The 54892-nt window shown below is 32.6% G+C and overlaps 2 protein-coding genes across 2 annotated transcripts; one reads left to right on the top strand and one right to left on the bottom strand.

Annotated features, from left to right (window-relative positions):
- Nucleotides 1-12557: 12557 nt before the first annotated feature.
- sotv (exostosin glycosyltransferase sotv) lies at nucleotides 12558-40353 on the bottom strand. The gene is made up of 12 exons (XM_076475112.1): nucleotides 40216-40353; nucleotides 37184-37610; nucleotides 36574-36771; nucleotides 35598-35798; nucleotides 34563-34761; nucleotides 33956-34095; nucleotides 26833-27058; nucleotides 22185-22368; nucleotides 20636-20705; nucleotides 19163-19259; nucleotides 18481-18624; nucleotides 12558-16690 (listed from the first exon to the last, which is right to left on the bottom strand). Exons 2-12 carry the CDS (start codon nucleotides 37489-37491, stop codon nucleotides 16340-16342), a joined length of 2118 nt encoding a protein of 705 aa, XP_076331227.1. The 5' UTR covers nucleotides 37492-37610; nucleotides 40216-40353; the 3' UTR covers nucleotides 12558-16339.
- A 10982-nt stretch (nucleotides 40354-51335) lies between these two features.
- On the top strand, nucleotides 51336-53357 carry LOC143236224 (SCAN domain-containing protein 3-like). The gene is made up of 2 exons (XM_076474502.1): nucleotides 51336-51782; nucleotides 53265-53357. Exons 1-2 carry the CDS (start codon nucleotides 51336-51338, stop codon nucleotides 53355-53357), a joined length of 540 nt encoding a protein of 179 aa, XP_076330617.1.
- Nucleotides 53358-54892: the final 1535 nt, after the last annotated feature.

Here is a 54892-nt window from a genome sequence, read left to right as displayed (position 1 = left end):
TAAGTTATAAGAAATCCAAGTAAGTAATATAACACCAGATCTTATAAGTCCAGTTAATCATCGTCTAGTCAATACAGAAATAATATGCAACAACATAGCTGAAACAACACTCATGCATAATAATGTGTTTAAAAATAACACTGAGATAATATATTCAGTAATGTTTATTAAGACTAGAAATATTTTGATCGTGCAAGTCAAATATATTTTTGAAACTACTTAAAAACAACAGATATACTATGCTTCCTTTCACTCTGAACAAACAAATTACTGTGATTTCAGTTCATAAAGATCAAGTCACTAAATCCATAAATAACTCACTTAACATTAACTGCAAAATACACCTTCATCATCACCAATTAAAACAATGGGCACCATTTTATTTCTCACTTAGCATGGTGTAGATTATTTGCGATTAGGTTTTTTTCATTGAAAAAAAAATGCTTTCAAATATTTAAGTGTTGGAGAAACTAAAATTATTCTTCCTCAGTATTAATAAAACACGTTTCTCTCTCAGTGTAGTCCAGGCTGATCGCTACATTCTTGTGATTGTTCCATGTCAAATTCCTTATTTGGCTGAAAAGTATGCTCTTTATGTGTTACATTCATATAAATAAACAATTCATAGATACAGTGAGACACATATGTACCAACACAGATGTATATCAGCCTTAATGTCACATATTAAGTAACACACATTTGTACCCTAGATCATATTTCATGTCACCAACTGCAATGCCAATGCACATGTATACAGTCTAATGCAGGGGTTCCCAACCAGTGGGTTACGACCCCCCAGGGGGTCGCAAAGCCTTGGCAGAAGTAGCTTGGGATAACATTAATTTTATTTCATCAATTACATTTTCAAGTAGCAAGTGCCAAAAGGTTGGGAACCCCTGGTCTAATGTAATATGTCAACGGGATCACAATAAAAAAATTTTTGGCATCAAACCACAGCAATTAGCTCATTTGCAACAGTGTCCTATTAGTATTGACATCTGCATACCATTAAAAACTCGCTATGTTTGATGAAAAAAAGAGAGAAATAACTTTCAAATGTTGATACAAAATATTTGCTCAGAAAATTCCTGTTAACAAATAAATATCCACCAACAATCATCATAAAATGTAGCCTCATTTACTTATATAGCATAATTGTAGTCCTTTTAACATACTGATATTTCAAATCTAATGTGTGTTGTGCAGAATTTTACACAGAAATGCCACTGTCATTCAGCTTGATATATCAAATAGTTATTGAAAGACATTACACAAGCATCTTGTTGCACACCATCATTTGACAGCAAATCATTTGTTGATTTTTTTCCACCAAAAAAACCTGTCCTAACTATACAATAATCAAATAATTTTCATTCAAAATCTTATCATGAATAATTGTTCAACAGGTCAGAAGTCAGGAAACACCATTTTTGTAATTAGTAAGTTTCCAATCAATTAACTGTCCTAATTACTACACAATTTGATAATCTCAGTTCAACTAATGACTGAGAAGTTGGCATTTAAGTCTCAGGTAATCATCAGAACAGACAGACTGCTCCTCTGCAGGTAGTTCCTCATCTAACTCTTCATGGGCTGCTAGATATGTAATGACAGTTTCTCTCTCTTTTATCAGTTTAGTCAAAGTTACTACAACCTATACTTTCATCGCTGATTTCTGGAATAACTAGCTCAAGCAGTTAGTGATGCATTTTAGGTTTTATTAGTATATTTATACACATTATGCAACCACTATAACTCATATAGCACCACACTGGTCTGTTGAAATAAAAGATAGAGAACAATCCAGCCTGAATTTATTTTCTTTCTGCACATACAAAGTGTACCACATGCAAACCAAGTCACCATACTCAAACTTTCTTTCCATTACTACTTTCTTCTATCATCTATTTTGATGCATAGCTACTATACCAGTTGCTGATGCAAAGATTCATGTCACTCAGTTAATACAGAATACAGCCATTCTACATATTCTTCTGGACACTGTGATACATATGCTCTGAGTAAAGAGCCATATATTAGAAATCCACTGGCAAATGCAGCTATTACCTGGACATCAGGAGATTCTGAAAACAACTGGTCAAATGTTATTAGTTGGTAGATATTCCATCACCTGGTAGGTGTTCATCCCAATCAGTATGGTCAAGGTTCACAACTTCACACACACACACACACACAAGCTTTACATTCTGCATAACACATTCAGCCAAACCACCAGAGTGATAGTGAAGAACACATTTGCACCTAGTAATATTTGGCATGATTTAGCAAATAGAACAGTAATGGAAATATGCCCTTTTATCCCTTGGATATTTACAGGTACTGTATACAGTGCTCCCATTGTTCAGACAATACCTCTGCAACAGACTGCACTAACTTGTTGGCCAATGTATAAGTTTTGGCCCACTTGGTAAAATGTTTAGTAATAATCAGCTCATACCACTTACTTTTCTCTGTCCTGAGATGCAGGCCAGAGGGTGGTTCTTCTGAAAGAACTTCAACTCTTTTGCCACAAATTTTCTGATGTGGCCAGGTTTTCCTTTGGCAATGCAACAGCAAAACATACACACCACTACTAAATGTCCCTACACAACTGCATTCACAATGCTGGCTTTGTACATTTACACAAGTGAGTACCATACCATGGCACTCTGCAGTCCTTATAAAGTTTGTGGTGCCTCCTGGATTACAGCTTTGTAAACCTTAAGCTCTGTCGTACTCTGTTTGATTCAGACATTTCTACAAAGTTATAAAAGAATTATCCATAATCACTATACCCATTTTTAACTGTCAGGCTAGAGAGAACATAGATAACAGAACACTGCCAACTCTGGAGCTACTCTAATCAAATACTGGAATTTAACTGGACTTTTATAATGCACCCATGATTCCACTGTGTACAAGAGTATACAAACTATGGGCTTTCAGATTCAGTTTGTCTTACTAATTGCTAAGCCAAGTCTGGTTCAAATGCATCACAAAATCATTACCATGGCAATCATCTTTAGCAGTGGTGCAACACTCCAGTATCTGACTATATAAAGGCAGATGTTACATACATTAATGTTATGTTTGCTGGTTTGTGACAGTTGTGCTCAACCTTGTTGCATGACAAGTGGCACTCAAGTCATCAGTCATTCTTCATAGAGTTTTAGACTGGTCATCATGATTGTATGGATTATCATTACTGCTCTTACAAATACTTTGACTAATACATGGTGCAAAAAAATGTTATATTCTGTAGAAAGAAGTTAAATAGCAGAAGTCATTTAGAGATAGCGAGAGCTTTCCTAGACACCCATCAATCTCTTAGTTTTGAGGGGGAGAGAATTTGGTTATAGCTCACACCCTGTTATTGTCAAAAGTTCTTGGTCAAGTAAACCTCTCCTATTTCTTGCTCCTACTAGTCAGGTCAAACTCCTATATCACCCACAACTTTGACCTTTCCAATGATAAGTTCAGGATAACTTTAAAAAAATGCCATTCTCTGATCAGGATTCAAAAATTTTATATCATCAAAGAACTGAATAAAAAATAAGTATGTTTAAAATAATATTTATCATAACAAATCCTTTGGCCACAATGCTGAAACAGACTTGATAACTTAGTCTGTAGAATTCAGGTACAAGATACAAGTCCAAAAGTTAACATACCTACAAAATACATCCTGAATTTTTGTGTGGATAATAATTCTAAACCTAGACAGAAAAAGAAACACATACAAATATAATTAATAAAATAGATTTTCACTCATATTATGAACAAGTTTTTATTTCCTAGAGGTTCTGTATTTGATATTGAAGACTTCTAATGGTTTCTAGGATACAATATAGGATATAAAAAATGTCTATATCACACAATGATGGAATCGAGAAGGAGAATATGTTAATAGTTAAAATCATGAAGATACCCCACTTTTAGGTTAGATTAAAATCCTAATGTAGCATCCCATAATTATTTGACAACTTATGTCAACAATTATACCCATTACAAATATTCAAAGGCAATAAATCATCAACTCATACTACATTGTACAACTTGTCCATGACAACAAGTTTACTCCATGAGGGCATTAAACGGAGCTTTGGAAGCATGAGCCTATCAAAAATTTGTTGTGAGAATTAACCTAAATTTGATGACAGTAGAAGTTTAACACTCTTCCACCTTGGACATGCATGCAAAAATTATAGATAAATTTACTCCTATATACCTACATACATTCTTTACTAACAATAAAAGAGTAATAACACACTATGATTTTTTCAATCATCACAACAATAGCAGCATAAACACACATTACAGTAAAATCATTACATATTTATATACTGTTCAAAAACATATTATAAATTACAATTAATCCTCAGACAATTTCCAGGCACAATTCAAATATTTTATTTAATCAAGCAGTGTAATAATCCACCAATATTAATAAAGATGTATCACATATGAAATAATAATTACATTTGTACAAAGTAATGGTATATAGAAACAAAAATGTGTGTGTCAAGCAATTTGATATACATACAGATGTAGTGGTGGCACTACAGGAGGGGGGCAACATTTTCACAACCAGATTTTTTGCCCCCCATAATTTATTCCTACATACATAGACAAAGTTTAATGTGTAAAACAAGAATATACATTCTCACATGCACTACCAAACCACAGGATTTGTCTTTTTGTATGCTAGAAGTAGACTAGATATATCCTACAATAATAGGTATTCATTCCCTTTAACCTTAGTTTTTTATACTAATAGTACTACTACACTAAATAATTATTTATAATAATCAAAAAATCCTCTGATCCTTTCCAAGGTCTGGGAGCACTTTGGGATTTCAAAACTCAATACAAACTACTTTTTGAAACCCGACAATGAACTTAGCATGCTAAAATTTGATGGGGAATAATGAGTCCTTTTAAAATTACAGGTGAGTACAGATGCCTTGTTTTGCTCTCCAAATTTCTGGTGCTGACACTGCCTCTGTACATGTGACAATACTTTGACACACAGTGAAAATGAATATTAGAATGGAAGTAAAACATTAAAAAGAAATGAAAAACAAATGGAATTGAAAATTGGTAATAGTAAAAATCATTAAATAGAATAGTATTATGGTAAAATGTGAATCAAACTTATGTTAGAATATTTAAATGCATGAAATATGATTAAAACCTATTTATTAGTAATCTAATTCAACTAAACCTAGGATTAACATATTACACAGAATAGAATTCAAATGTAAGCATTACATTAAAATGATACTTGAAATAATTTTGATGGTTATATGACAAATTTTCTTTTCACTTGTTAGCTGCTGCTGCAATGATCTGACTATTGGCTATTTTATGGCAAAAAATGAGGTTCTTAGAGGAATGAAGTAAAAAAGAGAATTCAGTAATCTCTGTGTATAGCTTCAGTGATTAATGTGTTCATCAGTGCCTATAAAGTGTTCGGCTTGAAGATTATCTTATTTTCTGAAGATTTGACAACCTAAACATAGAAGCAGCCAGTCTGTGTAATCAGGATTAGAGATGGAAGATCAGTTGTATCAATGAGTTTTGCCTTTAACAACACCTTCACAAATTCTTCCAGTCAGACAGCTAGATTTGAATACAACATGCATACACTCATGTTTACAAACAAAGATAGTGTTTTGTATAAGTAAAAGGCAAAAGAAGTTACTATGAACAAGAAAAGTGGTTAGCCAGAATAACAGTAAACCACACACAATGCAAAAAATGGAGAGGTAGCACTAATCTAATCAATCTTACAATTGGTCTTGAGTCCAGGTTTTAGCAATTTGATAAAGTAATCAAAACTAAATACAGCTGTTCCATAGCATTTTCTCAGAATTGCCAAAGTAACATTGACTGCAAACATCACATAAAATGTTAAAGGTAACAGAATCAGGAAACTTTTGACTCCCATCTACCTGTGTATAACTAAGAAGAACTCTCTCCTGTAGGCCAAATCATGCATTTCAGGCTTGATGAAAGTCAAAATTCCACATGGCTCCCTGCTACAGGGTAATGCCTTATGAATCAATCCTGCAGGTTGCTTTTTGTAGCAAAGTCAATCCTATTGGTAATGAAATAAAACAAAGAACTTAAACACTGCATACATCATCTCCTGTGTTGATTCTTGGTCAGGTTTGCAGCTTAACTAACGACTGACAGTCTCTAACAATAACTTTAGGCATACAAGTAGTGAGGGTTTACAGTGTTTGTGCATGGCAGGAACTATAATTTAAAACTTGGACAGTGTAGTTTTTCATCCAAACTGACAATTTTTTCTTAAATTTTGACAAAGTAGGAATAAATATAATACAATCACTAAATTTAGCTAATTAAGATCCAGGTGACTATCAATTGCATTTTGAGGAGTTACTTGAACCAAGTATGTTGTCACCTTTTGACACCCCAAAAATAAAATTTCAATGAACAAACGAAGTATAGATACACTTTTAATTATACTATGAAACAAAATGTTTACTTTTTCTTGTTCATGGACATAAAGTGTTATTTTCCAATTGCTCATGCCTAAAGTAAATGGAAAAGACTTATTTTTCTCTTCAAACTTTGCTTTTGTGACCTGGGTAACGACATTTTTAAACTTACCATTTTCCAGAACACTCCAGGTAGATTCAGTGCTGAGTAACCGAAAAAGAAGTTATTCGAATTTACAAGAAGTTTCAAGAACTTTCTAGAATGTTGTAAACTTACAAGAATTTTCAAGAACATTTTAGAATTTTCTAGAACTTTCCATAGTAATATATATATATATATAAAGGCTCACCACTCACCACTTCAGTTTAGTTCTAGCTGCCTAAGTGAACACATAGACCTATCTGATTTTATCAGGGATGGCATTAAGAAGCTGCAAGTGTTTTCCAGATGCATTCTGCTATGTATGTGGCCAACATATATAGACAAGAATGAAAAAGTACTCTGTGACAGCATCTACTAAAATGTATGAAGCCTACAAGGCATATTTCAGCATGCCTGTCAGAGATCAAGACAAACTCTAGGCACCTCATTTCACCTGCAAGCACTGCAAAAAAACTCTAGAAGGTAAGATGTACAATTTTTGCTAGCTTGAACAGTAAGATTTTTATATTATACAAATTTTAGACCTTTTAAAATTTATATATCTTTTAATTAATTTATTTTTTTAATTTCCAATAGTATAGAAAAAATATCACATATAAAATATTTTACAAGAAACTCTTACACAATAGTTGTGGATGGAATAAACTTATTCTTCAATTTTATTTTGCTCTTTTGCAGGATGGTGAAAGGGGAGAAGAGAGCCATCAAGTTCATTGTTCCAAGAATTTGGCACGAACCAACTAACCAGTCAAGCAATTGCTACTTCTGCATGTTGGACCCTTCCAAACATCAGGCTGGCAAGAATGCATCTGCTATCATGTATCTGGACCTTTCCTCATCCATCTCCCCAGTGCCACACTGCCCTGAGCTCCCTGTACTCACTCCACCAGAGAGAAGAAGGCAGCCATCCTCAGAAGAGAGCAGCATATCAGAAGAGAAGGTAGACTTTGAAGATCCAGATTACAATTTAAGAAATGCAGCTAGTGATAGAAACCAATACTAGCCCAACCAAAGAGACCTCAATGACTTATCAGAGATCTTGGTCTAACAAAGTCGAATGCAGAGCTTTTGATATCTAAGCTCAAAGAGTTGGATTTTTTAGATGCAAGTTGCAAGTCAGAGGAAGTGTCACCAACATTTTTCGAGCTTCTTCACTATTCAAGATGGGCTCGGCTTCTGCCACAATGTATCTGGTCTGTGCGAGGCAATTGGAATTGCCTGTAACCCAAATGAGTGCCACCTCTTCATTGGAAACTCATCCAGAAGCCTCAAAGCTGTGCTGCTCCATAATCGGAGTAAGTATCCGTCTCTTGCCCTGGTTCATTCAGTACACCTCAAAGAGCAAGGCAAGTGCTTCCACCAAAATATACTGGACTTTGAATGCTACTACCAAGGAGCATATAATGAAAACATGATGGGAGACTATATTTGGGGGCTGATAAATGAAAGTGATTTACATTACAGTTGCAAATCTCAAAAACTACTCACTTCTAAGCAATTTTGTATAACTTTAGTCTAATTACATGTAAATATTGATTCATATGTTGTTTTATTCAGACCTTATGTAAATAAAAATGTGCAAATTTGCCTGTTTTTACATAGAAAATTGATTAATTTCTAAATTTCATTATCCAAGTCACAAAAGCAAAGTTTGAAGGGAATAATGGCCATTTTCTGTACTTTTAAAACATAAGCAATCATGAAATAACATACTATCCAGGAACAAAATTTGTGTTACATAGTATTATCAAACTTTATTGTTTCTTTCTAATAAGCAGTGAATATTTGTTGAAGAAGCATTTGTGAAATTTCTGACAGAGAAATGTACAAAAATGTTAAGGGTTATTTTATGGAAAAGTAAAGGTATTTTCACGATTAAGCTTCCAAAGAGAAAATTAATAAAATTATAGTTGTTTATATGTTGATATCTGTGATCATCACTTTTAGTGATGACTGAATTAATAGTTTTTTGTTTTTTTTTGAGAATGTGTATGTTTTGCAGTAGATATTTTACTCTGAGAATCATGGCAGTTTTAGTGCCTCATATTTTTTGATATTGCCATATAGTTTGAAGTGTATAGTTTCAAATGCACTGGGCTTTTCATTAACATCATGTGAAATTGTAATTAATAATAATGCTAATAATACCTATGCTTTATTAACCATTTCTGTAGCTTTTTGCCTGTAGCCCAAACAATGTATTAATCCAATAACTATGGTCAACTAGATACACTCAAACAATACGTGGTTACTTACAATAATATGTGACAAATTCCATAAACATGTTTAAAATAACCAACATTTAATTATATTACTGGATTAACCTTTAAAAATGTTCCCCTCTAACCTAAGATATGAAGCAGCCTTGTGAAATATAATCATTGAGCACAATGACAAAATTATCAACTTCATATAATTACTCATGTAATATGTTTGATATACAAGTAAATATAATAAGAAACAAATTATACTAACATTTTCCCCACAGCTACAACATATAACTCCCAGTACACTGGGAAATATTCACTTCAGATACTTTAAATGGTTTCAAAACATTAATTAAATTGTGAAGAAATTGTAGAATCATGTAAACATTCAGACCACATGAAAAAAAACACAATTAAGCTTTTAATCTGTTCATTGAAATAGCAGAGAAAATACCAAGCTACTACAGCACAAAGGTTATAAACATATTGAGCTTTAACTTAAATAAAATGAAAGGCCAATAACACATACAAACTACTTTTTGTTTGTTTGTTTGTTTGTTTTGAATTTCGTGCAAAGCTACACAAGCACTATCTGCAATTGCTGTCCCTAATTTAGCAGTGCAAGACTAGAAGGAAGGCAGCTAGTCATCACCACTCACCGCCAACTGTTGGGCTACTCTTTTACAAATGAATAGTGGGATTGACTATCACATTTCAACTCTCCCATGGCTGAAAGGGTGAGCATGTTTGGTGTGACAAAGATTCAAACCCGCGACCTTCAGATTACGAGTGCCTTAACCACCTGTCCAATTTCAAGGAATGCTGCAGCTACTCAGACTTAATTAAGAAAAATTATCTTTTTCTGTCCTCACAAGTTGATCTCATAAATTACTGCTAATCATGTTAATGATTTCTACAAAATATTTAATTATCTTTGAACAGCTACAAATTTTTTGCATGAATAAATAACACCTATGTAATCTCCACAGTTCTTCCTTCTTCTGTTTTTGACAGAAGAATGAGAAATAAGTAGTTTTTGATTATAATTTTGACATATATTTTTATTTGTTCAACTCCTTTTGATAAAGCCTCACAGAATGAACCATATGAAAAAATTGGTTCTTGAAGAAATGTTTCTACGTGGTCAAATGTTTGACCCTCCTATTTATTAACTGTGATGATGAAGGCATTTAATTTTATGACTAAGGGCAGATTCATAAAGATATGTTTTTATAAAAAATGCTTATAAATGTTTTTACTAAGTTTTATTAAAATCCAACCACTTTTCACTGAGTTATAGAGCAAAAATAGTGTTAAAAAATCAGTTCACATATTAACAGATAACAATTTTTTGGAAGTTCATGACTTTGTGATCTGGACTTTCCAAAATCTAGTAACTACTAAGTTGAGTAACAGTCCAAATGTATACCAACTTTCATCCAAATTTAGTCAGTCATTTCCAAGAAATCCCACTGATAAACATACACACACAAGGTGTGAAAACATAACTTCCATCACTTTCAGTGGCAGAGGTAATATCATATTTTAATATTGTATTGGATTGGAAAGATATTTATTATCAACACATACAGTCATTGGTGTTTATTATGTAATACAACATTTTCCTAGATTTAATCTATAATGGTATTCATATTTTTCTAAATATTGAAAGAGCTTGCTGTAGGTATACTATACAAAAAATAATGAAAAAGATTTACATTCAAAAAATCCCTACTGGACTGAAATTTGAATATAAGATTTCCAGTTTATAGTCAAGTATATGACTACTATGATACCCACTCTTTACAATCAAATGTAAACAAATAATTCAAATTCTTAATTTAAACTGTCATGTCCCTCTGTTTTCCCTAAATATTCAAAGAGTTTGCTCTCAATATTATTAGCTATAAATAAAAAAATCCCAACTTGGCATGAATTTGAACTGTAAGTATACTTCATTACACCTGTAGTATTTAAAAATATATTAGGTCCAATATTAATGTTTCATGATGCATATCTTCATCAGCAAGAAAAAGTTGAGTACATCATTGCAAAGATCATGTGAATTTCTAGTTATCCAAAAATAAATTTTATTTTAAAACCTACTAACAGAAAATATATATATTTTGTTTTATTATTTTGACAATACTACAAACTTTTAAACCCAGGAAATGGTTGTACAAGTACAAACCGATGTAGACTCTCACACTAAATTCAAATTAACCACTCTTGGAAGATGAATATTCCCAACCAAATATTTATTTAGATGTAGCATAAATATGATTATTTAGGAGAAAATCCCAAATTAACTGGGATTTGAATGCAAAACCTAGCAACAAAAAATATGAGAAACTATTTTATTTCATAATAGGTTAAGTAAAATGTTGTAGATCATTCTACAGAAATCAATTATGATGCTAATAAATCATACCTCTTTGAAAACTGTTATTATAAGTCATACACACAAACAATGGTAAACATCTTTTTTTACTCCAATCATGTGTATCTCAGTATGTAAATGTTACATGCACTTCTTGGTTTTAATTCCCATACCCTACTGCTAAACTGCTAATGTATGGTATGTAATTTTGACAAATTAATTGTTTATCAAGAAATATTATATTTAAAAAAATGCTTTGAAATGCTGAAAAATTTTTAAAATGCTTTTTACTTTTTTTTTTCAAATGAAGAAAGTAAATTTATTTTCTGAAAATATTAATGTTATTGCATTTCAAAGTACATGACTTTTTCTAGTATATTGTTAAATTTATCAAAGTCAAAACTGAGATGAAAAGTGCATGTGAACATCAAGTTCAGCTGTAACAATTTTAAACAGCATTCTGAAAATAAACATAATGCAAGCACAATGCTTACTGTCACAGGTAATATGTCTAATAACTATGCAATAGCTTTTGGCTCGCACCATTTTGACAACACATAAAAATATTAAGTTTCTAGTATTTACACTTTAAAGTTATTTATATATAATAATTTGAAAACATCCATAGATATATTTTTGCCTTCTGTCTAATTGTTAATATTAAAAAGAAAATACTGCAAACTAACATTGAATAAGCTATTTTACAGATAAAAAGGCTTAGAGAATTCAAAGTTAAAACCAACATATATTTTTGATAACTGATCAATTTTTTCTAAACAAAAACACAGAAATTTTACTTATAATAATTACTATTCCATGTAAAATAAAACTATAAGCTTCTAAAATGAAGCAAATATATATTTAAAATTTCAATGACATGAATACTCCTTCAAAAATCCTAAAAACCAATTCCACTTTCTAAAAATATTAATACTTCAAAATTAAGATATAAAGAATGAAAACTTAATTAAATCAAAGCAATTAATTATTCTTAATAGATCCATATCAAAAATTTGTAAAAATTAAGTTATTTAGTGAACACTTATTGCTTGAGTTATTTTTTCAGTTACAGTATTTTAAAATCACTGGGTGTGTTTTTCTTATAGCAAAGTCACATAGGCTATTTGCTGTGTCCACTGAGGAGAATCAAACCCATGATTTTAGCTTTGTAAATCTGTAGACTTACCACTGTCCCAACAGGGCACTAAAATCACTGGAGTTGAGCTTGAAGTTGCAACAGAATACAAGTTATACAACAAAATATTTATTCTGTTTTACCTTTAGACAATCAACTAACTAGACAAAACACAAGAGGAAGGTGGTTAAAGAAATCCACAGTTGGAATGAAATATCTTTATTGAATTTTTTCCAGTATTAAGTGTGACAAAAAACTACCAACAATTCAACATCAAAAAACTATAATAAAACTTTTGTTCAGAACATAATTATTCTCAATAAATATTGAACACATGCACAGTATTCATTCTAGGTCACATACATGTATTTTAAGTAAGTCTAAATTTCAATGAATATACATCATGCAGGAATACATCCGAGGGTTATAATCTAGCTTGGTCTACAGCAACAAAACTTTGTATTTAGTTTTTTTTATCTGTGAAAGATTTTCCTTAAATTATGAATAATGAAATTAGCATAAAATTATGTTTTTTTTTTTAATAACAAAGCCACATCAGGGTATTTGCTGAGTACACCAAGAGGGATCAAAATATATATACCATTAATATATTTTTCAGAAAAAAATAGTATAAGCCACAGTTTAGAAATGAAGAAAAATTAAAATCATATTTTTGTATGAGCACAACACTACTACTAAATTTACAAAGGTGTCAAATACAAAATAATCTGATAACTTTTCTCAGTGAGCTATTTAAAATACCCATGAAAACCATTTATCTTTAATATATCAACTTTCTATTTGTTCCTAATTCACTACAAGGTGATGAAGGTCCATCTTTCAAAAACACTCCAAGCATAATGTTTCTTGTACTGTAGTTTGCCTGCACAGTGTATGACACAGCTGAGCATCAAGAAATAAGGATGGTGCAACCTTTGTTTCAACTTGTTTGATTGGTTATCAAATTAATTAACATGTAAACGAGCTATACAGATTCATGTCCCAAGTGGATGATTATTGAAAGTAATAATAAAACAGAAAACATGTGAACTGCAAATTATGTTTCCACTTTTGTCTTAATTTGTCTATGACTGGCACAAATTTTAGGCCTACTGACTTCTCATATTTTTAGTGTTTAAATCTGTAACCTGATAACAACAACCTTTTTAATATGGGCATCTTTCAGTAGTAGGTACTGTAGGCTACAAGTTTTAAGAGCACCTTGTGTAGAAGCACTTATTTCCAACCAGATCAAGTATTTCATAAATTTTTTCAACTGATAAAAATAAAAGCACTGTTATATATGCAATTAAAATTAGCTTTGATAACCACAAATATTTGAAAAGAAAATTTTATACAGAAGATTTATACATAAATATGCAATGTACAAATTTATTAACATTTAAATACATGATACAATTACTTATAACACAATTAAAATTAATTTTAGAAAAGAATAATGTTGTTACTATAGCAATCCTAGCGATGGAAAGATTAACTAGAAACCATTGGCTAGTGTCTATAAAAATTAAAACTGAGACCTGTATAAGTGTACACACACACACACACACACACACACACACACACACAGATATATATATACACATACACACAGATATATATATACATACACACAGATATATATATATATATATACACACACACATAGATATATATACACATACACACAGATATATATACACATACACACAGATATACATACACATACACACAGATATATATATACACACACACAGGCAAACATTGAGTGCAGTAATAGTACTACTGTTCTGAAATCCTCTGATTTTAAAAAGGAATAGCTCATGTATTATTACATGTTTTCCAAATTCTGTCATTTTAAAATCATGAGTACACAGTAGCTTGTTATGGAACTTTGAATTTTATCATTTTCTGATTGAAATTTAAACAAGAGTGCTTACTGCAAGAATATATAAACCAAAATGAGCAGCTTTATATGTGCATTGTCTTTACTTCACCCTCCAAGATCCTGTTTTTCAGCACACCACAATTACAAATGCACTGAATATTCACATGTATATCTCAAAATTTGTTCAGTATTTCAGCTGAGTAATTTTTTAGAAATCTCCAAAATAATTTTAGTCTTGGGAAATTTCCATCAGATCACTCTACTCCACCTGATGGATATTAGAAAAGGTACCATTTATACTTTTCTCACACATTACCAAACAGTTGCAGAATGTTGGCTTGAAATCCTTTTGTTTTGTGATGATGAGTGTAACAATATAGCTAAAGGTTTCTTACACACTTGTAACAGTTCAAGGTATGCTTCACGCTAACATTAGCTTATCTTATATCAAGTGTAACATAGTAAACTTTCTGAGTTTTACAAAGAAAATACTGCTCTTTGCAAGATCTGTAGTCAGTTGAAATCACTCTAGTAATCTTGGCATGAAAAAGAATTGATGAGGATCTTTTAAATATTCTACAATTTGGTCCTAACCAAAGAGCAAATTAAACTGAAAAACCAACACTACTCACAGCCAAGAAACTGATGAAGCATCAAACAGCAGAACTGATTCTCAGCAACTTGATAGATCAAAAACCTTCTCAGGCAGCAGTATTTTGAAGTTTTGAATATTACCATGGTTCAAAATGAAATGGCATTTTGACCAAAGCATTCTGGGTTTACAATGGGAAATTGTGAACCTACTGGATTCATATGCCAATAAAGAAGAAAATCAGCTGCAGAGAAGTGAAGAAAATTATATTCTACAAACAGTCATTTTTCAAAACACCAAGGTTTCAGTTTCAAGAACATCAGCTAGGAATCCTACCAGATTTGATTCATAAAGAGTCAATAGGAATGTTCCATCCTTGAATATCAATAAAGTTACAAGCACTACCACTCTAACTGATGTATTTAAGGCTGTATATTTCTCTAATATTTTGTTCACTAAAAATCAATACCTTTCTAGTATCAAATGGTACAGCTGATAGAAGCTTGCCAGCATTGTAAAGAACTTCTGGAGATCAATAGTGAAAGTAACTAAGAAAATGAGAACAAGATGCTGATGAACTGAACATAAATGAAACTGCTAAAAGAGTTCCATTTACATGTGAGAGACTCATTCATAATTTTGGAAAATTCTAAGTGAGTCATTCACTGATGTGTTATTATGTAAGTAGACAAGAAAAGCCACATAAAGCTTTAAGCAAGGCCGAAGATAATTTGCATAAAAGAAATGTAACAACTGATCAAAATATTTCTATAGAAACAAAAACAACTAATAAAAATTGATAGAATTACAATCAGCCTTCTTTTCCATGGATTGTTGTATAATATTGTAACACATACCTGTAAGCACTGAGCAGGAACAGTGCAGTATTGTAGAAGGTTATCTTGCTTCTTAACCACAATTACAAGTACAACAACCCTAGCTTGTTAGGAACATTAAAAAAACAAAAAACTTGCATAATACAATTCCCAAAAAACAATTAAAACCTATAAAAACAAATAATTAATTCAACAAAATATGTCACCATAATAAACAAGATCTTTTTAATAAACTAAACTTATGGAAGTTAAATTTCAACACCTTTTACAGAAGGAACAACATGATAAGTTTTGGCTTCTTCCTCACAGTTGGGAAAAGTTTCCACCACCTATGTAAACACTTTAACAAGTGTTGGTACTTTAAAGTTGAGACAAAACATGTTTACTATAAAGTAGATAGAACAGATATTTAACTTTTAAAGTTACTACTAAAACTCAATTTTGTAATTAATTCCATGTAGACTCAATCACATGCTTTCATTACAGCAAGTAAAACTCTGCGCTGCTGTTATTACCTTATTAACAAAAAAACAAACTTCTAAACTTAAAAATGGTAATTTCAAGTTTCAAAAAATGCATTTGCTTTCAGAATTATCCAGAAATATCTTTATGCAAAAATAAAGTGACAGTAAGCAAGAGATTTAAAAAAAAAAATATTTCTGATACTTAATTCACAAACTGCCTATGTTGTTAAATCGTTTTAATTTTTCGGGGAAGTTATCTTTATAAAGTACTGGGTCAGCACGAAACTCTACAGTCTTCAAAGGCATTTTTCCATACACTTGTGCAAACTTATTGATGCATTCTGATCTTTCAGCCATATGAAGAACATCAGCAGATAAAATTTCTACATTAGTGCATTCAGGACACTTAAATTTTTTTCGTGGAGTCACTTTGATTGGAGCCTTACCAGTGATATTAGCCACAAGAAAGTTCATAGCAATATCTTCACAATTCATTCGTGAATCCACCCATGTCTTAATGTCACCAGGTAGAGATGTGGTGTACAAGTAGCTATAGTACTAAAAATAAAAAATAAAATTAATGCATTAATGAAAGATTTTAAACTGACAACCTTCCCTGAAAGGGGACTACCCAAAAGACAGTCTATTGATTTTTAGCCATGTTTAATGCCTTGACCCAAACATACAGGCTATGAAAATTGATTTATTAAAAAATACTTAACTGGAATTAGTTTACAATTAAATTAATGTTACACCTCAAACTATTCAAGTATGAACAAAAAAAAAACTACAACAAAATGCTGTACAAAACAATTCAGACACTTTTGTATATAACAATGTCAAGTCTAAATGTTATAATAAATATAATAAATAAAGTATTCCAAAAATTCTAACACTGTCTTTGAAGTCTAAATATTTTAAAATTTTCCACAATGTTTGGAATACCATAAACTTTCCAAAGTTTCTGAAAATAAAATTTTATTTAAGAGTAACTAAATAATACTCACAGTTTGCAATTGTGCAAAACTGCAATATTTCTTAATGATGACAAGTCAAACCAAATTTGCACTAAGTTTGTGTTTCATATAGAATAACCCTACAACTTAACCATAAAACTAAAATATTTTATCACTTAACGTTTAGTTATTAAACATAATTATTTCATGGCACAGCTGCCTAGCTGAGCAATGATTTCTTCATCAGTTATCTTCATAATCTCTGTTTTTGTCTTTGAAATGTTAGTCACCTTATAATAATATACAGTAAGTTTAACATATTATCAAAACTGTGCTTGATCTTATTAATGAAAGTTTTTAGCTGATTTGTGACAGTTATAACCACATGAACATATAAGAAATGGCTTACACATATAGAACACAAATTGACTAAAGACGAGCTGATAGTGCTTGCTTGTAAGACAACAAAGTCATTAAAAATTTTGTTACGTATAAAACTAATGAACACTTTTTCATTAAATAAATTTCAGCTTTGAATGTGTAATTTACCATCTGTAGAAGGACAAGTATATCTTCCAGAACGTTTTAATTCAATGGTGCAAATTTTCCATCAAGGCCATAGAGTGAATGTCATAAATGAGAGATCACATGTAAGAAGCTTAGCAGTGAAGTACTTGATTTGTTTGTTTTGAATTTTGCACAAAGCTACTCGAGGGCTATCTGTGCTAGCCGTCCCTAATTTAGCAGTGTAAGACTAAAAGGAAGGCAGCTAATCATCATCACCCACCACCAACTCTTGGGCTAATCTTTTACCAAAGAATAGTGGGATTGACCGTCACATTATAATGCCCCCACGATTGAGAGGGTGAGCATGTTTGGTGGGGATGGGAACCCGTGACCCTCAAAATTACGAGTTGCACGCCTTAACACGCTTGGCCATTCCGGGCCGAAGTATTTGAAGTAACCAACAGCAAATGAAAGTGACAGTTAACGACATTCATAGCACACAAACCTTTGCAGAGAAATAACAGACTGTTATTGAAGCTAAAAACAGTGGAAGAAGCAGACTTATACTCCTGTTTCTATTATCACTTTTTAAGCCAGACATTGTCAAGTATTTGCAAGTTCATTTCAACTTGCAAATACGTCTAACGGTATGTAGTGAGAAGAGGTTCAACACACTACTTTGTGGTTCAGAAATTCCTTATGAGACACAGTAGTCGTATACATTCAACAATATTTCATAGAGGGCAACACAATTGTGTAAGAGATGTGGAAATTCAATTTATACATATTCTACAAAGTGACTCACTTAAACACAATGGCACAAATAATTTTTCTTATTGTTTAAAGTATACTTTGTGAGTCTCAAGACTAAGTTGACAATCTTACCTTGTGATAGAAGGCAGCCCCTGTAAGTACCATAGATATTTCATTGGTCCATTCAGATTCATATTTCCACTTGCCAGTACTATTATCCCACAAGTGAACTCGTGATGGAAACCCCACAATTCTATCTGGAAATTCCCGCCATACCTGCCATAAAAGCATAACATTAAAGCACCAAAGGATGTTCAAAAAGAAAGAATTATTTGGAAATGTTTGAATAACTGAACATAACAAGTAAAATAAAATTATTAAAAAAAAAGAAAGTTTATTAAGACATCTGAGTTAGAGCATCACAAATCTTAGTTGAAAATTTTTTTTTGTTTAAATATCAATGTAATATTGAGTTGTACCAAATGATCAATTTAGTGACAATGCTTCTTCTTGAAACTAAAGAAAACAATACATTAATGAAATAATATTATTAAAATCTTTGTTTGTTAATACAAACAAGTTTAATATGTCTCAAGAAAAAACACACCTTAGTTTTGTTATTTAAAAATCACAAAAGAACCAAAGAAAGGCCTTATTCCACAAGAACTATATAACACTAAAAATAAAAAAACAAAACAAAAAACAATACATAGTTATAGTGGGCTTATAAAATTATAGTTACTAAATTCACTTTGGCTTACATTCTACATTTGGCTTAATCATTCTGAGAAGTTTATAAATGTCCAACTTTTACCTCATATGCAAACTCCAGTTCATCTGCTGTGAGCATCACAATATCATCATCAATTGCCAAAACAGCTTCTGTTTCTATCTCGTCATATGGATAAAACCTGTAACATTACATTTCAGGTACATATTACAAGGTAGTTTGAATTATGTACTGCAAAAAGAAAATATTTAATATACCATAAATAAATGTAAAGCCCAATCAGTTACATGATTTACTACTTGTCACTGGATTATATCAGTGGCAAGTGGTAAATCACACAATATGCTCAGCTTCACATTTATGTTTTTGCATCTAAAACAACTTGCCAGCTGAAGAATTTACAAGAATTAATTCATAGTAAATATACTTGATATTCTTTGAACCCTGTATAAATGTAGGATCACAGCTTTAAGTAGAAGACATCTCAAAAGAACAACATATACATAAAATCTTTAATTGTCTATCAAAAAAATTTAAAGGAGTTCAAATATTTTTTTACATCAAAAAGTTATGGTTATTTTTTAACACATAAAAATTTAGATTAGAGCTGAGTAATTAATGAAATTTGCTAATCAATTAATTTTCAGGCTCATAACTGTAAATTTACACTATCTAAACCTTAAAGTCGCCCAAGAGTTGACAGTGGGTACCACCAATATTTGCTCTCCATCTAGTGACTTGTTCAAAATTAGGACAGTTGGCAAAGATCATTAGTAGAGTTGATATAACTAAACAACAAAGAAACAAATATGATGCCCCAAGTCTGGAAGATCAAGAATGTTTGTTGCTTTATATCTGGTACAAAGGGAATTGAACCCAAGACCCTTAAATCATGAGACAACTCTCAAAATAACCAGGACATGAATTAATCAAAAAATTAATATTGAGAATTTGAGAAATCATAATGACAATAATTCATTATTTGGAAAGTCAGGATAACAAATAAACAATAATAATCTGAAACTGCAATTTCAATTAGTTTATTATTTTTCTGAGTTGTGACACTAATCAATAAAGCTGATCAAACTAGATTAAAAATAATAATGAATCATAATGACAATGTTTTAATTACTTGGACAGTCTAAATAACCAAAAACAGTATCAGTCAAAAACCAATTTTGAAAAGTCAATTAAATTTTTGCAAAATTAATAACAATTTCAATTAATCTATCATTTTACATAATTTAAATGTTCAAAGGTAACCAACTGTATTGATTAACTGGGTTAACAGAGTAGTTCTGCTATAGATTGACATCACCATCTATCAACTGTACTAATTATTATTCTACATAGTTTAGAATGAATGCATCAACTATACTTCAAAAATTTTCTGTCAAAATTAAAAATACAACAATTTGAATTCACAGAAATTCTATTACTTTTGATACTAAATATTCTTTTTAAAGATACTAGTAAAACAATTGTAAAGTCAAACATAGGAAAGGTAGAAATAATACTAGTTTCATTAAAGAAAAAAATAATAATAATTTTACATGCCTGTTGCTTAGCTTATTTTCTTTTGTTTGGACCACTTTCAAGGGCTTGTTTATTTTAGGCCAAGAAGATGCTGAAGAAAAAAATAACAATGAATTTATAAGCAAGCATACCATTATTCTCATATATCAAATTAATTAAGTCATTATGCTATTGTAACACAAAAAGTACCCAGAGTAAAGCATGATTCATTTCACAGGGTATAATTTCCTCTGCAAATTTATCACAGTTTCTACTCAATTAATACATGTGCTCATGAATATGTGCTTTACATTACTGTATTAACAATCATTTATAATATGGTTAAATTTCAAAACTTCAAACACTCACAGAAATATGGAAAGACTACATACCATTATTGTGTTTTGTAATGGAAAAAAAAATACATGCGTGCTTCTAAAAGATAACCAGATTTACCAACCATTAAAAAGAAAGAAAATAATCATTACCTTTTTTTGTCTGTGTGATTTAAAAAATAACATACAAATGCATATGTGTGGAAGATTTTGAAACTTAAAACTATGTAAAAATAAAATTAAGAATATGGATGAATGGGCAATGTTACTCTTAAGCATAAGAAAAAAGTGGACACAGATAATAATATACATTGCAAATCGAAAGGTACTTGAGGAAAAGATTTATCATGCTCAGAGTCCCATCTCAGACAGCAGTGATAAGGTTCTGTGTTTGAGTTCCTTCATTTGTTAATAAACGTTTAGAGAACCAGTTCTATACCCATGTGGAATTTTTATACTTGACCCTAAAACCCAGGTTTTCAAAACACTGCTAGATTCAGTACTCTTTACAAGATAAGTCAATTACTTTCTTATTTTTTATCAGACCACTTGGTTCGTAGTGTCTTTTGTACTAACGATGTTTGGTGGCTATCAAGTGTTGTGGAGTAGGCTTAACTTCATATTCACTGAGATACCCTACTTTGCCATCAGATTCATTCAGAACTGTATGTACTTAAGCTCATACATGACTAAACTAGGCAAGTTACTTAATAATTTTAATTATTATAAATACATGATACTTCCTTTACTTTTTATAAATTGTGTGCATTCACACATGAAATACCACAATTAAAAATTATTGTTCAACAAGCACAAGTTTTTACCCCTAGTGACACCTAGCTTAACCACTATGATGCACTTCATAAGTTTATCACATAAATGCTGAACTTATACCATATGATCCAACATATCCAAATCTAGCAGTTATTTTATTGAATTTACATGCAATGAGTGACAGATTTACTTAGCATTCAATTAAAAACAGCTTTGCTCAATCAGTTCCCACTGTTTCTGGAAGGATAAAAATAGGGAAATATACAATAATAAAAAGGTTCTTATTAAAAGAAATTCCTCATGTAACAAAAGCTTTGAGAAAGTTAACACATCATTTGAAATTTTACCCATTTTTCAGTCTATATATTCTATCACTATTGCATTAGAGTTTATTGAGAGAGTTTGAAGTCAAAAGATTTTAGTAACAAAACTAAGAGAAAAGCATAACAAAATATTATTTCTTAATAAAGATAAATTCATACCAGGTGGCGGGTGTCTTTGTTGATTATTCCACACTACAAGAACCTTAGCTATACTTGGTGCCTGTACAACACGCCGAATGACCTTAAATAGGCTCTCCATTCTATCATAGGTTAGAATAACAGCAGTAAATCCTTGAGACTTTGGAACAATGACAGGTAGATTTAAAGGTGGCGTTATTCCTTCCTTCAGAAAATTAAATGTAAAAAGTCAGTGAAACTACCATAATACAGTCTTTATCTCTACATTTTATAAATTTCTAAAGGTGAAGAAAAAAAAAGAAAAAAAGGCTTTTACTTTTATTAGTATGATATTATACATTTTGGAAATTTATTACATAACAAAATACTTTCTATTGTTTTATATCAACATACCTAAAAAGATGTTATACTTTTTAAATTACCACTTACCACATAATTATTCATATCTTTAAAATACACATATGCATAATATACATACATGAATCTGTGTTTGTGTAAGAGAAACAAAAAAAGGCATTCTGTAATATTAGATGAAGTTAACTATGAGTTAGGCCATGAGTGACTTTTTTGTATTAACAATTATTTTTTGTATTCACATTCACACAGCAATAAAAGTTTATCATCAAGTGCTACTACCTTGAAACACTGCCTTTCATCTTAGAATTTAAATTGTTTTTACTATATATACATATATTACTTACCAGAAAGTTCTATTTTATATATCCAGTCAATTTTGAGTTGTTTGATATTGTTAGTACATTTTTATGCTTTATTTTCATGAATGAAGCAGTTGTCATTTCTTACTATAAATAATACAGAGAAAAACAAACACTGCAAAACAAAGGTTTATCAATAACACTGGGGAACACTTTTTCAGTAACTTTGAGTTGCGTTGGATATTTTAACTGATTCTGAAGGAGTTTTAGGTGCTGATTTCAAATCTGAAATTAGTTTTTCTCTACAAGCTCTAGTTTGTATGCAATTTGAGGTTAATGAAATTGTACAAATGTGAACTTGCGTAAACCATGTATAAGCATTTTCACGTCCATATATATAGATAGCTTCTAATATTTTGATCATTCTTCTTTTGTTTCAGATCAAACATGGCTTCCAAAAGTAGATATCATTGCAGAAACAAGCCTGATGCCTTCTGCTACATATGTGGATGCTACACACTCAATCGTCAGAGATGTAACATATCCTCGTTCGTCAAGCGTGCCTACAAGGCATATTTTGAAGTTCATCTTGGTGATCAAGACAAGCAATGAGCACCTCATGTTGTGTGCCACAATTGTGAGGAAATGCTTTGAGACTGGACCAAAGGAAAACACAATGGTCTGCCTTTTGGTGTTCCAATGATTTGGCGCGAACCCACCAACCATGTAACTGACTGTTATTTCTGCATGGTAAACACAACGGGTGTTGAGACATAAGATTACGTATCCGAACATTCCCTCAGCTATTCGGCCTGCTATTTCTATAATAACGAAAAATTAAAAAATAAATAAAAATGTCAAATTGCATAAAATCTGTAGCTTGCAGACAAAAACTGACTTCAGATTTGAAATCAACACACTCAAATTGACTATAGAAAGGTCTTTTTTTAAATGCAACAAAATGAGTGTTCCCCAGTGTAATCACTGATCTCACCTTTCAAAATGGCATCACTATTATCTTTCTTAGACACAATATAAATTTTGCCAACAATATTCTCAGTCAAGATCAATTTATATTTAATAAATATGTTTTATTTCAATAATAAATTACTTTATTTGTGCATTTCTCTTCAATATGATAACCTGACAATATAGCTAATCAAAAAATTAATAAATTGTATTTTCTAAATAATATGCTGCTTCTTTCTATACTTATTAAACCTAACTCAATGCACTAATGTCTTATCATAGAAGAATATTCCTGTAGCCATCATCAGGTAGAACATCAAAATAAATTATGAAAAAATTCCCAGATCTGTAGTTTTGTTCAGTAAATGTTCACATCAGGATTATTTGTTCACCCTTAATAAAAACCCTGAGGCAACTAATGTGTCAACAATCCATAAGTTAATGCTGAAACCTCATTATTTCCTTTTATTCACTTACACTGAATAAAATATTTTTAATCCAATCATTTTTAGCTCTTGGCTCTAACTATTTTCAAAGCTGAGTTTCATCAGTAATTGTTCAGACCAGATGAAGTAACATCATAAATTACAGCAGCACAAAAATATTGTAACAAAAACTACTGATTTGTATTTTGTATTCATAGTGAAGCTGCTAAAGTTACCCATTTCTAGCCCTGATTTTGAATTAGACTAGAGAGAAGGCAGCCAATCAGCAGCATTCCACCATCCATGCTAATGGATTAACTATCATGCTTCTAACACAGATATGAATAAAATAAAGGAGGGGATGGAGATATTTTGTGATATTACGTGGATTCAAACCCAGCACCAAAATCCAAAAGTTTAACAACCCAAATCCAGTGAGAGAGAAAGAAGACGATTCAAAAAACAAGACATGTATCATTATATTTCTAAGAGATGATAATGTAGATTTACATTTTGGAATAAGCAGAAAATTTCTAAACAATTTATAGATACATTGTTTACATATAAAACTTCTTGTAGCTGTGCAGAAATGACAGTTAGAAAATTATTTTCACTTTCTGTATGAAATGCACTAAATTAAAGTTATCTTCTGTTAAAACATTAATTCTGAAAGAATTTTCAATAAAGTGTTTAAAGAAACTAGCAAATTTCAGTTGTAGAGATGAAATAAACAGATCTGAAGTTCTAGATAACAATAATAAATTATTATCAATCAGTGACTTCTCAAGTAAAGATCTGTAGCTTGGAGTCAAATGGCATTATATACATTTCATAGCTGCCATGAAGAATAAAATCCCAAACTTTGTTCAGATGCATTTGTATTTAGTTTACAGCTACTTAAGTTATCTGCTAATGTCCCTAATTTTTAGCTACTGATCAACAATACCCTACCATCCACTCTGAGGTATACTGTTACTTTTATAATCCACCCAAAACTTCAAAGTGCTGGGAATATTTTTTGTTTATCTCTCAGATTTGAATCATGCTCAACAGCTTAGAAATTCAGGTCTATCACAGGAACAAACTGTGTTCCCTTTTCTAGTTATAAACTTTAAATGCCTAAGATCATATTGACTATGGTAAAATTGTTTATGTGTCTTGAAAACATGTAGCTAATATTCTAAAATTTAAAAAGGAAACTTTTACTTACCAAAAATTATTTTTAAGTAGCTCATAAACCCTCAATCAATATAATATGCATGATAACATTATCATTTTCTCAAAATTATGTTACATTCTACCTTCATGTTCATGCCTTCAACAAAAAGAAGTATTTATCTATCCTGTTTCTTGATAAAATTGAAAATGTTCAGAAAGTGTGACCCTAGACCAAATGTTACTAAATATGCACACTTTCACTAAATGTAAAGTTCCATAAATCTTGTTATTGGGACACAACCTACAAAATATCTTCTGTTCCTTTACATTACTTAAATGAAAAGAAACATCTACCTCCTCATTATTTTTGCCTTAGTTGCTTCTATTTTAAGTTCATTTCATATATTCATCATGTGATGTTGTTTGAATAAGTGCTGTATCGGCAATGCCACTACTAGTGATAAATGCCAGATGTCAATTCTGCTTTACAACATTGTGATCAGTAACTTTAAAAAGGCTTGCCTTCCTCCACTATTAGTGTGCTTTGTCCAAGTTGTATGTATAAAATTTCATTAGATAAACCAAAAACCTTGTTACATACAAAAACATCTCACCACTAGTTTTTTGATGGAACTTTTACCAGCAAATTTAAGTAGTCATAAGATGACATATGCAATTTTAGCTCTTAAAGTTCAATATATTACTCACTGTTATAAAAGCACACCAGAAATGTTATCTCTTGTGATAAAAATATATCTTCATGGCAGTCAACGTACTGTCTATTTTATACTAACTTTAATGGGCTGTAGTTAAAATGCACATATCCACACAGATGGACAAAAGCTAATTAGTGCATACTCATTACATCTGATTTTATAAAACATTCATTAGCGTAACAAACATTGCAAATTGACAGAACTGAAATACCATATTCAAGAAAAAATCTATGCAAAAATGTATATAGTATTTTGAAATTTTTTTATTTTTACTTTTTGCTATTTTCTAATTTTTAACACAAAAATATCGAATTCATAACTCACACAACTTCAGTTTGATAACTTTTTATTTTAGTTTGGTAATACTCTGGACTACTATAACAAATCTGTTTCACATTAAGCAACTAACAACAAAAAAGACCCCACAAAGAAGTTTCAAGCTGAGGAATGTGTTAATATATTTTTGATATTTTCCCTTTCTTTTATAAAGAAATTAGCCTAAAAAAATAAACCTCACACTTAAATTTATTCTTTGTTACATCTCTCTTAGTCTAAACTCAGTTAATGTTAATAATGTGATTGTTAGAAAAACGTACAAGATTATATTGTAATTGGATGTATCTCTGGCTAATAAAGTTTTATAAAGGTCAAAGTAAATAGATGGATTTCAATTTGACTTCTTACTCACTTCATGGCTAATATAAGCTTACAGAAACTTATAAAGAAGATATGAGTCTCAACCTACTTTCCAAGGTGGGTCATTCCATTCTTCATAGGTTCGAGCAAAATGTGGAAACACCCTGTCATTAATAATCTGCAAGGTTGTCAGTGTGATTTTCTGAATGGAAGAAAAGTACTGAGTCCAGATAAACTGTGCTTGTTTCCTCATCTCTAGAATACGGTGTTCTGATATACTCTTTAGAACGTGAATCAAATCATGTAAATGGTCTTCACGAAGCCTCACTGCTACCCTATAAGCACAAGACTAATTGATTCAGAATAAAATACATTTAGCACAGTAATAAAAACTCCTACCGTATATATGCATGTAGGCTTTTGAATATGTCAATTAATCAAGCAAACACACACATTTTTAATACCTGCTCATTTCATCAATCAGCTTGAACTCTTTATAATACCAGTCAAACATAAGAGCTGAATTAAAAAGCATTAAAAATAATGTCTGATAAAAATATATATATATTCATATGGCAACTTCTAATGACTGAAACATTAAACAGCTTCTGTCATTTTATAAATAAAAAATTTCAACAAAAAGTAAAACATGATATTTTAAGATATAACATACAAAAATGTAGTCAACACTTGAGGTTTAAAACTTTACAATGCATGTGTGTGTGTGTGTCTATATATATATATATATATATATTCTGTACTGCCTTCTATATAAAAAGATATTTTCACATGCCACAAGCCTTGAAGTCACACAATCAGTATGGTTTTGGGAAAAAGAAACTCTCATGTGGAATGCTGAAGTGAGAATTTTCACCTCAAACAACATTACCCTATAAATAGAACCACACAAAAGTTGGAATACAAGTGTGCACATCAATCTCCAGAATCCACTGTACTGAGGTGGAGAATATGATGTAAAACAACAAAACTGGAGTGAGGATGAGGAATCACAACCGACATGTGTAAGGATTCACACTGACAAGTCCAGCTCTCATCCATAACCACCCATTGGAAACTGACATCCTGGTGATGGTAGTACAAAGGAGCCCAGTCAAAGGAGTGAATTGCAATGTGTCAAATTTACATTAAAAAACATTATTCCCTGGATGGAACTGCATAAAAGTTTGAGTATAACATCATCCTCAAATTGGAAACATGCAGAAGCTGGGCACAACATTATCCTCAGGGAACCACTGTATGGAGGCATGCATGCCATCTATACCAACAGCATATCACCTCTCATCTCTCTACTGAAAGAGTATAGAAGAATCATCTACATACAGAAATGTGGGGAATACTAAAATGAATTTGCTTCAAGGTGTAGAGTGGCTAGGAAGCAACAGACTGTACACTGCTGGCCAACTCCAGTCCAAAACCAAGTGGCTCAGAACTGGAAAGTAGCAAGACTCCCATACCCCATTAGAAGAATAAAGGGGCACTAAGTGGGATATAAATCCAAAATGGTACATACCTCTCAAGGGAAAAATACATATAGAAAAAATTACTTACCCAGTCAAAACTACATCAAAGTTTGATGGATGGCGTCAGGTGAAAGGAGGTACCTCAATGAGAAAGAAACAGCTACCTAAGAAGACATCAGGAGATAACAATATGAAGAGTAAGCCAAATGCCTAACTAAAGAGTTTCCTTCAATGCATGATGGAAGTCAGACTCCAGGAACAAGGGAAGGGGCCTGATATTAAGCAAAGACTACTGCAGAGATGCCAACTATATCAAATGACTGAGCATAATGATTGTAGACAGAGCCCTTTCACAGTTTTAGTCCTTTTAGATTTGCCAGAAACAAGACAATCTAGTGAACGAGGCCTCTTCTTCTCCATCTTGTGAACAATCGCATTGGCGTTTCTATGCCACTTAGAAAACGAGAAATACCCATCTACGTGAGCGCTGATTGGCTGACAAGCACTGATGACATAACTATGGATTCCCCCACATGCCCAGTATGGAGAAGCACCGCACTCAAACTATTGGTAGACGTCAGAGATACAAATATTTTTTATTATTTCAAGCACAAACATGATTATTGGAAGTAGCCATTTGGACTATGTCTTTTATTTATTATCAAAATTTATTCATATCTCACTAGAAATTTTCTTTTCACCCCTTACAAGCTCTGGGGGGAACAATTTATCACTTTATTGTATAGGCCTGTATAATATATAATAATTTGGGAGTTGCAAAAAGTCATAATATTTGTTTGTATGAGCGTATAGTCGTAACGTATACACTGAAATCGTAATGGTTGGCATCTCTGCTACTGAAAACTAATTTAGGAAGAAAAAGAAAGGGTTTGTTTGTTTGGAAATTTCGCACAAAGCTACTCGAGGGCTATCTGTGCTAGCCGTCCCTAATTTAGCAGTGTAAGACTAGAGGGAAGGCAGCTAGTCATCACCACCCACCGCCAACTCTTGGGCTACTCTTTTACCAACGAATAGTGGGATTGACCGTCACATTATACACCCCCACGGCTGGGAGGGCGAGCATGTTTAGCACGATGCGGGCGCGAACCCGCGACCCTCGGATTACGAGTCGCACGCCTTACGCGCTAGGCCATGCCGGGCCAAAAAGAAAGGGAGGAATAGACCAAGTGAATCAGCTGACAATCCCAAATCTTAAGAGTAAAAAAAGAAAGGTCACATACAGATGAACAGTGCCAGAATATGGGAACCACAAAAGGATGCCATGTTGGCAATGAAACAATGAAGAACAGATACTGGAAAAGAAGTTTATGTTGAGCAGACTAGGAATAAAGGCAAGTAAAAGATGAAAGAGAAAATGGCAAGAATGAAGAGCAACCCTCACTAGGTGATGAAGTTATTAGTAGAAAAAATCAACTCAGAAGAAATATATGATGATGAGGTCAACAAATCCCAGAAGAAAAATAAATGAAAGTAGCTGGTCAAGATTTGAGTGAGGAAATCTACTGCCATAACCTGAGAATGATGAACTAGAGATAAACAAAAGTGGTAACTTAATGTTGGAGTAAAGTGGCAAAATCATCCTGATGAGGAGTACCCCACTAGCAAATGGAAAGGAAGTGGAGAAAAATGGTTTCAAATGAGAGAAGTGTTGATAAAGACAGTGGATAAGCAAAAGGAAACTTCACTAACTGTTAAATCAAAACAACATAGCTTCTACTGTCAGAAGCAGAGGCATTTGTTGAGAAAATTCTAGTTTGTAATGTCCAAAAAAGAGCCAATCATCCATGTAGGATGTAAACTCAGCCCCAGAGCATGCAGAAGTTGGGCTAAAGCTGTGACTACCCAAGAGAATATATGCACTGCTGAAACAAACCTGAACAGCCAGGCACAAAGCAAGATAACATCTGAACTGATGAGAAATATGATTACAGAGATAAGCATTCTAAATGTCTACCATGGTCATACATAATTCTGGAGATAAAAACCCTTGAGCATGATAAAAGATTAAATGGTAAATTTAGGAATTACCAGCAATTGGTTGAGACATGACAAATGGTTTACAGTACAAAAACCTGGAGAAGGTTGGCTGACAGGCTTGATAGCTTTCTGCAATAGAATAGTGAGCACAACCTGAGGCAGGCAGCTGGATTTTAAATTAACATGAAGGAAATCAGTACAGGAGACAAAGGTGCATGGGAAAGGAAAAGGATGAAAAATCCTTTTGATAAAACTTGGATTACCCAAGAATAGGTAGTGAATAACAACCAAAGGAGAATAAAATTAGCCAAATGTGTCCCAGTGGACCAGAAACCATCTGAAAGATAATTCTAACTGCTGCCAATGAGAAACCTGACTTCAAGACACACACACAGTGAAATTTCAAACCCTTAGCAGAAGGAACTAGTAAAGGACAAGAGGTTGCAAGACAAGAAACAGTTATAGGAGAGGGCATAGTATAAGGATAATAAAATGACTAACCAATGACTAAAGAGTCAAATGTGAACTCACAGAATCCACAAGTGATTTGAAAGACTGTGGAAAACATAGTAAAACAAACTAATAAAAGAAAGAAATCATCTGAAAGTCAAAAAAATTAGGAAAAAGATAGCATCCTTCCCAATGTGATCCTGACAGCAATAAAAACATGTGAAGGGATAGGGCCAAAGAGCACAACACCACCAAGGAAGAGCAAGGAGGGAAACTGTATTACATAAAACACCCTCAGGGAAATGATGAAGTGCTTGAGAGAGGAGAGATATGTTGGACAAGTACTGCAGGTGAATTGTACAGGTAAGATGAAGACAGGAAAATGGATAAGATTATAAGGGACAGACTATAACATTGGTAAAAGCGACTCCAACTGCTGAAAGTTGAGGAAAAGTTGATAAACTTGCTTTTTAGCCAAAGCATTAACATCAGAAGCCCAAAGAGGATGAAGCAAGCTAACGCCAGTTTTCAACTGAGAAACAAAATGAAATCTGATGTCAGGGGAAGGAGGGAAAACAATGGAGCATAATAATGTTAATTATTATAATGTTAATAATATTAAGTTAGTACAGTTTGCTTTCAAGGTAATCAAATAACAGGACTCTGAATTCTGAAACATGCAAATTATTAAGCTGCTAATGCTTTACGTTTTTGTTTATTTATTATCAAATGTTACATTATCTTTAAAAACAAATTACACTTGGATTTTGTATATATAAACTGTTGTTCTTTAATTACTATATGACATACAAATGTTACAGCATTAGCAGTGTTGAAGCCTGTTTATTTTTAATGTAGATGTTTACTGTAATTTGCATTGTTGTTCAGCCTGAAGGAAGTTTTAACATTGCAAAATATGCACATTGGCTAATGTGTGAAATTTTTCCAAAAATGAATAAATTTGTAGCTTGTGTAAGTTACTTTGAGACAATTATTTACTTCAATGGTGTACACTGTGAGTTGTATTTCAAGTGACAAAATAAATACAGATTAGAAAAGTTCCATACGTAAAAAAAAACTAAAGAGTTGGAATTGTGTGAGACAGTTTGTGAAATTAGGCCCTTGAATTAAATTAAATTGACTGAATTTTTTCATTATTATTTTTTTCTAATTAATTCAAAAGGATTTTCCCAACAATGGAAACCATTAAAACAATATCATATAAACTTCAAAGCAAACATTACTGAACAGGTGAAGATGGGGGAATAAAAATAAAACAGAAATCACTTGCAAAAAAGGAAAATAGTTTATAGTTCAGTGACATGCAATAACAAGGATTTAAATACTTCTGTGAGTGACTGAAAAAAACCCAACTAATTCACTATTCATTCACTTGTTTCTACTACTGAACAGTCTACTTATGTTTATATTTCTAGCCTAGTTTACAGAATCTTTAACAAAACTTTCAATCACTAATATTCCAAAGTAAGTATTCTAGAACCTGATAACTATTAATATCATGCATCCTTTAGCAAATGTCTCACTTTCAACCTTAAAAATATAGTTTACAACACATTACTAAACATAACTTCTCTATTTTTAAATATTTCTTCTGATTTGCTTGTGGTTATAGAATTTGGATTCTTCAATGATTTTTGATTGATCAAAATTAATTTTGTGATTGGTTATGTGGACATATAATGCTAAAGCTAATTTTTCAATTTCTTTACAATGACAGTAGCCTCAAGATCCTTTACCCTAACTAAGAGATTCTTTTGTTTGACCAACATAAGCTTGATCTTAAGACCAATAACTTGAATAAATTCACAGTTTCTGTATTATCTTTCTCTTTGTTAAATTTATTTCAAAGTTTGTTCACTGATTTATAAACTGAAGTTATTTTATTCAATCTTAAAACAGCACCTATTTTATATAATATCAAAAGATAGGTTACTGTTAGATAAGGAACATTTCTTAGCCTGTCTCCAATTATTTGGTTCACTTAAATAAACTTTAAAATTTTGTTCAAAAGAACTAGATATATAAATGAAATATGACAACTGTAAGACTAAAAATTATAATGAAAATTACCCATCACCCACACTGATGTAATTAAGGCATTGGAAATACACAGATAAATATTTAGTTGAAACATTTAATTTTAAAAATTTGAATTTTTCTGCACACCAGTCTTGTAATGTTTACTAAGAACTTGGCAGATATGATTCACTTAGTACATTTAGCAGTTTTACTGAGGAATGGATAATATAAATAAACATGTATGTTTATTTTTTTTTTCCAGTTAATTGATGCAAGTCCTTTTAACATGTTTTTATGTGTGTGTGTGTTTCATATTTGTTTATCTTTATGCAAATTAACATAAAAAAAACAGCTTCATAGAAAATTAAGATTGCTTTAAATTTCTAAGAATACTACACTGATATAAGTTGATTATTTCATCTCGTCATCAACATTTTAATTTCCAAAAATTATGTGATATCTCATATGCTAAATATTACCTGTGAGTATTAATTCTAAATTCTGTGAAAATTATTATTTATCTTGTTCTTATAACTTTAGTTGTAATAATGGTATGTTACAGGAAACTATGAATTAAATACAGGTTTGAATTAACATTAAAAATTGTCCAAAGATCTATGTCTCTTCCTCATATTTATCAGAATGCATGAATATTAAAATTCACTGCTTATTGATTATACCTGTGATTACAAGATATATCTCAGATGTTTACTTGTGTTAAGGAAACCCCTTAGATCATTAACACATTGTGCAGTTAACAGAGTATAATTTTTCTTATGTATTTATCACATCAGTAGCCCACTGGTATATGTGTTAAAAAAATTTTTTATGCAACTAAATTTTATTTTGGTTTGCTGCAAAAGACACGAAAAATGTTTATCATGAAATACATAAGAGATCAGGTAGAATCATGAATCATGTTAACCATAGAGCTAGGAAGAAGTCTGCTGCAAATGTGATTAATAGTTTTATTTCTTTGCAACGTCTTACCGTATTTTATTAAGCAAGATTTAGATTTTTAATCTGCATACAAATATGTATATATATATGTATACATGTGTAAACACACCATACACATGTATACATAGGATGAATCCAAAATAATAATACAGTTGTTTCACACTTAATTTCTAAATATTACTCTTACACAAACAATAATTGGTTTAAATTGTAATTTCAAACTTTTCTTTAGCACCAACTGTGCAGTAACTTTTGCCCCACCCAGAAAAATATTTCAAGAGTTTATGATAAGAGATAACATGCCTTTTCCAGTCTAAAACTTCAGAAAAGGGTAACACATATCCATCAATGGCAACTACTGGAATACATCCATACATCATGGCATCAGAGAGAGTTGCTTGGGCCAGTCTTGCCCCTTGTAATACCAGGCAGAAAGTAGAATTCTATGTAAAAGAATATGTTTTGTTATATAAAACTACATTCTGATTCACTGAACTTCTATATTACATGGAAATAAAATTGAAAATTGTTTAAACAAACCATAATATAAGCCTCTGGGACAAGTGGAGTACATTTTGCAGAAATAACTTGTATGGAGAAGTTAAATAAGTAATTGGATTTAAAAAATAAACTACACTATTAGGAAGCCATAAAAAAGATTAATGTTACTGTTTTTTAAAGGTTCTTTCTGTTTTAACACTCACAAAACTGATGTAGCATATAAGTAACAAACAATGCTATACATAATCACACCCTAAACCTTTAAATTACTTTACTCATGAACTTTGATCCAATAACCATTCTAAGCCAGTTAAGAGTCAAATATCAAAGACTGACTGTAATCTTATTATGATGTTTGTAAAAAAATAACTAAGCATTCAGAAATCAAAAGTAACAAATTTTAACTCACCTTTAAAATGGATGGATAGAAGTAAATCTCACCATCATGGCATCTTTCTGTAGCATTATCAGGTTTAGCAGGAGCACACTCATCCAAAACAAGGAGCTCCGGATGCTCTTCCTCCAATTCTTCTAATTCTTCTCGATACTCAGAATGAATGTTAATTTGGGAAGACACAATCAACCATTTTCTTTGGCTCTTACTGATTCTGTAGAAACAGGTTTAATAAAGGTTTCTTAATCAAAATCATACCATAATGGAACTCTTGCTTGAATGATACTGGAAAAACTTTTTTTATAATGTGACGTGAAACCTCCCAACTTCTGGAAATTTTTATTCTGTATACATGTAGATTTGCAAGAGGGGTCACAATTTTTCTGTTTTGCTTCTATTTCCTGTCATGGAGAACTTTATTTTTCTCCATACTCAGGGTGCAGCTATGATGTCATAAATACATCACATGCAGATCTAATGCAATGGCACCATCTATAAAAATATAATAGAGTACTGTTATAGTCGTATGCTGTAGGTTCATGTCAATACCTTGGAGGATGTGGATGGATCTTCACCAAAATTGGTATGGAAGTTCATTAGATCCATGGGAAACTACATAAACATTTTCAAAAAATTATACTGTTATGGAACTTTTGCTTGAACGATACCGGAAAAACTTTATTATGTGATGTGCAACCCCAACTTCTCAATATTTTTATACTGTGTGCATGTAGATTTGCAAGAGGGGTCATAAGTGTTTTTGCAGGATTTTTTACCTCTACTTTGCACCTATTGATAGATCTTCACCAAACTTGGCAGGAAGGTTTGTTGGATCCATGAGGAGATACATTCAAAGTTACAGTTTCACATTTTATGTTTTGCTGTTTTTATGGGTGTTTTATATATAAAGGAAACAACTTTCCATTATCTAAGATAACCTTTAATTAATTATAAATTTACATAACTTCTGTCCAGGGTATGGGTACCCCACCTAGTACTAATTAAAACAGAAAGTTCTTGGTAATTAGCTGAATAAGATGTATGACTTACTCTACTGCTTCATGTTGAAAGTCTTGACTCAAAGGACTGAACAGAGGGATGCTTATATCATACGTTCGACGATACGTCCAAGTAGACAATCCTGCTCCAGCCACAATGGCATTATCTCTTTTCACCTCCAGATAGGGATTATAGTTAGGAACATTTCCAGGCAACATGTTAAACAGGAGATGGTTTATTCCAGAATTCCAACTAAAAACATGTATATATAAAACGATGTTTCTAGATTCCTTAGAATTTATTAGTTTATTACATAAATACTAAGCTCATGCAGGTTTAACATGAACAATGTTTTTTTAGAATTATCTTTAAACCACTGTAGATCAAACATATAATACTGAAAAAAACCATTTATAGCATAATAGGATTTCAGTAACCTCACATTCAGAGCTAAAATATTTTTCTTCACCAACTCAGCTTTTTCAAGTGATTTACATTAAACACAACAGAAGTTCCCTATGAGTGTTAGGTATAAAACCAAACTGCATAATAGGTTTTAGTAATTTTCTTATCAGCAAGTTAGAATAAGTTATGCTGTACAAGAAATTTGAAAATCAGATGGGAAAAACATTAAAGCTAATATTACATACTGACAGGAACACCAGACTGCTCGACTGTCTTATTAATCATAATACATTTATTCAAACTGTAGGATAGTAATTACCATAGAAACATAGAATCTGTGAAAACTTAAAATGACAGTTACACTGAACATCCAAGAATAATCACATGGTGTGGTGAAAAATTATCAATACAATCTTGAAGTTCGATCAAAAAAACACCAAGATGATGTTTCCTTTAATACATGTGGTTATTGTTGAAAAATACATGTAAAACTGCAATATTTATTTGTTGTAATTTGTAATATAAGCCAATTTATATTTAAGTGGTTATTTTACTGAATATCACTGCTAAATATAAGAAATAACCATTAAAATAATGCACTAACTAAACAATCTAAACTTACTATGGCAGGCTTGCTAGTATTTGTGATGTTTCTTTGAGGTGCAAATTATTCTGATTCAGCAAGTCAAGAGAAGGTACCAAGATACATGCTTTATCAGGGTCTGTCACATAAAATTTACTTTCTTGAATAGTTTCTAAAATCTCCATGAATTCCTTAGACATGGCATTCATCACTAGCAAACCATTCTCATCAACATATCTAGTAAAAAAACAACAAACTCTGTAATATAAATAAAAACTTTTGGAATACAAAAAGTTTTAATGAAATGGCCACAATGTAAATATTGTAAAAGATAAAAAAAAATCACAATACTGCTCTATCATGACAAAATAAAACAGCAGTATGTGCATGAATAACTGAAGTATATTATACAAATTTCATATAACATACATTATTTATAATGTTTTGGTTACAAAATATATTCATTTTTGAAAGCATCACAAAAATGTACACTTCAAGAATTATTTTGGAAAAAACAGAATGAAACATAAAAACCAGGTACTTCTAGTTTTCTCAACCTACACATTTGTCCACAAAATTTAAATAAATTATAGTAATATATATATATAAATCTGGTAATAATACCAACAATTGGTACTGTTCAGCCTACCTTACAATGGGATAGATGTAAACAGTTAAAGATGAGCCCCGTTGACCACAGCGGTAAACATCAAAACAGTTGAAGAATGTGCAGGATGACTTTGTTGATTTTGCTGAAACATCTGTTGATAAAACTGTAGCAGTAGGAGCAAACTCTTCTGACTGAAGCACAAATTCACACTTTGGACTTTCACTATTCCATGGCCATAAGGTACTAAACCCCCCTAAAATCAGTGCCACTAATATGAAGCAGAAAAGTACATTAAAAAATGGTGTATAACGTCGAGTCAAGCGTGGTGCATTCCGTACTGATACCATTATTAATGGTGGGTCCCTCAGAAGAACAACAATAATTTAAGGTAACTCTAACTAGAAGAGAATTATATACTTCTGGTTGTGCTTTTCATAACTCCATCTATGGCCCAAAACTGTTGTCTCTAAATAAAATAGTATGAAACAAAACTGTAAAAATATATGTAACTCTAATTTTTTTCTAGCACATTCACTCAATAAAACTTTGTGACATGGATTACAGAAATAATTTGTTAAGCAATTACAAGTGATATAAATATTTCTTTTTACAGCATACATTACATTTACTATCTATCGAAGTCTATATGAGAAGTTTAATACAGACAAATATTAATCAGGACACTGAAAGGAAGGAAAGTTTGTTTTGCAAACTTGAAATGTGATACGCAGTACATGCAAGAAGCAAAAGCAATGTACCTGGTTTTGCTTTAATTAATATAGCTTATGCAAATTTATTTTTTTTTGCACTTTGTTATTTTTATTGATTTTAATCAAAATATTGCTAGTATTTAAATGTGCAAACATTTACACAAAAATAGCCGCAAAACGTGTTTGCACTTAATGGGTTTTTCTCAAAAATTTCCAACACCAAAAATAACCAATAACTACATATATTTGAAACTATAATGAAGAAAGCAATTATTTTTAGTTCATGTGCCCCTATATGAAGTAGACAGAGTCTATGGTATGATTATTCAGATATAGGGGGTTTGTTCTAACACAATTTTTTACTACTGTTGTAATATGATCCTTTTTTTAGGCAGTTTATTTAAATTATTAGGTAAAAACAGGCCCAGAAAAGTCTATATAATGATAATACATTAGTTTGTTTTCTTAACACTTCTGCATTTCACTTGTTGTAACTTGTAGGCCTAAGGAAATATCATGCTCATTTTAACACAATTAATGTTAAAGTAAATTCCTTCATTTTCAGGGCTCATCAATAATGTAATAATTAACACAAAAACAAATACTTCACAAATGAAAGAAAACAAAAGTAACTCAATACTATTTCACTATTTATTCTCTGCTCACTACAAATAAAATACTTATTATCTTATTTATAATCTAGCCTCATTTCTTGACACTTCAAAAACTTAATAGATTTTCATGACATTATTTAGAAAATTCTAGGCTTACACTTACAAATTTACTTAACCATAACATCATTCAGTCTCTTGGTAACATTCAAAATACACCTTACAACACAACAAATACATAGCCTATTTTTTATTTGGTTATTAGAACTGTAACGGACAGCATTCTCAGTAATGTCATTCTGCAGACAAAAAATATTTAACTTCTAATGAAATACTAATCTGCTTTATGGGATAATGGCTTGTCATGCACACATTAAAAAAACTGTTGGTATTATACTGAATGGCAAAAATCAATACTCATAGCTGGGTAACCCTACATGAGAACTAAAGCCCAACCTGCCATTCATCATGTTAGTTTTCATTGAATCCCCACTGCTGTTATATGCTCCCTCAATATTTACTAAAATAGCCAAATATTTTAAAATGTTTTAACTATTTTTACTTGTGTTAGTGGCTCAAGCACATTTGGAAGAACAAAATAATCAATCATGCATGCTAAATTATGATTTTGAGTTACATAATTTGTTTCACACACATATCTAACTTAACAAAAACACTTATAAAATTCTGTAATACTAAAACAGTGTGTCTTAAAGCAATAGGTATGTCTAAGCTTGAAATATTTAATTTCAAAATAATTTTATTCTAATTCCCATTTTCTTCCAAAAACATATATAAGCCTTGTGGTTAAACATGTTTTGTTTTGAATATTTTAGAAATATTTCAATTTGAAAAGGGTATATCAGTGTTACAGAAAACTGAAAGTTGAATTCTATACACTGTAACCATAGGTCTCAGTATTTCTACTGTTGTAGATTAGCAGTAGTAAGGTTATTTCACTTCCAACTGGGTGTCAAAATATGCAAGTAAAACCAATCACTCAATCAGCACAAAATGTGTGTATCTTTCCTTACAAAACACCAATTGTATGCTTTCACTGTTCCAGTTTCAATGGGCCTGGAGACAGAGCCAATCTTAGGACAATGCCACTGTGGCAACAGCCTCAGGCCCACACCTTCTGAGACAAGCCCCGACTGAAAACCGAACACAAATAAAACTTTAACCTAAGTCCAACTTCTAAACAAATATTACAAGTTTGAATTCATCATTCAATTATAAACAAAGAGGCATAGAAAGCAGTTGCACAGTGGAGATGCTTGGCTAGACATCCTTATTTTACAATGAAAAGAGTGAAAGAATGAGGAGTTGTCATTGACAATTCAATGTAGGGGAAGTTCGGAATAAAGCTCCCAGGAAATCAGTAAAAATTATAATGCACAGTTGCCATATAACATTATAAGTCAAACATGTAAACTGAAAGGTGCTACGGCACCATCCATTCCGAAGTCTCTATCATCATTACAAATGAATAAAACAATAATATAATTTCATTTTATTTTAATAGTCTGGTTGAACATAGTCTTTATTATTTACATTGATGTTATCAGTATCAGAATCGAATATTACAAAGTCAGTGAGTTTAGTTACAGTCTAAGATCAGGCCAAATTTAAGGATAATTATAAGTTTCGTTTGACTAAGTACTTGGGTCCGAAAATTTTAAATATTTCAACTGTACAAAAATTTAAAAAAAATAAATGACATTATACACTTATAAAATTTTACACTCACAATTGACATTTGGTTTCCGTCGATAGTAAACACCTTTATAATAATTAAAACACCTTTGGCAGATGTCGCTATCGTTTGTTATACATTTTTAAAACTCATTGAGATTTCGCTTCAGAATAACATTTGCAAAACAATAAAGAAATATTGTGTCAATCTTAAACTTTTATTAGGTTGCTTCTCAATATCATTTATCATTTACTAATATTGATAGTTCATATTTACATTTTACTATGTTTAAGTTAGATTTTCCTCTGTTGGATAAATGTTTAGCTTGTTCATTTAGGCCCATAAAGTTAAAAGCCATGGTTTGTTTATCTCCAATACACATTGCATAGTTTTGAGCTTGTGGTACGCAACAGAACCACATTTGGCTATCTCTTTAAATATGGTGTAATATTTTCAAAATTATTAATGCAGGAAATCATTTAAGTAGACGCTTTATCTCCCCGATATCGTGCACATAAGATATGTGCTCAATAACTAGCAGTTAACAGATTCTTTTGCGCGAAAGAGAAAGCTGCTTTTTTCTGTTTGCAAATCATATAAGAGTTAGGCTATCGCGCCTTAGCACTTGGTTCACAGTAGAGGAAAATCATAAGCGCGAGCTGTGTTCATGCACAAACTTGGCTTTGTTAGTGCTGTTACATTTCACATTTAAAACACCAGGATTACCTCTGTAAGAGGCCCAGCATAGCCAGGTGGTTAAGGTACTCGACTCATAATCTGAGGGTCGCTGGTTCGAATCCCCGTAACACCAAACATGCTCGCACTTTCAGCCGTGGTGGCATTATAATGTTACGGGTAATCCCACTATTCGTTGGTAAAAGAGTAGCCCAAGAGTTGGCGGTGAATGGTGAAGACTAATTACCTTCCCTCTAGTCTTACACTACAAAAGTAGGGATGGCTAGCGCGGATACCCCTCGTATAGCTTTGCGCAAAATTCAAACCAAACAAACCTTTGTAAGACAGTTAATGGAAGGTTTTGTATTATTGATTTAAACTTCATCAGTACTTGAAATAAAGATTTATGACATCTAAAACAAAAAGCAAATTAAAACAGCCGTTTAATTAATGAAAATTCATAAAATAACCGATAGCAACGAAAACGTATATATCCTTTAACAACGATAGATGAATGGAATAGTCTTTAGTTTAAGAAATAAAAAGCAATGGGCAACTACACCCACAATTATAATAGTAAATAGTCCGATGTGGCTTTGCTATGATAAAACACACACACGCACACAATTGTAAAACTAAATAATAAGAAAGGGGTAAAGAAGTGAATAAAATATGAGCATTAAAAGAAGTGAAAGTCCTTAAGCTTGAAAGCGTTTTACTTTGAACTTCAGGAAGAAATGTGAGCTCTCACCCATTAAGAAAGGAACAGTCTAATGTAACAGTTAAACAACAATAAAATATTGTATGTTTAAATCAAAAAAAATTTAAAATTGAAAAAAGACCAGCAACAAACAATACACAGAAAGATCAAACACTTACTCAAACTACAATCAATATAAAATTTTGAAAAGTATATATATATGTATGAAAAAAATCAAACCATTTAGGTTATGACAAAAATAAACTACGTGAATAATAATCATAAGAAAAACTTTAAATTCTGCTTCATTTCACACAATTGTGTATGCAATCGAGCAAGAGTGCATTAAACATACAAAAATAAAAAAGAAACATATGCACATGCAAAACGTAAAATCTTACTATTTACACACACTTATATACATGAAAAAGCCATGACATGTCAGTATAAACAATAATGACCTGAATTTGTAGGCTATCCACTTTAAAAGCAAAATATTAGATTGAGTTCAATTAGATCTGTATAAACTTTAATAGCTGATTTAGTTTATGCTAAAGTTTAGAATTGTAGATTGGTTTACATGGAGCATACTTATCTGGTAAGAGACTGAATAAAGGTTTCAGCACCTTGCTTATCAGCTTGATGCATAAAACAAAACATTCGCTTTTTTTTTATGCGTTTCATTTGCGTATTTTTAAATAAATATTATTGTTATTTTACATTATATGGATTCACCTCTTTCGTCTTGACGATTTAAGTTAGAAATTGTAGAGATGATCAGTCACGAATTTATAGTCTAACATTTTTCAAACCTCCAGTCTGCGGACTCTAACCGTCCTTTCTTCAGAGAAGCCATGTAATGGGGAATAACATGGAGCTCCAAAGAAGAAATAATGTAAAATTTTGCTTCCGTGACTGAGGATATCTGTATTTCATTAAACTTCATTCTCTTTGAGATGACCAGTTAAACTCACAAATGCTCCATATTGTATACCAGTCTGAGTAAACATGGAGTTATATCTCTCTTAAGGAAACCAGGTGTACGAGCTAAAGGGGCTGAGCTTGGTAATAAAGTTAATGGGCTGCAATACCTTTGACTAAGTTTAAAATCAGTATAAGATCTCAAAATACCAAAGATTGCTGAGGCATTTACAACCAAGGGAGTCTCAAACTGAAGTGGGATCTTTATAAGGCCCCAAGATGGTCACCAATCAGAATAGTTAATCCTCAGCTCTGGTCAAGGCCACTCAGAAGACAGAGAGAATATGTATCATTAATGAACAAGTTTCACAAATAAGAACTGCTTTGTTAGAAACTGAGATGGTGAGTGTTAATAGATGACACCACTACTGATTGATAAAGATACAAAGGAAGCAACACATCAACAAGCTAAAAGTTAGGTATACAGTGCAGTTGGTTGGAAAATTTTACCAACACAAACTGTCTTACCAGGAGGTGAGATATTAATCCCTAATGAAAAGTCGGAAATGAGGCAGGAAAGGACAGGTAAGAGTCTGGAATGAATATATTTAAGGACAGGAAGTTGTAAGGGGTGGCTTTACAGCTGCGGTCATTTGCTGAGATGATGATATTGATCTTCTGATTACTTTGTTAAAATAAAACGTCATCTAGGGTGGCTATTTGGTCGAAAGACCAAAGATTAAAGATGCATTATAGCCCTTGGCTTTCAACCTGAGAGCTGTGGTTGTCCAACAAAATATGTAGACAGCATTATGCAAAAAAACACTTTATTAACATAGCTAGGAAGTTTACGTATTTCACATATAACTAACCAAAATTACCTAGTAGTCTAAATCATTAAATAATAATGTGAGATTTTGTCTGTTTGTTTAAAATTAAGCACAAAGCTATACAATGGTCTCTCTGTGCTTTGTCCACCACGAGTATCGAAACCCGGTTTTCAGCGTTGTGAGACACCAGAATCAAAGAACGGAGGTCAATGTGTGAGATGCTATGCATACATTTCTTTGTATTATTATCACTTGATTATGGCAGCTAATAATGTTGAAAGTTGAGAAACCAGTGACAAAAAGAGCTTTGATACCAGTTGCTTTTTGACTTTAAAAAATTTGCTTTGCAAAATGGCGATCCAACATTTCATAAAAATGTGTTCTATTATATGAGTAATGTCCTGATTTTGCTATGTGGTTTTCAAGAAAACATTAATGTGTATAATTTAAGTAGTTATCATTTAAATGGCAGAGCTATCCGGGTTCATCCATGATGTTTGTGCTGCAGCAAATGCATCCATTACCTCTTCTCATAGTTTGTTCTGGAATGCGAGGCCAGTGCTGATTCTATAGTTGTGAGGTGCTGGGACAAACTATATTTATCTTGGCTAGTAGCAAGAGAATGCAGAAAGGTTGATAGTAAGCAACACATGGTGCTATTCAGTCTCTGGAAACTAAAAGAGCCTGAGTTGGGTCTGGCCATAGACTTCAAAGTGAGGGATTGAGCAATTGGCTTTCGGAATATGCCGAAGAAGGTTGGTATGTGCCCGTGAAACTATACAGCAGGATTATGGAGTTCATGGTTGATAACGAAGCTGTCCACACCTAATGATTGCTTATGAATCAGAAAGGCAAAGTAAAACATACACTCTGGCCAGTCAACACTAGTTTTGTTTTGACAAATGGTATACACCTAGATGTGGAGAGAAATACATCTTCAAATACACCTGGGTCATTTGAACCATATGATAAAAGTATCAGTAGCAAGTTTCAGTTCTGATGTCAGCATATAGAAAATGCACGTACCGCTGAAGATTGCAGCCACCTTTGTCTGTGCAACAGGTGAACTGAATATACATAAAAAAACATATATTGCTTGGTAAAACTAATCCAGAGACAGTTGAAAGTGGTTCAGCACATTAGACTTGGTCTTTAGATATTGGCAAGTCAAAGTGGATGATAGAGTAAAACTACACTTTGCACTTAAGATGTGTTGTTTGAATTCAGAGTCATGTAATTCAACCTAGGTGATACTACAATCACTTTCGAGAGGTTGATGACGTTTAAGCCAAAACGGCTGTAGAAAAAAGAAATGCCTGGTATATATATTCGATATCTCGGTATTTGAACAAGTGTTTGAGTCTGTTGTTGCTAACTTGTCCATGATTTCGCAGCAGATGAGGACAAAGGAATTAAGATTGAAACTTGGGAAGTATATGCTGATGTGCAAATAATTAGAACTTCTTGACATTATAGGTTAGAAGGCTTTTCAAGCGATCATGCAAAGATTGTAGTAGTTAAAGGTTGGCTTTGTTTGTTTGTTTGTTTTGGAATTTCCCACAAAGCTACTCGAGGGCTATCTGTGCTAGCCGTCCCTAATTTAGCAGTGTAAGACTAGAGGGAAGGCAGCTAGTCATCACCACCCACCGCCAACTCTTGGGCTACTCTTTTATATTGACATTTTGTTACCAAGTTTTCATAGTTGCTACACCGATGTAATGAACGTTTTAGAGAACCAAAGAGTGCTAGCAATAGTGGATTTAGCGCGATGTTATTGCAGGTGTTGAATGAAAACACCTTTCACAGTTATGGTATTCGTGAAGCACAACTATCTATGTGGAAGAAATTTTACAGGAATTGCAGAAATAGGAAATGATCATACTTCAGTATTTGATAGTGCAGTGTGGAAATACTTATTAATCATATTGATTAATGTTCAAACCATACCCATTTGTTGAATTCCCTCACCTGGAACAGTGTGCCAAAATGAAAAAAAAAAAAACCTATCTTGGCTATAACACTGTAGAATGGATTTACAAAATCATTTTTAAGAAGCTCCAAGATGAGAAACTGCATGACTCTTTAACTAGCTTGAGCATTCCTTGCCATCCAAAAAGAAAGTATTTAACCAGTAAAAACTGAAGAACTGAGCATTGGTGCAACCAGTATTAAACACATGTAAGAGCAGTCAGAGATTCAGTAACGTGTTATACCAACTCTATCAATTATCAAGATTTGGTGCTCAACTTGTGCTACAAGTAGTATTCTTACCATTGTGAAATCAAATTATTCATGATTATGTATATTGCAAAAACTGAATATCGCCAGGGTATGACTAAACTATTTCAAACATCTGACTCTGAAGTTTTAACTGTGACATTGATTGCTTGTTTCAGCACAAGTTGTTGGTTTTCTTTCAATAAAATAGTCTTTTATATGATTGGTTCCTTCCCAGAGACCAAACAAGATAACTGATATATGCTTTTTGCAACTGATTACTTCATCAAATGGGCCAATGTGTATCCACTGGCTGATACTTCAGCAACATCTAGTGCATCAGAGTCATGAATAACATGTTTTGGAGCTCATGAAGAATTTCCACAAATAAAGAAAGTAATTTCAATAGCCATTTGCTCTCCGAGTCGTTCATAGTGTTGGATATGATCAGGGGCGTAGATTTTGTACACCCGATGGGGGGGATGATTTTTGCAACCACTTATGTGGACTGTTCAATTTGCAAATTGGTAATCTCTGATTACGTGAACCTGAAACCTGTAAACATGCAGTCACAGAGTAATCTTGTTGCCACGATACTTGCATGTATACTTAGGCCTACTGACTGATACGAACTACCGCTTAGATAGAAAAGCTTAGAAGCACGCCTATATTAAAGATGTACATTTCGGCTACTGAAAAAGCCTACATCTAGGCCTAATTATGTAATTCGATTGGTAAGAACACGAGAATCACAAGAACAAACACACAATTTGTAGGCTAGTGATGCAATAAAACAATTCAACAGACCAAACTGTAGGGGGGATGATTGTGTGCACCATACCCCCCACCTAAAATGAAGGGGGGGATGTATACCCCCATTCCCCAGGATCTACGCCCCTCGATATGATGAATATATATACTCTACTCATCACTCCTAGTTAGATGGGTCCATCATGGGCAGGTGGTTAAGGCATTCAACTCGTAATCCGAGGGTCGCGGGTTCGAATCCGCGTCAAACCAAACATGCTCACCCTTTCAGCCGTGGGGGCGTTATATAGTTACGGTCAATCCCACTATTCGTTAGTAAAAGTGTAGCCCAAGAGTTGGCAGTGAGTGGTGATGACTAGCTGCCTTCCCTCTAGTCTTACACTGCTAAATTAGGGACGGCTAGTGCAGATAGTCCTTGAGTAGCTTTGAGCGAAATTCAAAACAAACCAAACAGTCCTAGTTAGATGGTTTGGCAGATTAGGTGACACAGTGGATACCTGCAAAGTGAGTTAACGTTGGTCAGACTGAGTGGGGAGAACATCTGCTGCATATCATGGTACACCATGCAAAAAGCAAACTGATTCAACGTTTGCCATATTTGGAAGAAATGTAATGCAGGTTCGTCCACCATGGATTCGCTTGTACACAAAAAAATAAAAGCAACCAGTTATTTGCTGCACAAGGAAAATTCAGTTACGCGCATTTCACCCAACTCGCAAACACATGAGCTCTCTATATCGGGTCAATTTGACCATCTCGTAAACATAAAAAAAATAAATGTATATTACTCCTTGTTTCTTTTTATAATTGCCTCAAGTTGTGACATGAAACTACTTTTATTTATCCCAAGTAGCTTTGGGATCGTAACAGTATACACTGATTTATAATTATATTTTATAATTGAAGTAAGTAATGCACAAAATAACAGAGACTAATAACATACAAAAACCATGTAGTTTCCTGTAAATCTTAAAATTTTCTGGCTTTCTAAATATGCGACAAGAGAAGTTACAAATTCATTCCAGCTAGTCGTTATCCTTTCCACGAGAATAAACCGTGTATTATAAGTGAAATTGACATCCATCTGTTAAGAAAACAACGTAACATGATACATTATTTAATAGATGCGAACACTGACATTATTGTGGTTATAAGAAATATATAATTAAACGTTAGAGGGAACTATTAACAAATTTTTAAAGAGAGAATGTGACAGGAGGAGTCTGCTTTTCTACTTGACAGTTCTGCAACCAAATATAATTAAAGGCGATAAAATCCATCGTTTGTCTGAGTAATGATGATTTTATAGTGGGTAATTTACGTTTCATTTCATTGTTACTCGGGGGTGGTTGATAAAAGCGAGAACAGTTGATACCAAGATAAAATGTATCACGTGTTTGACATTAAGGGAAATTAAGGTTTTAAAAAATATTGCCTTATAGAATTAAGAAAATTAATATTCTATTCTGTTAAAATGTGTAGTATTAAGTTAGAAGTTATACTGTACTAATTGCTATAGCATAAACAAAATATAGTTTAATAAACATTTTGAAAATAAGACACAAAAATCTTGTGGCATGCGTAGTAAAAGATAGCCGTTATAATAGAAATAAATAGTCTTCAGCTCACTCCATTCTACAATGTGTCGTAATGATCGAGATAAGCTTAGTGTCGTGTAATCAATTTATGCTTTTCCATTTCTTGCTTTTCATTATTACCCTTAGACCCTTATTACCAACACGGGGTAAAGCATCTCCAAGTGCTATTGAGGCAGAGAAAAGCCGCAAAGTTGTGACGTTAACTAAGAGAACATTAGATCTTTGGTAAGTTACAAAGCGGGATGAGTGTAGCATCCATAGATTTGGAATGTGGTGTGAATAAATCTACTAAACGTATAAGTGAAAAGAAAATCCGTGCAAGTGTTTAAACGTCTGTCCTTGTTAGTGCTAATGTTTCTCTAGTACCTAAGAGGAATCCATTTATGGAAAAATAATGGAGAAATTAATTATTCTGTAGATCAGTGAACTGTACGAAAAATGTTCTGTTGTTGATCCCGTAGCTATATGCATGAAAGCATGTAGTTTGTACGAAAAAATGGTCTTCAGTGAGGATGGACGTAGTGTGAATGCTAGCGAGTGTCAGACAAGTAAAGGATGGTTTCCCAAATTTAGGCAATGCTTCAATATGCATAATATCAAGCTGGAAGATGAAGCTGGAACAGCTTATAGCAATGCAGCTACACAGTTCAAACCATGGTTTCTTGAATTCATTAAGAAAAAGGATATGCCACTCAATAGCTGCTTAATGCAGATGAGAGAGGACTATTTTATAAGATGGACAACAGGACATACATCACCAAGGAATAGAAGGTAGCATTGGAGTTTAAAGATAGATTCACTTAGTTTTTTGTTGATTTTTTTTCGGAAATGCATCGAATGATTTTAAATGCAAGTCTGTGTTTGTGTATCACTCCACAAACCCACGCGCATTAAAATACAAGAATAAGCGACATTTGCTTGTTGTTTGGTGTTCAAATAAAAAAAACCTGGGCAACTAAGATGCTATTCAAATGACTGGTTGCAAAATCATTTTGTTGCTGAGGTTAAAGAACACCTGGCGAAGAAGAACCTCAACTTTAATTTATTCTAGTTTTGGATAATGCTCCTGTCTATGACCTTGACACATTGCAATTCAGCCATCTTGATGTGGAAATGATATTTTTACTTCACAATATCATGCTCATTCTGCATCCGGTGTTTTCAAAATTGTAACCAAATTTTGGAAAACTTGTAACATTGAAAACTGTATCGATATCACCGAAATGTCATGGAACGAGGTGAACGAATCGGCCACAAAAATTTAATACTTCTCTCCATTACGGGATCCATGTCTACATCCATTTATGCGATCTCATCTCCTTTATACAGGAAACTAGATCGCATAAATGGATGTAGACATGGATCCCGTAATGGAGAGAAGTATTAAATTTAAAAGATTATTTAATGACGTTCTAGTACACTTCAGAGAAATCTTGAAGGTTTTGTGGAGGAAATCCAAACAGCCGAAAACTACTGACTTTATGAAGCTCAAGTCAGCCGATATAATGTCTTCTGTTCACATCCTATCGACTTCTACTATTGCTTCATTGGCATTTGAAGCCGACTTTTCAGACGGTTCTTCGGCCTTAAACGAATCTCTCAGCCTCCAAATTTCTTATCACTACCATCGTAAGTCTTCCTCTCGTCAACGAAAGTCCTTCGTTTTCGTCGTTCATATGGTGAGTGCTGCAATAAAATGCAAGACTATATTACTTCATTTAACACATTTTCATTTACAGGTGCGGAATATCACACGTAAATGTTATTATGCTTATGATTTTATATTTTTAGCTTGTATACAATACTGTATCGGCAAAACGTTTTATTTATGTGCAAAAATTTTCATTGGAGACTTAACACGGCTGTATTCCCATATCTCTATTAATCCCACGAGTAATTAAGTTCCTCTAACACAGATGTACCCAACATGGTTTGTTCGTGGAACGTATTCCCCGTGTGTAGGATGGTCCATTGTAATTTTTTCCTGTGCATGCGATGTATTGGCTACTTCCTAACAAGTGAATGTACATAAGTTTCTGCGCTAGGAACTGAGAAATGCTGTTTTACAACAGAAGAGTCTATAGTTAAAAAAAGTTAAAGGAAGTGTTTTAGCTTGGTGACTCAATTTGTTTGTAGTATGTACTTCTAGCATGGAAGTAACTTAGCTCCTACGAAACTGACACCCATCTAGTACTTCATCAAGTTGATCACCCGATATGCGAGGCGCTGCCTTAATTCACTGCATGTAATTACATACTAATAAGCTGAAACCAAACATTTACGACAAGCCTCTGATCCCTACCATGAACATAAATTGAATGTTGACTCTGACGCATTTGTGGAAGACAATAATACGTCGAAAACTCATCATCTCTGATACTAAGACAGAGAAGAGTGTTGTAAGTACTTATCTGATTTTGTGGTATAGGATGGAATCAAGTATTTTCTACTCCCTTGGTTTAATAAGTAATTTTTCTGGAATCTGTATTTCTGTTCAAACCAATTAACTCCAAAAGCGTTTGTCACAGATGCATTAAGGATGAAGAAATGATTTTAGTATATAGTAGGATTAAGGGTTTGGTTTGTGAATTATTTGCATATTTTTGTTTTGTTTTCAGTTAAGCTCACAGTAATACTATTTTATATATATATTTAGTACTTAAAATTTGGCTTGTTTGCTTCATTTAGTTTTAGTGAAAACAAAATGAATAAGTATATATGCAAAAACGGCTCGTTTGAGTTGAGAAAATATTTTACGTAGAAGAGCGAACAACGTTTCGACCTTCGTCGGTCTTTGTGAACCTGACGATGACCGAAGAAGGTCGAAACGTTGTTCGCTCTTCTATGTAAAATATTTTCTCAACCCAAACGAGCCGTTTTTGCACATATATTTCTCTACAAGTGGGTTTCTCGACATCACTGAAAATGAATAAGTAGTTTTATTACATGTATGGATTGTTCCATATATTGTTTCACAAAATCACTTTGTAATAATAATTAACACATTGTTCAATATAAACTGCAAACGTTTGTAAGAATTTCAAACAGCTAAATTTGATTACTTATATAAAATATTGCTTTATTGCATTTTGAGTATACATAAATAATCATCTGAACTTATATTACAAATATCTTTTAAAAGACCAAATATCTGCAAGCTAAATCATGCAAACATCTTTCAAAAATCGTATCTCAACAATATGATGCGAGATTAAATTTTATGGTATCAGACATGACAGACAAAATTATTGTTGACAAGCCTTACGTAGAATCCATTGATATACATATAACAGGCAATACTTAAATGCTTAAAATATCATATGGAGATGCGTGCCACTCGGGATTTCCGAGCATCTAGACTAGGATTTCCAACAGGTGAAGGTCTATTGAAAAATAACCTACTTTAATAGTATTGTTTTTTTGTAGTGAAGATATGGAAAATTCTGACTTGCGAGATAAAAATGCATGAAAGCTCCAACTGAAAGCCAGACATCTGCTTTGAATGATTCGTACATTGTTTTTCTTGAACTTGCAAGAGCAAAGAAACCTTTTATTGATGACAGTTTAGTAAAGAAATGTGCTGTTGAAATGGCAAAGGCGTTTGGGAATGCCAAAATTGCTGAGAAATTTGAATCAGTGCAGCTTTCCAACCAAACCATACAAAGAAGGGTCACTGATATGGGAGAGCAATCAGAAAACTCACTTATTAGATTGGTTGAAAAAAGTACTTATTTCTCACTTTGTATTGACGAAAGTACTGATCAAGCAGATGTAAGTCAGCTGATAATATTTGTACGCATTATTCATGAAGATTTTTCAACGAAAGAGGAATTATTGAATACATGTGTTCTTCGTGGGACCACAAAAGGAAAGAATACCTTCGAGGCAGTGAAAACTTTCTTCAAACATGTGGTCAGCTATCGGTCAGTTACGTCTTTTTTATCTTTGTGAACCTGACGATGACCGAAGAAGGTCGAAACATTGTTTACTCCTCTACATAAAATTTTTCTCAACTTATACCAAGCCATTTTATACATACATATTTTTATCTACAAGTGGGTTTTCTCGTCATCACGGATTATTGTTTTTATGTTAGTTTGTATTTCAATTGCGATGGTAGATACTTCCCGTACCGCAGTATTAGATGTATCTTCCAAATCGTCTTCATTTTCCGAGTTTTCGGTAGAATTTGATAACTTAATAATATTTATTCGAGCTTTACATTTTATTCTAATGTTACTGTCTATCTCTACCGTCGTTAGTTGTTTTTTGTTTGCTTCCTTACAATGCAGCATTAGGGGTAAATAGTTTATGTTACTTAAGCCTAATTTAGTATTCGGTTTTAGGTCACCTACATAACGAGACTTACTTTGTTTTATTCTTGGGGCGCTTGTTGGTTCCGGGTCTTGGATTTCTACTTTCGACGTCATTTCGTCGTTTCCCTTGATAGTTTATACATTTAAAAATGGCTGGTATGGGTAGATGAAGGTCGAAACGTTGTTCGCTCCTCTACTAGTGTTTTCTCTATCCATTCCAGCCGCTTTTAAATATATAATTTTCTCTACAAGTGGGTTTTCTCGTCATCACCAATTCCTTGGTAGTTTGTTCCGGCATCTTAACAGGATCGGCCCGCAAACTCACCGACGAGGTCTAGCTTAAAGGTCTCTGTTGTTTTGAGTGTTTATTCTTTTTTCCTGTCTTACCCTTTTGTATCAGTTTATTGGTGAGTCGCCCAGATATACGATTTAATTCAATAGACTATAGAGGAGCCCGCAATAAGTTCACATGTCTTAAGAGCCTTGAAAATCTCTGCCTATCTTGTCTCTCGCCAATAACGCAATCTCCAGTAAACTTTGATGGCGTCTTATAGTTAGGGTTTGTTATTTAATATAACTTTGGGCCAGAGTATGACACCGTACTCAGGCCCGTTTCAGGGCAGTGTTCATGTATTGTCGTGAAAAAGTTTTTTTTTTTATCGCAACAGAAATGAAATTTACAAGTTTGTTTTGAATTTCGCGCAAAGCTACACGAGGGCTATCTGCGCTAGCCGTCCCTAATTTACAAGACAAAAATCAAATGAAATATTATCCTGCATGGTAACTGAACATAAAACACATTGGAATTAGAAACACTAATACAGTAATATTACATAAAATAGCAATAAATATTTAAGGTAAGGGAAATAATAAAGCATTTAAATCAAATAGAATGATATAACTGTTAACATGAGATTAAACATCACAATCTGAAATTCAGAATGTAAAATAAAACTAGAGAAGTGTAATACTTAGGTGTCGAAGAAGCCATGGATGGAAAAAGGGTAAACCATAAGACTGTCCATTGCTTTACTCAATCTTTTTTTAAATATTTATAATACGTATTTTATTCGTTTAGATGGCTGCTCCTTCGAGCACACATTCTTCTGGCTTAACTAGCAAGATTCTTGGTTTTCGTGTTCACAACTCTGATTTTCAAATTTATATATGACAACACAGGCCTGTATTTATTGCTTTAAGTGAGACTGTGCACGTTTCATCAACACAGGGCACTAGGTAGCTCCAGCCCTAGTAGAAATACCTCCAGAAACACAGTTGGGAGTTCTCTACGACTATGGTCAAAGTTGATTGCCACGATACAGACTATGTAACATTTTCACATTCTGGGTGGCTAACACACCTTTTTATTTGTGGGAACAGTACCCCATTGTTGTAACATGACGTGGTATGATAGTTGAGGGCACTATGGTCGTTGGAGATATGTTGGCAGTGAGTCGAGATCAGGGATTTCCAACTTAAGAGTGCCCGAGGGCCGCAACTATATTCACGAGTCTAGTGGAGGAAAGCATTCTATTTTTGTCAAATTAGGGCTTGTTGGTGTATTACGTAATGCAAAATAAAGAGTAAATAGATCCATGGTAGGGTTAATTTATGTCATTTCAACATGGTCAAATGAGCTACGATTAGGGAAGAAGTTAATCTGAATGTGACTTACTTTACTCTACATGATATTTGTGAAGAAAAATGTAGTTCATTGTGAAAATAAAAGGAAAATGTGATTTAAACATGTTCAATTACGTAATAGATAAATTTAATGAAAAAATGCATATAAATGAAACTAGAATAGCAAACATATCTATGATATTTAAGATAGGAAGGACATAAAATTTTCAATGTGAACTTTGAGGTAACTCAGCAGCACAGACCAAAGCGGCTACGTCGACATTTGTTGCTAGTTTCAGGAGGTGAAGCAGAGATGAATCCGTGAAGCGACTTCTGTTGTGGTTCTTAATGAATTTCATCGTGGAGAACACACATTTGCATATGTATGTGCAACCAAACATTGATGTCATTTTTTGTTTGAAAGCATGCAGATTTGGAAATCGATTTTTGAAAGTGGTTGTGTTGTATCCGATGAAACAAACTGATCGAGGAATGCAGGGATTTCTTTCCTTATTCCAAATAATCGTTCAAGACACTTTCCGGCACTGAACCACCTTACTTGGTTGTAAAGTGCAAAATCCCCATATTCTGCCTCTATATCCTCCAAAAACTGCTTCAGCTTCCAATGTAAAAGAACTTTGTTTCCTCTTCTTATCATGTTAGTAACTTTAACAAGTTTAAAAACTTTGTTTCCTTTCACTGATTTCCCACACAACGCTCCTTGATGAATAACGCAATAATATGTTGGACATGTTACTTCTATTTCCCAAAGAAAACCAACAAAGCCTATTTTTTTCCAATCATCGCAGGTGCGCCATTTGTCACTATTGCTGAACACTTACTGAAACATCCGATTTTATGAACTAAAGTTTTCACCACTCTATATAAAAAAATTTTTAACCAATACTAGCCCTTGTTACATATATAACACAAAAAACAACCTTGGATGTTGATAAAGCAATAAATAACGAAGCAGGTATAACTATAACAGAAACCACTGAACAGAACACTGAAAATAACAATGGATTCCAACTAATAACTTCAAAACGAAAAAGGCAAACCTCAACACAAATAGATAAAACA

The sequence above is a fragment of the Tachypleus tridentatus genome, chromosome 13, assembly GCF_004210375.1.
Source record: "Tachypleus tridentatus isolate NWPU-2018 chromosome 13, ASM421037v1, whole genome shotgun sequence".
NCBI classification, from domain to species: Eukaryota; Metazoa; Arthropoda; class Merostomata; order Xiphosura; family Limulidae; genus Tachypleus; species Tachypleus tridentatus.
This window is presented reverse-complemented; position numbering and strand designations above follow the sequence as displayed.

Coding starts and splice junctions, on each gene's coding strand:
- sotv (XM_076475112.1), bottom strand. CDS start 37,491: ATGGTATCAGTACGGAATGCACCACGCTTGACTCGACGTTATACACCA. Junction 27,059..33,955: donor GAAGTTTTAGACTGGAAAAG/GCATGTTATCTC, acceptor TTGTGCTTATAG/GGTAGCAGTGAGGCTTCGTG. Junction 16,691..18,480: donor GGGCTGCCTTCTATCACAAG/GTAAGATTGTCA, acceptor TTTTATTTTTAG/TACTATAGCTACTTGTACAC.
- LOC143236224 (XM_076474502.1), top strand. CDS start 51,336: ATGAAAGCTCCAACTGAAAGCCAGACATCTGCTTTGAATGATTCGTAC. Junction 51,783..53,264: donor AAACTTTCTTCAAACATGTG/GTCAGCTATCGG, acceptor TTATTCGTTTAG/ATGGCTGCTCCTTCGAGCAC.